The 72089-nt window shown below is 39.6% G+C and overlaps 2 protein-coding genes across 2 annotated transcripts; both read left to right on the plus strand.

Annotated features, from left to right (window-relative positions):
- Positions 1 to 34916: 34916 nt before the first annotated feature.
- LOC141592441 (uncharacterized) lies at positions 34917 to 49874 on the plus strand. Its single transcript, XM_074413114.1, has 10 exons — positions 34917 to 35498; positions 36369 to 36436; positions 37232 to 37302; positions 37433 to 37711; positions 41041 to 41204; positions 41302 to 41357; positions 41871 to 41923; positions 42025 to 42145; positions 42438 to 42535; positions 49641 to 49874. Exons 1-10 carry the CDS (start codon positions 35140 to 35142, stop codon positions 49710 to 49712), a joined length of 1341 nt encoding a protein of 446 aa, XP_074269215.1. The 5' UTR covers positions 34917 to 35139; the 3' UTR covers positions 49713 to 49874.
- A 2390-nt stretch (positions 49875 to 52264) lies between these two features.
- LOC141590441 (uncharacterized) lies at positions 52265 to 53532 on the plus strand. The gene is made up of 2 exons (XM_074411033.1): positions 52265 to 52730; positions 52865 to 53532. The coding sequence occupies exons 1-2, from the start codon at positions 52265 to 52267 to the stop codon at positions 53530 to 53532; spliced, it is 1134 nt and encodes a 377-aa protein (XP_074267134.1).
- The last annotated feature ends 18557 nt before the right edge of the window (positions 53533 to 72089 follow it).

Here is a 72089-nt window from a genome sequence, read left to right on the forward strand (position 1 = left end):
TATGTACTCACCTCCGTTGTAGAATCCGCTGATTCTGACTTCCTTGAAGCTTCTCCAGCTTACGGCACCACCATTGAGCATAAAAACGAAACCAGCTTGTGATTTCAAGTCATCTCTATCTGTTTGAAAACTTGAGTCCGTGTATCCATTAACACGCAACTCAGTGTCTCCTCCAAACACAAGGATAGAATCCTTAGTTCTTCTCAAGTACTTAAGGATGTTCTTGACTGTAATCCAGTGACTCTCACCTGGATTTCCTTGATATCTACTCGTCATGCTCAAGGCATACGAGACATCGGGACGTGTGCATATCATGGCATACATGATTTATCCAACAAATGGAAGCATAAGGGATCAACTTCATGCGTTCAACATCATGGGGTTCGGAGGGACATTGAGTCTTGCTCAATATCGTCCCTCCGGTTACCATAGGTACCAAACCCCTTTTGATTTGTCCATGCTTGAACCGTCGAAGAATCTTATCGACATAAGACTCTTGACTTAGTGCCAATATCCTCTTGGATCTATCTCTATAGATCCGGATACCTAATATGCGTTGTGCCTCTCCTAAATCCTTCATTTGGAAGTGGTTACCTAACCACTTCTTAAACGAAGACAACATTGGAATATCATTTCCAATGAGTAGTATGTCATCGACATACAAGATTAGGAACACAACATTGCTCCCACTGAATTTCATGTATAAACATGGTTCCTCAACACTTCGAGTGAAACCATTTTCCTTTATCACATGATCGAATCGATGATTCCAACTTCTAGATGCTTGCTTAAGACCATAAATGGATCTCTTAAGCTTGCACACTTTGTTAGGATTTTTAGAATCAACAAAACCTTCTGGTTGTATCATGTACACCTCCTCTTCTAAATGCCCATTTAGAAAAGCGGTTTTGACATCCATTTGCCATATTTCATAATCATGAAATGCGGCGATCGCTAACAAAATCCGTATGGATCTTAGCATGGCTACGGGGGCGAAGGTCTCATCATAATGTAGACCTTGGACTTGGGTAAATCCTTTTGCCACTAGCCTAGCTTTGTAGACATCATCATGTCCTTCTATGCCATTCTTGACTTTGAATATCCATTTGCATTGAAGGGGTCTTGCCCCTTTAGGCAAATCTACCAAGTCCCAAACTTGGTTTTCATGCATAGAATCCATTTCGGACTTCATGGCTTCAAGCCATAAGGAGGAATTTGGACTAGAGATTGCGGCCTTGTAGGTGGCGGGCTCGTCACTTTCCATAAGTAACACATCGAGTGTTCCATCTTCCTCGATAAGTCCCACATATCGATCGGGATGGCGAATTACTCGGCCCGTCCTTCTTAGTGGAGGAGGTACAACCGCGTTAGACGACGAAGGAACATCTTCTTGCGTCTCTATCTCGGTTTGTGGCTCTTGAACTTCATCAAGTTCAAAATTTCTCCCACTCTGTCTCTTAGAAATAAATTCTCTTTCTAAGAAGACAGCCTCGCAAGACACAAACACTTTATGATCTTGAGGTTTGTAGAAGTAATATCCTCGAGAGGTCGAGGGGTAACCTACAAAGATGCATTTTTCGGATCTTGGGGCAAGCTTGTTGTCGTTCTTAGTTTTGACGTAAGCATCACATCCCCAAATCTTCATATAGGATATATTGGGAATTTTTCCCGTCCACATCTCATATGGAGTCTTTTCGGTGGACTTAGTGGGACTATTATTCAAAGATCGAATTGCGGTTTAAATCGCAAATCCCCAAAACGAGTTCGGTAACTCGGTTTGACTCATCATGGAGCGAACCATATCAAGTAGGGTTCGATTCCTCCTTTCGGCAACACCATTGAGTTGTGGTGTTCGGGTGGAGTAAGTTGTGATATAATACCACAACCTTTCAAGTGTGAATCAAATTCAAGGCTAAGGTATTCACCACCACGATCGGATCGTAGTGCCTTAATCCTTTTGTTCAATTGGTTCTCTACTTCGTTTTGAAATTCCTTGAATTTCTCAAACGCTTCACTCTTGTGTTTTATTAAATAGATATACCCATATCTACTCAAGTCATCGGTGAAGGTTATAAAGTAGTCATAGTTACCACGAGCGGTGATACTCATTGGTCCGCATACATCGGTGTGTATGAGTCCCAATAGTTCACTAGCTCGTGTTCCTTTACCACTAAAACGATTACGAGTCATTTTGTCAAGTAGGCAATATTCGCATGTACCAAATGATTGATAATCAAATGGTGTAATCACATTAGTTGAAATTAATCTTTTGATGCGATTCTCGTTTATGTGACCTAATCGACAATGCCAAATGAACGCTTCACTTGGGTCACTTGATTTGAGTTTCTTTGATTGAATGTTATAAATATCATTCGTTGGATTTGAGGTCTCTAAAATGTATATGCCATTAATGGAAGAAGCTTGGCCAATAACCAAATCATTCTTAGAAATAGTACAACGATTGTTCTTAATGACAAAACAAAAACCGTCCACGTCTAGCATGGCGATTGAAATAATGTTTTTAGAGAGCGTAGGCACATAAAAACAATTATGCAAATACAACTCAAATCCATTAGGCAAAGCTAAAACATAAGTTCCCTTGGATTCGGCCGCTACCCGAGCTCCATTTCCAAGGCGTAGATCCACATCTCCCTTGCTAAGCCTCTCCACATCTCTTAAACCCTGTAAATGATTACAAAGGTGAGAACCACAACCGGTATCTAGTACTCATGTCGTAGTGGAAGTATAATTTATATCAATAACATAAATTTCTTTAGGAATTGTACCTTTTGGAGCAATGAGTCCTTCCCTTATATTTCGCAAATACACGGGACAATTCCTAAGCCAATGTCCCATGCCATAGCAATAATGGCACTCATCATTAACTTGCTTGAAGTTTTTGATTTTCTTTCCTTTCTTCTTGAACCTCTTGCCCTTTGAAGCAAGAACTTGATTGCTAGAGCTCCCACTAGCTTTGGCATCTTTATCTTCCAGAGACAAAGACCCTATAGATCGTATGAGGTAGTCTTCCTGAGACGGACTCACACGAGGTCTAGTAGTAGTGGGTGGTTTAGAAGAAGTGATGAAGTTAAGGTTTCCATCCGAACCTATCCCAAAATGAAGTTCTCTAGTTGTATCGAAATCGTTGTTGGAGCATATGTCGTCAAGAACATTGTGATATGACTCAATAGTTATCGGTGCGGTAGCATTTGATGGATTCATTGCAAAAAACTACAAAAATGGAGGAAAAGGAAATATTAACATTTGTCTTTTTAAATCATACTTGCAAATTAACAAGATATGAACATCTATATAGTGACCTCTACCCAACTATAATAAATGATTCCAAGACCCAAATTCATATCGACTTAGGCACGGTGGGGCCGATACATCCTTTATCAATATAACTCGGTGGATTAACGTTTAATCGATTCTACTTTTAGAACTCTCGGTCGATAATATTACATTAACAATTATCTTTAGCCCAAAACACATCGACAAGGGCACGGTGGGGCCGATACATCCCTTATCAAATACTTTTGTTGAGTTCAATCCAAATTTCGAATAAATGTGTCCATGATCCAAACCCACATTAACTTGGGCACGGTGTGGCCGATACATCCCTTATCAACATGAATTCGGTGGATTAACATTCATCACCCACTTCCCCTACGTAACAAGGTTTGTACCCCGGTGGGGCCGAGCGCACTCCCTCGCGAAATAGGTTTTCATGGTTTCTACTATTTGGTAAGGCTATGTCTCAATTAATTGTTTTAGCGAGAGGTCATGTCAATTTATTATCTATCACGTTTTAAGTGAACTAAAGCGGTGAACTACGATAATTTTAATTGACACGGTCGATAAACTCGATAAAATGAGGATGCATGTTTTAGTTATGGCGATTTAGCGATGCATGTGACATAAAATAAAATGCAAGCATAAAGATAAATAAATCCTAGTATGGCCTTTCCTAAAATAGAAAAACTATTTAACTATTACATATTCGGAAACCAACTCCATTGGTCCCTTGAACTTCGGTTGTGGCACGCATCTCGAGGTAACACCGTCTTTATGTATCGCCATTCTTGAAGAAATCCGTCTTTTGGAACTCCGGAATGAATAAAATTACATAATAAATTACATAATTTCCTATTATACATTTGTAACTAAAATAAAATAAATCTATTAAATTACAAAACGGTGATACGAGATCACAATAAAAATTACAACCGAATCGATATTCCCATACATTTCGGGAAATACCAATTAAAAACTAAGGCCATACTAAGTAAAATTACATAATTCAAAATTACATAAATTAAAATTATGACAATCAAAAAGAAAAATGCAGCATTATAATATGTATGAACATGCTCAATTTTATGCTAAATCGCCTTTAATTAGCCAATATCGTATATTACTCGGTTTTTACGGATTTGCGTGATTTCAACATTTTATAATCACAAAAATACATAAACTCATATTTATGCATAAGTTAATTACCCTAACCTCTTAGGACTCAAAATTTAGTCTTCACTAATAATTTGACCATAATTAACCCATATTTTATAAAATTGTTCATAAATGGACCAAAAATTACAAAAATAAGCTATTAAACTTCAAATAAATCACAAAATTTCAAATAAATTCAAAATTTGAAATTTAAATTTATGAACATTCTGGAAAAATACCATGACACTCATAATGTTCAAAATCTTAGGTTAAAAATTTCGAAATTTTCCGGAAAAACAATGTTGTGGTTTATCGATTTTTAATAAAATAATCATAAAAACATGGAAAAATTATTTTCATTAACTTTTCAATTTTAGATCTGAAAAAGATAATAAAATGCAACATTAGACGTTTTTCCTAAGTCATAGATTATGTTTTATTAATTTTCCACTAATAATGTCACTATTTATGCTATTTTTCTTCAAAAATTCATAAATCATGCAAAAAGACTTCTTTATAGCCAATTATTTGACACACATCTTGTAAAATTGCATGTGACAACATATTAATTTTCTATGACCAGATTCGAAATTTAACTCATATTAACCTATTTTTCACTTAAATCCGAATTTAATAATGAAAAATCCATTTTTCGAGCATAACAAGTCCAAAAATTATGAAAATTTACAGGTTATCTCAAAATAATATATGTGACAACATATACAAAAATCAATGGAAAATTCGAAGTATAGCTAATTTTAGACCAAAAATGACATTTTTACTCATAAAATCACATTTAAATGCCATTATTGTAAATTATGAACAATAAAAATCCGAAAAATTAACCAAAATATCCTAAAACATTTTAGGACCAGAAATATTAACATGCATGGATTAATTTCGTGATATCTCATAATAACACAAATTTTACAAGTTTTATTTGTTATTCTTATAACTCGGAAAAACTTTTAACCGATTTGCATGCAAACAACCGTGGCTCATGATACCGATTGAAGGAAATGTAGACTCATATACATATTAACATACTCATATATGTCGAAATTAATTTGTCATAAAATTAAATGTGGATTTTATGCATGCAAACAATATAATAAAATAGAGAAGAAATCATATCCTTACATTGAAATTTCGGTTCAAATGGGCACAAAAGAAATCTCCTTTTCTTTTGTTCTTGAGCTTTCCTTTAATGGAAGAACAAGATCCAAGTATAGGATCTCTCCTTAGGAATAATACCCAAAGCTAACTCTTAATCTAATTAATATTATTTGAGCTAGTATAATATTAATCTAGTGAAAAATTGAACCAAAAATTATTTGGTTTTTGGCTCCTAAAACCGGGTAGAAGAAGAGGGATTATTGAGGATTTTCTCTTTCTAAAAACTCTTATTTTTTAGATGAATGAATAATAATTCACGTAACATTTTTCAAAGTGAATAATAGGCAAAATAAGGAAAAATCACTAGGATTTTGTCTTCCCCAAAACCGGTGGGAGTGGAGGGAAAAGGAGAGCCAATGCATGCCCATGGTTACCTTCACAAGAATATGTAGGTGTGCATGGCTAGCAATAGGTTTTCATAATTATGTTTTCCATTAACATAATCAAACAATTTTTAGTCTAATTCTCCTCCTTATTTCGGCACAAAAGGATAACATGGATTCCATATTATTTTTGTCAATTGTCAATATGTCACATGTCAAATGTAACATAAAATTGTTATGTATTTTTAACATATTAAAAATCAACGTATTATTAAAAATACGTCACATACAAAAATCGACTTAGTAATTCATAATTACTTGTACCAAAATATTTTACCAATTTATAAATCGCATTTATAATAAATTATTCAAATTCAATTGTTTTCTTAAACAATTGTTTCATCTGAGTAATGACACAATTCGTTTACTCAGACCATATCTCATTTTAATGAGATACGTAAATATTACATCCAAAATCGTCCGTCAATTTTTCAAGTAATTTAATTAACTCGTAACGTTATACGATTAATTAAATAATCAATTAAGAGTGTTGCCCTATAGGTATGACCTAGGGGTCAACGATCACCACCGTCACACGACAGTAATGTCAAACTCTAGTCAGCCAATCATTACCGATATATGTTGACCAGTTGACAGTAACAAAATTACTTCCCAATTGTATTCTTTAAAATGAGATTTAATAATGATATTTAAATCATGTGATCGCACTATTGTTGAGGATACATTTCCCAACATGGTGAGCCCAAAGAATATAGGAAAGTGAGCCCACCATGTAGAACACAACTAGCCCAACAAACATTCACTAAATGAATGATTTTTAAGGCATAAGAAAGACGAAGGCAAGGTGATCATATGGCCCAATTTGACACATTACTAGATAATGAGACGAGTACATGAGCATATTTGAGACGGTAATTTAAACAATTAAATAATGGGATTTTATAAGTATAAACCATAAAAGGAAAGTATTCAAATGAACGGATTTAACGAATTGTTTTATAAAGACATGAGACGAAAACTGTATAATTTCGAATGGCCAACTTTCGCACCAATGGCAAACTAATGCCACGACACAGGCTATTACACGACTCCAAACCCGTCACCAAACAACCCGCCATTACTCCACCTAATCAACCACCAAGACCCCTATTTGACCGTCACAAAACAGCCTGTACAGGACCGTGTAATCCGTGCCCATGACCATCTCCTAACCAGCCCGCTCAACCTTTCCCCCATGGCTGCCAAATGGCCAGCAACCAGCCCCACACAGCCCATGGAACAACCATGAAACTGCATGCACAAAGTAACTCAAAGCCAGTCCATTACGGCTACATAAGACCGCGCAAGAACAGTCCTCAAACCATTTCTAACCACCCACGACAAACCCCAAACAACCCACCAAACAATCATCTAAACACGGCTCACGCGGTCATGTCGGACAACCTGCAAACAGCCATACAAATTCGATCCCACAGAGACCGTGACAGTGGTCCACAACTCTTACCTCGACTGCCTACAACTAACATCCACACAACACTTTGTGACCCGACCCAACACTGGTCCGAGACAGGACCCAAAAGATGCGTAAACCCAAACCCAAAACCAGTCCTAAAGTGCATAGCAAAACCCATCACAAAACGGTACCATCCCCTGTTCGAATCCCAAGCTAAAACAGAACCAATTACGAGCATTAAAAGGACGGGAGTAAGAACAATAAGACTTCAATAACAGTAAAAGAATCGAACTTTACAGCAAAAGAGTATAAAAACCGAGTTGAAGGGACGGAATATCGACTCATTGTCGAGTAACCTATCACCGTTACCTTTAGCTGTCGAATTCTGAGTAAAACGTCCAAAACACGAGCCTATCTTCAGTCTTCAGCTTAGAAGAAGGAAAAACGAGTCGATTAAGACAAGAAACCGAGTTGTCATTTAAGACGGTATTTTCGAACTTCAACAAAATCAAGACTTTATTACCTTAAAAGGATGAGGACGGAGAGAGGAAGCCAATGGTATAAAAATGGTGAAGTTTGGTTGAGAAATAAGGGAGGAAATGGAGGTTGAAGGAGGCGGAAATGGTTGTTGCTGTTGTTTTGTTATTGTGGCTGCTGCGTATTGTTTTTCAGAAAAGAAGAAGAAGAAATGAGGAAGGACGCAGGGTAGGGTAGTAGTAATAATGTAATAATAATAATAATAATAATAATTATTAAGTTAGAGTGTAAGAGTGAGTGTTGTCGGAATCGGGTTGGTCCGAATTGAAATGGCTTTATAAGAGAAATGCGACGATCTTTGCTAGACGGAAAAGTGTCTATAACTCAAGACGGAAAATTATTATTATCGTCACAATTATTATCCGACCAAAAATATGAATAAATACATTCTTATAAATATCATGCCCCAAAATATAATTTAATAATACGTATTTTTATAAAAATGAGCTTTTATATAATACGTTTCTAAAAAACGTGTTTGACATAAAATTAATTAAATAGAATAATTCAAAATTATAAAATAAAGTAATCAAACGGTTTAATAAATTTTAAATGTCAAAATGGGAAATTCGCGGGTGTTACAAGCGCTGCAACACTTTATCAAGGTTAGACAGACAATTAGCAAAGTCACTTCCATAGACACTAAAGTCGTCCATAAAGACTTCCATAATAGACTCTATATACTCAGAAAATATCCCCATCATGCACCTTTGGAAGGTGGCAGGGGCATTACATAAACCAAAAGGCATCCTGCGATAAGCAAAAACACCATGAGGACAAGTAAAAGTAGTCTTTTCCTGATCATCTGGATGAATAGAGATCTGAAAGAACCCTGAGTATCCATCTAGATAACAGAAAAACTTATGAGAAGCTAACCTTTCTACCATTTGATCAATGAAAGGAAGGGGAAAGTGATCGTTCTTTGTGGCGGCATTCAGTTGTCTGTAGTCTATGCACATCCGCCAACCAGTTACTACTCTAGTAGGTATTAACTCGTTTTTGTCATTCTTGACCACAGTAGTCCCTCCTTTCTTAGGAACTACCTGAACTGGACTCACTCACTTAGAATGACCAACAGAATAGATAATACTTGCATCAAGCAGCTTCATTACCTCAGCCATCACAACATCCCCGCATCTTCTCGGTTCATCGGCGACCACCTGTCTGCAAGGCTTGTGATCTTCCTCAAGCTCAATTATGTGCATGGAAATGTCGGGACTAATGCCCTTAATGTCATCCAATGAATAACCCATGGCTTTCCTGTTTTTCTTAAGCACAGCTAACAAAGCGGTCAGCTGATCATCATCAAGTTTAGCACTAACAATGACTGGATATTGCTCTGTATCATCTAAGAAAGCATATTTAAGATGAGAAGGAAGAGGCTTACGCTCAGATACCTTTACCTCTATGGCGCAAAGAGTATTGATCATTTGTTCCACTATCTCTCCTTCAGCGTCGGTGAGTTCACGCTCATCTAAAGCAGCTTCAAGCAAATCCAACACAGCATCATTGTTCTCCGGGTTATCTGCACACTCATCTAAAAGCATTAAAGCTTCTAGTGGATCCTTTATAAAAGAACCCGACCAGAAGTCATAAACAGACTCGTCAACAATATCAATTGAATAGCAAATATCCTCTATCATTGGCCGAGCAAGTGTACTGGGTAGACTAAAAGTGATTGCATCATCCCCTACTGCAAGAGTCAAACGTCCTTGTTTGACATCAATAATGGCTCCGGCTGTACATAAGAATGGTCTTCCTAGTATAATTGGGGTCCGGGTATCCTCAGCTATGTCTAAAACAATAAAGTCCACTGGTATAAAGAAATTGCCCACTTCGACAGGCATGACCTCTAAGATACCAAAGGGTCGTCTTACAGATCTATCGGCCATCTGTAATGTAATGTTAGTCATTTTAAGGTGACCCATATCAAGCTTCTTGCAGACAGAAAAAGGCATGACACTGACACTGGCTCCTAAATCACAAAGAGCCTTGTCTATCACTTCATTCTCTATGGTACATGTAATAGAGAAACTACCCGGGTCTTTCATTTTTGGTGGAGCTTTGTTAAGAAGTAAATTACTAGACTCTTCCATAAATGCAACAGTCTCGAATTCACTAAGCTCCCTCTTACGCGTCAAAATGTCTTTCATAAATTTTGCGTAAGTAGGTACCTGGGTAATAAGTTCAGTAAAAGGGACGGTTACCTGGAAATTCTTGACCACGTCCACAAACTTACCATACTATCGCTCGACCTTAGCATCCTTCAGACGTCCCGGATAAGGAACCCTGGTAGCGATAAGCGGGCTCGCGACCTTTTTTTTACCTTTATCAGAGCGTGGCACCTCCACAGCAGGGGAGATGACATGGTAGCGGAATTAGACTTAGAAACTGAACTTCCGCTGGGACTGGTGTTCGATCGAGCACTAATCCCACTCGATCGAACAGTTTCTTCAGGCAAAGTGCTCGATCGAGGAATGTTCACCTCTCGATCGAGTTCTTTAATTTCAGCATATTTCGATCGAGGTTCTGAATCACTTGATCGAACTGTATTTTCTGCCAAGTTACTCGATCGAGAGGAATTAACTCCTCGATCGAATTCTTCAATTGGGGCACTTCTCGATCGAGCAGGGATTGTGTTCGATCGAGTACTAGGAGAGGATGAATCACTCGATCGAGTTAAAAGATCACTCGATCGAGTTGCAGGATGATGTTCAGCAGGGACATCGTCACTTAACTCCTCAAAATCAATATCCGGGGTCTCATCAGCTGTCACAACCCCGTCTTCCGGCATTTTCGGTCCATCATAAGTAAGACCGCTTCAGAGATTTATGACATTGACCGGGTCGCATGGAGGTGAGTGATTCACTTGACTTTGTGCAAATGAAAGACGCGCAACTTGATCTCGCAGCTCTACTATAGCATTGTCATTTTTATCGGACTTCTGGCCGAACTGTAGTGTTAAGTTTAGCACTAGAGACTTCAATTCTGCGAGCTCTCCATTTGTAGAGGCTGAATCAATCGGTTGAGGCATTGGTTTAGAAGGGCTAGAGGTACTTGTTGTTGTCAAATCTTCATATAGCTTAGAGAATGGAACTCCTTGCTTGAACTTTTGATAGGCACGGAAGCGCTCTACATCCGCCATACAAGTAATAGGGTCATCTCCCTCCATACCGCATCTACCACAAACTACCTCCTGCTCAGTTATGGCACAAACTTGTTCATGCACACCCGTAGTTTGTAAAATCTCTGGACTGCCTAATAACCTTCCACTATGACTTTTCACCTCAACTACCACCAACTCATTTACGTACCTACTTCCTCGAGGATTTCCATATTCGGCAACGTGGATGGCCATTTATTCAATAAGGTGTCATCCTTGATCATCTTCAACATTTTTCTGGAACCTCCCCTTGGCCGCATCATCAAGAATAGCTTCCTGGTCAGGATATAACCCATTGTAGAATTGGGTACATAAGAACCAACGCTTAAACCCATGATGAGGTACAGATCGGACGAGTCTCTTGAACCTAGTCTAAGCCCCATTCAAATCTTCAGTAGGTAATTGCTCAAATGCAGTAATTTGGCCTCTCAACGCATTAGTGCGCTGTGGTGGGAAATATCGTCTGTAAAAGGCTAGAGCAAGGGAATTCCATCAAGAATAATCGACTTCCTTCCCTGTCCAAATCTCTCAACCACTCTCGGCATCATCACCAAAGAAAAAGGGAAAAGAACTCCCTTAACCCTATCATGCGTCACCCCAAAGAAATTAAAGGAATGGTGGAGCAAAGATGTAAAAAGAGCTCTATGTGCTTGCAAGGGTCTTCGCCAGGTATCCCCCTGAAGAGATTTCTCTCAACCAGTTGTATATAAGATGGGTGGATCCCAAAGGTCCCCGAATCTGAAGTGGGTAACAAGAAACCTTTAGGAAGGGAATCCACCGTAGGTTCTGAATGACTGGCGATGTTCGGCATCTTAGCAAATATAGTCTACAGCAAGGCAGGTTTGACAATGTTCTCTTCTAGAACAGGTTTCCTGCAAAAACTAATTAAGCACTTGGAAAAATATGAGATCAATCTCAAGGAATAAATTCCTTGAGACGAGAGACAAACTTAATATAAGCAACAAAATTACGCCACCTCCCCGGCAACGGCGCCAAAATTTGATACCGTCGTCAGGTACCAAAAATAAATACCTATTACTACTAACAGAAGTCAGTGGTAAGTAGGGTCGATCTCCACAGGGAGATGGGAAAATATCGGCTCAACTAAGTCCGTCAAGGTAACCAGTTCCTGGGGGTTTTTGATTGTTTATTCTGATCTAATAAGGTCAAAGGAGAGAAATAAAGCAAGAGAGTAGAAAGTAAACAAGCAGAGAGAAAGCAGTTAAGACAGTCGGTTCACCATGATTCTCAAGAAATGTAATATATGGTCTCAGGTCAATGCAAGTTCGATCTACGGGGCAATGAATATCTCCTTCCGATCTCAATTCATCCTAAAACACTAATAGCTTAGCTTCCGCCCTCACTAAAGTGCCCTAATGTTCGCTACAGGTCTTACCCTTTCCAATCTTCCGATCTAGGTCAAGGTGTGCCATGATTTATTACCTATTTACGTCGACTCAAACAGACAAGAACGGTTATATGTAACGATTAACAACATAGATCAAATATGCATCGGGCCTAATCACTTAACTCACAATTTCCTTAAAATCATGGTTTCCCTATGTCTTAGCAAGGGAGAATTAGCTAAGCATAGTCATTAAACGAGTACTAACAATACATAAACCGCAGAAAGATAACATAGCAAAGGTATGAAAGAGATAAACAATAATAAAGATTAAAGGGAAGAACAGGTAATAAAACAAATAATTGAATATAGATCAAGAGTAGAGTAAGAGTACCGATTACAAGCAATAATAATCCGTAGTTAGGGTTCAAGAGCAAAAGTCTAGAGAGTAGAGAGGAAGTGTCGAAGGAAGGGAGAGAGGAAGAGCTGTTTCATACTGCCGTCATAACTTATATCTAAATACAAAGCCCAAACTCGAAAATAGTATAAAACTCGCATAAAACACAAAGTCCCTCGATCGAGTGAAATGAAACCACTCGATCGAGGACAAGGCTTAAAAATCCTTTCGATCGAATGAAGATGGAGTTCGATCGAACACTCCATGTAACAGCTATCTCGATCGAGTAACAACAAAGCTCGATCGAGTGATTCTTGATGGATAAAGCATTCGATCGACCATATAGTGTAGCAAAACTGGTCGATCGAGCTATATTTGTGGGTTAATATCCGTATACTACCCCTTTAATTGTAGGACTATAACGTAAAATTTACATGTGAATATAGTCATAAAACGAAAAACATAATAGAAACGATAAGGAACAAGAAATAACCTCGGGTCCTTGATGAACGGCGTAAAGAACAGAAATCAAACGAGATTCCCTCCTAATAGTTGCACCCAAGACTTGTCCGAGATATGCCCTTGTGCTAGAACAGTGTTCTCCGATTGCCTTGCAATATTGGGAGAACTGATGTGAGTTTTTCACTGGATGAGAGATCCCAGTTTCAGAGAGAAAATTAATCTCTGAAACCCTAATTCTTTTCACTAATGACGATTAGGTTCCAACATCAAGGAGGAGGCTCTCCTTTTTGTTCTCCTAATTCGGCCAAGCCGAGTCCATGGGGAGGAAATGGGCTTTTCCATTTCCTCTTCTATTTGACTCGTAGTCCGAACCGTAATGGCTAAATGTATATGACGCGGTCTGATTATAAACTGTTATCGGTTATCGGAAATTAAGGCATCAGCTAATAATACGGGTTAGCTGAATTATTAATTCGTGTCCGACAAAAACAGTATTGTATAATTATATTCAATATGCATTTAATTAAATATAAATCGTTTATATTTAATTTCACGAATTAACTGGTTAATTCGCCTTAGCCCATGATATTTAATCCGTATTAAATATAATATCTCAACATCACATATTTGACTAATTACTAGTCAAATAACTCGGACTAACTGGTTAGTCAATTTTGGCATCTACATGACAGTATTTTCATATCGTCACATCTCTCGAACGTATCCTGTAGGTGTGACTTTTAGGGACCAGTTGATCACCGCCATCTGTATGACAATAACGTCAAACTTATCTAGCAAGCCAACCGTTATTGATAAACGTGGATCAACTGATAATAATACCAAAAGTATGCCCTTTGATCCTTTTAGAGGTTTATAAGTCCTTGCACTAACTGTTAAGGACACCAACCCCAACAAGCTCCCACTTGTCCGTACAAGTGCATGTGCAATGACGTTATCCGCACTAACTGGAGGACACAAGCTCCAACAATATTAGCACGTATGGACTCCTAGGCACCTTCCGAGGCTACTTCACGCATCTCTAAGTGAAAGATTACGGGCTCCGATTCCTTATTCTCCAAAATGCATGCGAATAGGACAAGTTTAGGCTCGATTTTGCTCCTTTCTGGTCTGTACTTACAATTTACACAAGACAAATCAAAGTAGACTATTCGGGGGCATTTGTAGCTAGATGCCATGTAAATGACACAGAAATGCGTGTAAAAATGAGGTAAAAACCTTATATAAAATTCACGCATCACATGGCATCATTTGAAGCTTTATGTGGGAGAAAATGTCGAAGCTCGATATGTTAGGATGATAGCACCGAAGCCGTGCTATTGGGGCCTAAAATGATTCAAGACGTGATTGATTAAGTGTATAATCCGAGAGAAGATGAGAGCGGCATCAGATATGCGAAAGAGTTATGCGGACTTGAGGAGAAGCGACATTGAATTTGCGATAGGAGACAAGGTGCTACTCAAAGTTTCACCCATGAGAGGAGTCATGAGATTTGGGAAGAGAGGCAAGTTGAGCCAAAAGTTCATTGGCCCCTATGAAATATTGGATAGAGTCGGGGAAGTGGCCTACCGTTTAGCACTACCCCCGGCCTTGGACCGAGTTCACAATGTCTTTCACGTGTCTCAATTGCGCAAATACATAAGTGACCCCTCTCATGTACTCGAGGCGGAGATGATCAAACTAGATGATGCCCTAACATATGTGGAAACACCCAAGGAAATCTGTAGATACCCGTATCCGTCGATATTGGAATTTATAGAGAACCCGACAAACACCCGATGATGATAGGACACATGTATTCTTTAGTTGTCATTGTCATTATTTGGGTTCGTTTTACGATGTAGAATGGGCGTCGTCGATGAAGTATTTTATTAATTTAAATGATATTTAAATTAATGTTTTTTTAAGTGAATTCATTTTATTAATTTAAATGATATTTAAATTAATGTTTTTTAGTGAGTTCATTTTATTATTTTAAATGATATTTAAATTAATGTTTTTTAGTGAGTTCATTTTATTATTTTAAATGATATTTAAATTAATTATTTTTTAGTGAGTTCATTTTATTATTTTAAATGATATTTAAATTATGGTTTTTTTTAGGTGAATTCAATTTATTTTATTTTATTTTGAATTTATTTTCCCAAGTTTATTTTATTGAAAATAAAATAAATAATTGATTTGAAAAATCATTTTATGAATATATTTGATTTGAAAAATCATTTATTTTAATGTGTTAATTGATTTGAAAAATCGATTTTAAAAGCGAAGAAAACTCGTTTTAAAAGCATGTTTTTGAGCTCGATTTTAGCTCGGTTTTTGGGCCCGTTTTCTTTACGAGTTGGCACGAATATCGAGTACACTAACCAACCTAAGCCTCTACCCATCCAACCCAGTTCGAACCCCCATAACCACGGCCCAAATTCCATCCCAAACACCCCCCAAACAGCCCGCATATACACGAGCGCCCCCTGTTTTTTGCAGCTCAAATCCCGAGCCCAAAACCCGCTCCAAATACCACCAAAACCCGTACCCATTAACCCTAACCCGTACCCTAGTATCCTACCCATATTACCCTAGCTTAATCACCAAGAAAACCTCTCTCAAACCCTCACAAAAGCTGCTGGACAGCAGCTATGCGTGAGCAGGCCCGACTGCCTCTCCCTCTCTTTTACCCTACTTTAACTCCTTATAAATACCACCCCTTCACCATACATTCATTCCTCTAAGTTCTCCCCACATCCTACCATCACTCACAAGCTTTAAACCTCAGAAACAAACCCTAATTGCCTCTCAAAAACCCTCCACAAAAACCGACATACAAACTGAAACTGTTTGTGTGTCCTCCTCGAAAAACAATTCGTTCCTCCCTCAAACCTCCATCAAAACTCGAGTTTCTTGTTCCTAATTAACCATATAACATCCATCTACACATTAGACAAAGATTTACGAGCCAAATTGCCCTTGAGAGTACACGAAATCCCTCGAAAAACAGTGTTATACACTCTGTTTTCGCGGTTTGTTCTGTCTGTCCGATTCTGTTTGTGCTCGTTTTTCGTGCCCAATAACTCAAAACGAGCAGGGGTTGCTTTAAGATCTCTGTTCTCCTCTCTTTCTAGTTTTCAAAACATCTTTTAAATCGAATTTTCATCGTGAAACGAGGGAGAAATCATTGTTTGAAAGTTGCTGTCCAGATTTGCCAAAAACGCGTGTTTGCTTTGTTTCTTCGTCGACGACGGCCTCTCGAGATAAAATCTACCATCGATTACGACCCAAGACGGTGTCAACGATACATGTAGGTTGAGGGTGCATCAAATCCTCCTCTTTCTCCTTTTTTTATTTCGTTTTTATGTTTGTTCTTTTATAGTTTGTTTTGTTTGTTTATCGCTTTTTATTTATCGTTTAAATTAACTATGAAACTAGTTTAGTCCGAGTATGAGTTAAATTACCACCATGAACACCCGCGTTGACTTGAGATGGGAAAAGAAACCGCTACATCAGTCGGTCGTACACCCCCGTCTCATTTACATATCCTCGTGTTCAAGGTAGGGCATAAATAAAACGAATTTCTAACTTCGCTCCTCGTTTTTGACCCTTTGTTTGTCTCGGCCAATTCGACCCACCTTAGGACCCGTTGCATGTTAGTATGACTTCTGATTGTTAACATATAACTTATTTAGATGACATTAGATCAATTTAATAACCTAATTAGACACGATAGGTGGCTTCGACATAAGCTTTAAAATCAACTAACAATTCTGTAATTCAATCGAATGCATCTCTCTTTCACATAATTTCTCGCTAGTATGAGAGTGCGTGATTAGCACCTTCTTATTAACACTCGATGAGTTAAATTAATTAGCGAATTTGACCTAACTTGACCCCTTTTAGGCCGTGTAGAATGCCCCTTTGCGCGACATCATCTCAACCGATCAACGTCGTTTTCAACTTGTTTTCTAATTTGTTTTGAGTTCGTTTCGCAATCATTTGATCTAACTAATGAACCTGACCTAGGACCTAGGGTAGCCGTGTTTGGTTTGGCCGTGATTTGGCCGTGTCTTTTGGTCCTTCTGGTTTCGTCCGTTTTATGAATCGCTTGTTCTTTATCGCTTTATAACTTGTAATTTATCGTTTGTTCATCGAGTTGTAATTTTCAAGTTAGTTTCCCTTTATCGAGTCAAAACCTCTTTCAAAAACCTTAGTTTTGTTTGGTTAGATGGTTGTGTCCCAATGCATGTAAGAGCGTAGTAAATCGCATGTTGTTTAAAACAACATGGCCCGATTTATGCTAATGCATGCTTTGGTGCGTAGCCCAATGTCTAATTCGATGAGATTAAGTGAAAGCACACACCACGAGGAGTGACCCAAGGCCGTGAGTCATGTAAGCCGTGGGCCACCCCTCTTGTGCACGCTTTTCTAGGCCGATTGGCCGTGTGTGTTGTCGTGTATAGTGTTGTATGTAGCAATTGTATTTAGATCGAGTTGTATCTTTAATTTATTGTTGTGTCGGCATGAAATGCCTGGTTTGTAATAGGTAGATCCCAACGGCTCCCCCATTCCCCCTTAAGCCTTGTTTGCTTTGTTTTGTATGTTGTTAGATCAATCAACCCACATGCTAAATTACAACTTTGACAAAGTTAGTTTAGTTGCATCTAAATCGGCATAGAAACTTCACATGTTAGGGTTAAAACGATGTTTGCATTTCATATATCGTAGTAGCTATGACCTTGTTTGAAATCCATACTTGACTTAGTAGAGGCCGTTATTGACGGGCGGGGTTGGGTGTCCTTATGGGCTTCCCAACACGTACCCTCACCCCTTACTCAAGATCTATGGTTTGTGGATCCGTCTAAATACCATTGGATTACGAGAGTCATTCTAATCGAGTGATATAGGGTACAAGTCTTTATCTTTAATCACTCGTAGTCGATTGGCTTTATGCTTTTCGATGAAAGGTGTAAAGTTGACTTGAACGGTTCCAAGTTCCCAAAAAACTTGGTGGCGACTCTAATTTGTCTTAATTCAATTCGAAAGAACCTCGAGTCGATTATGCTTAGTGTGGATCCCGCGGACGCAGCCTCCGAGGGCCTTGTCCACGATTGGCGACTCACTGGGGAAAAGAGGACTAGTTACACTTTGTTTCTAGGGTCTTTTCCTCCGAGGTGAAACTTGAAAAGAAAGTGTTGGAAAGTAAAACATTACTCATAGTGCTACGATTCATGCATAAACCCTTAAGGACTTGCCCGGCCATCCCGGCGTTTCTTCGTGATGCGTGGGGGCGACGTCCCACTATGCTAGGAAGCTGCACATTGCTCGCTTCCACTTCACCTCGCGTGGTTCTTGATGGTGGGGACGATCTTCTAGGTACTCTACCTTAAGACACCTTGCTCTATAAGACCGCAAAAGGATGGAGGGCATAGACCTTCTTATAGAAGACTTGCCGAGACTTAGAGATGTCTAGGAGCATACATCCTTATAACATGAGAATGACAATGTGCAATTTGTTTTCCCGAGTCTTTTTCGAAATTTCCCATGTCCTTTTCAAAACCGAACTTTTGAACAACTTACTTTCAAAATAGCATGGTTTTAAAAACGCGGAATGCTGCCCAAATAGGACTAGAATTTTCGGCCCAAAATGAGCTTTTATAGCCGGCATGCTGCCCATTTCAAATCTCATTTTCGAATCAATCTTTCAAAACCAATCCAAAATGCCTCTCGAACCTCAACCAAGCATGAAATGCGTCAAGTCGTGTCCAGGTCATGGCCGTGTTAGGCCGGGTGTGTTTCGTTCTAAGAGTCTAGAACACGACCTTGTTGGGTCACCCAAGCTCACCTCTTGGGCCTTGAGTCATGTTGGTCGACCTTTTGGTCTAGGATAGTCCACAAAAACGCCCAAGCTAGGCCATTTAGGGCGTTTCACCCGAACCTATGGGCTATGTTAGTCCAATCACGGGTTTGGCCACACCGAGTCCGGTTTATAACCGATTTATGACAGTTTGAGTCATGTCGTTTTGTCGAGTCTAAAATGAATCAAGGTCTAAATCCAACCGTGAGTCGAACCTTTGGTTAGTCAGTCTCAAGTCGAGTTTTTGTCTGAGTCAAGTTGGGGTCATGTCCTTAAGTGTGCAGGGGCTCTTACTTTAAATATTGACTCAGTACGGGGTTTTCTTGTAGAAAGGCCGCCAAAAACCCGACGTCAAGCAATGGAAGATGCTGTTAACAAGCTCACTGAGGCCGTGAACCTCATGATGACCCGAATGGATGCAATCGAATCTAAGCTGGGTGAAGATTCCCCTCCACCTCTGACTGATCTGGAGAAACGGTTCAAGTTCATCGAAGACCGTTTGAAACTCTCCCAGGGGAAGAACATCCACTATGAGAATGCTAGGGCCTATGCCCCGATTCGATAAGTTGCCCACGAACATGGTACTCACGACATCCCAAAGTTCAAGGGCACCGAAGATCCGATCCACCATGTTAAGGCCTATAAAGGGTACTTAGCACTTTGGGAGTACCGCTTTGATATGCTCTCTGAAATTTTCGCCCAATCTCTGGGTGAACACCCAAAGGCGTGGTTCTATAATCTTGACCTCAAGAACTTCCCCACTTTCGAAGATATTACGGTGGAGTTCTGTAAGCACTATGCTGACAATGTTGAGATTCAAACCAACATAAGGACTTTGGAAGTGATGACACAGAAGGAAAAAGAGGGCTTTACTGAATTCCTCGCAAGATGGCGCGCTGAAAGCGTAAAACTAGCTAAGAAGCCTGATGAAGTCGAAATGGTAGATAAGTTCGTGAAGAATTTACGACCTGTTTACCGTAATGCTCTGAAATACCAAAATTTTGGTTCTTTCAAAGAATTGATAAGGATCGGGATAAAGGTAGAGGACGATGTCCGAATTGCCGAAGCTGAGAAGCCAAAGGGATACCAAGGGGCTTCGTCATCTAAAGCAAAAGCACCAGCAGCGGCCCACTTTGTTGAAACTGTCAATCTCTTAGATGGACAGTAAAAAAGGCCTCCGCGCCAAGCTCCGAGGGTATTCACCGATATCGGGTGCACTTACGCCTACGCTCTCCAAAGGCTCATGGCCGAAGGAAAGTTGAAGCCCATTGGCCCAACTCCGGATCCACCTGCTGAACAACAAGGCAAATGGTATAAACCAAATGCCTACTGTGCCTTTCATCAAGGGAAGGGACACGATACTGAAAGGTGCTTTAGACTAAAGCACGAAATTCAAGATATGATTGAAAACGGAACGCTCCCAATCCCGGCCATAAAGCCCAACAACGTCACCAATCCGTTTGGCGACCACACTAACTTTGTCTCTACCGAAGATAGTGTCGATTACTCTCACTTGATCCGCCCATGTCGTCTAAAAGGGGTTTTCGTCGGAAGAATATTCGTGGATTGCTCCAAATTCCTACCAAGCTCGAGAAACGAGATTACATTCGGGGATTTTGTTGTCGATTGTACTCCTTACATACTCCAAAGCGGCAATGAAATCAATGGCGTTTGGGCTGATGACGAGGATGATGTTTACCTCGTCAAAGGTGCGACAATTCCTCACACCCAAGAAGAAATCTTAAAGGTGAGGCAAGATGCCCTAGAGTCAAACCATTTGACTAGATCCGGACGCCCGTATCGTGTGGAGAAAGCTAAAGATACCCCGAACAAGACACCTCTCAAAGAGCCGGTAGTGGTCGAAGTTCTTGGTGAAGGGTCGACCTCCGAGGCTTCCCTCATCAAGCAACTCCAAAAGACTAAGGCCGACGTATCTATCTGGCAACTTATCCTGAGCTCTTTCGAACATCGTCAAGCTTTGTTACAAGCTTTGATGAACATGACCGTGTCGTCGAATACTACTCCTGCGGACATGGTCACTCACATCGCCCAGAATCGGCCTCAGATTACCAACGTTGTGACATTCTCTGACGAAGATCTGCCATCGTTCGGGCCTCGACATAACCTGGCCCTCTATATTGCTACCGTGTGTCTCAATAAGCATATCCCTATGACCTTGGTTGACGACGGATCGGCTGTCAACGTACTCCCTCTGAAAACGGCGCATATTCTGGGCTTGGAGAAGAATGACTTCATCCCCACTACGCAGACAGTTCGGGCATTCGATGGCACTGTGCGTCGAGTGAGTGGACTTGTCGACCTAGTAGTACAGACTGGGTAAGTGGAAAAGAAAATAAGTTGCTAAGTAATTGACATATGCTCATCCTTCAACTTATTGTTGGGAAGGCCCTGGATCCATGCTGCGAGGGCCGTAACATCAACGCTGCATCGAAAAATCAAGGTCCCACTCAATGGCAAAACCGTCACCATTGACGCCACGCCAATTACTGTGGCAGGAGGAGACATTACTTCCGAAGTAAGGGTCGAAGCTACCAATGACGCATGTGGTTTCGAGATTGTCAATATGATCGAGCTGAACTCCGAAGCATAGAATATGGATCAATACACGGGAAGCCATGCCTGCGAAGTGATTCTCAAGACTGGGAAATACTTCGGTTTCTCTCTATACCCTAGAAAGGAGGGTACATTCGAGTTGAAACCACCAATAGCCAAAGGAGTAACGTTCGGGCTTGGATATGAGCCCACCGGGAAAGATCTGCTGGAAAAGAGGGGAAGAACGATCGAAGATCGAGATATTAAAATGGGACCGTATCACCTAACTCTAAACGGTCACTTCGTGAGAGCTGGGGAAGAACTCCCTTGCATAGACTTCCCCGAACCTATCTTTGACCCAAAGAAGAACCTTATGGTCCCAGGAATCGAAGTATTCCAAGATTGCTACTACATCCCTGAAGACATTCTGACCGTGATGCCAGTAGAAACCAAACCGGATCCAATAAATGACGAGAAAGCTATGGGTCTTCTTTTCGGTGAAGAGAAGAAATCACCAATACCAAACGAAGATTTGGTAAGCATGATCCTGAGAAGCGAGCGGTTCGACCCATCTACCCTCATCACCGATGTGGATCCTCTTAGGACCAACACGGGATGGCGGAAAACAATCAAGTGGACTGACAACAAAGGACTTCTTTTCAAGTTGACAACGGGAGAAGGAGAGATGTTCAAGCCGGATGATGTTACCGATTCTGAGTCTGAGTCGGAGTCTGAGTTAGGTCCTAAGATTGAGTCTAAGGAGTCAGGTGTTGAAAATACCCCTTCCCTAGCTTTCCCTTCCTATGCGCCTTTTCCTAATGGTGGTATTCCGGGGCTGTCCCGAATACCCTATCTCGCCACCGAGCTCGATCGGTTGGCTCAAATGTTAGCGCATTTCGCGCAATTTCAAATCAATAATAATATGAACCAGTTTGCTTACGACTTGTCTTACTTACACTGCAATTCAAATTTTGAAAATGATTGTTTTAATAATGACATTGAGACTGAGGTCAAGGATGAACAGTTGGTCGAAGAAGAAGAAGAAGAAGAAGAAATGGAACCACCTCTACAGTTGATAAAAGGGTTGGAAGAGTACGAACAGAAAACTTCGATCATCGAAGATACCGAAACCATCAATGTAGGTACAACCTTAGAACCACAGGAGCTTAAAATAGGAACTACTTTAAGTGCCACCGAGAGACAAGGGTTCATTGGGTTGTTACATGAGTTCAAAGATGTTTTCGCATGGTCCTACAAAGACATGCCAGGCATTGATAGGGAAATTGCGGAGCACAGGATCCCAATCAAGCCGGGATATAAGCCGGTCAAGCAGAAACTACGCAAAATGCATACAGATTGGTCTCTGAAAGTCAAAGAAGAAATCGACAAGCAACTCAAAGCTGGGTTCATCAAGGTGTCAGAATACTCGGACTGGGTGGCTAACGTCGTACCAGTGCCCAAAAAAGATGGTAAAGTTCGGGTTTGTGTCGACTTCCGGGATTTAAACAAGGCAAGTCCGAAGGACGATTTCCCATTACCTCACATCGACATCCTGGTTGACAACACGGCAAAACACGCGTTACTATCCTTTATGGATGGATACGCCGGTTATAATCGATCAAGATGGCGAAAGAAGATATGCATAAGACTGCGTTCAGAACGCAATGGGGAACCTATTGCTACACAGTAATGCCTTTTGGGTTGATAAACGCAGGGGCTACATACCAGAGGACCGCGACAACATTGCTACATGATATGATGCACAAGGAAGTCGAGGTTTATGTCGACGACATGATTGTCAAGTCAAAGGAGCGTGATGGCCACCTTGGTACGCTACGCAAATTCTTCAAGCGATCGCGCAAGTATAACATGAGGTTGAATCCACAAAAATGCGCATTCGAGTCACATCCGCAAACCGTCGGGTCACATCGTTAGCCACCGTGGCATCGAGGTGGACCCATCGAAAATAAAGGCCATAATGGAAATGCCTCACCCGAAAACCGAGAAGGAAATTCGAGGTTTCCTGGGAAGAATCCAATATATAAGTCGGTTCGTGGCAAGGCTAACTATGATATGCGAGCCAATTTTCAAGAAATTGAAGGTCGGGGAACACGTCGTATGGGATGATCACTGTCAAGCTGCGTTCGATAAGATCAAAGAAATACTATCTTCCCCTCCCGTGCTCAAACCCCAACTACCGGGTTACCACTTTTGTTGTATCTTACGATTCTGATATCTTTACGCAATGGGGGCAATCTTTGGCGCAGATAGTCGATAAAGAGGAAAGAGCAATTTACTACATTAGTAAAAAGTTCTTGGAGTATGAAGTCAAGTATACTCAGCTCGAGAAGACATGTTTGGCTTTAGTATGGGCGACGAAGAAGTTACGACACTACATGCTCAGTCATAGTGTCTGCATCCACTCGAAGATGGACCCAATCAAATACTTGTTTGAAAAACCGGTTCGAACGGCAGGTGTCAAGATGGACTTTAATGCTTTCCGAGTTCGACCTAAAATATGTACCGCTAAAAGTGATAAAGGGAAGGGCGGTTGCGGAGACTTCCGGCGGATAACCCGATAGAAGAAACCGAGGTTGTGGATACGTGGTCGTTTCCCGACGAAGATATCGTTCACATAGACAATGATACGTGGGACATCTATTTCGATGGAGCATCGAACTATAGGGGATACGGGATAGGAGTTCTACTCATTTCACCAGAAGGTGAACATGTTCCCATTTCGATCAAGTTGGACTTTAACGTCACTAATAACGCGGTCGGATATGAAGCATGCCTACTCGGTTTGCACAGTGCTCTCGAGTTAGGCATCAAAAAGCTTGTAGTACATGGGGACTCGTCACTAGTGATCAATCAAGTGGCCGGGACGTGGAAAACCCGAAGTGATAGCTTGGCTCCGTACCAAGCGAAAATCGAGGAACTAGAAAAGTTGTTCGCCGATGTCAAGTACGTGCACCTCCCCAGACGAAAACCGGTTTGTGATGCACTATCAAAGTTAGCTGCTCTGATCAACATACCTGATCATATGGATACTATGCCGATATGTGTCGAACGAAGATCATCACCTGCTTACGTTAATGTAATCGGAGACACAGAAGAAACCGAGGCCGAACCTTGGTATCATGCTATTCTGAAATTTAAAGAATCAGGAGAGTATCCACCCGACATGGATAACCGCGGAAAGCGCGCTATTCGAATGCTAGCCGCTCAGTTCGTTAGAACCAATGACGGACAATTGTACAAGAAGACCGCGCAAAATATCCTTCTGCGATGCATAGACTCACCAACTGCGAAAAGAGTCATGGAAAAAGTCAATGACGAAGAGTGTGGCCCACGCATGAACGCCCATATGCTGGTTCGTAAAATCATGAGATTAGGGTATTATTGGACCACGATGGAGACAGATTGTCGCCAATATGTCAAACATTGCCATAATTGCCAAATCTTCGCAAACATACAGCACGTGCCGCCATCATCATTATATATACTTTGACATCACCATGGCCTTTCTCAACATGGGGAATCGACATTATTGGAAAGGTCAACCCATCTCGGAACAGTGGGCATTGTTTCATGCTAGTCGCCATCGTTTACTTCACGAAGTGGGTAGAAGTGAAATCATACAAAGTTCTACAAGCAAAGCAGGTAGCAAAGTTCATTCAGAATGAAATCATTTGCAGATATGGGGTGCCGCATGAGCTCATTAGCGACCATGGCACTCACTTCCAGTGAAATCGCCGTAATACTTGAAAAGTATAAAATCAAACACCACAAGTCGTCACCGTATCAACCTCAAACAAATGGTGCAAAGGAAGCCGCCAACAAGACAATCACCGTGATTCTCGGAAAATGATCGACAATTATCGCGAATGGCCAGAGAAGATACCGTTCGCACTATGGGGATACAGGACGTCTATTCGCACAAACACCGGAGCAACTCCGTTCTATTTGACATACGGGATGGAAGCGATCCGGCCTATCGAATTAGAGGTACCTTCTTTAAGGATTACATTTAGAAAGTCGGGTCCTCGAAGCCGATCGGCCGCAAGCCGTATGATTCCTTGGTCATGCTCGACGAGCGATGGTTAAATGCGTTACACCATGTTCAACTCTATCAAAAAAGGATACAAAGGGCATTTAACAAAAAGGTGAAACCTCGAGGAATAAAGGATGGGGATTTGGTCCTAAAGTCTCAGGCGTGCTTTACTACCAATCGACCCGAGGGGAAAATTCAAGCCGAATTGGGCGGTCCTTACCTGTAAAGAAAATATTATCGGGAGGCGCAATCAGGGCGACAGATCTAGATGGAAATGACTTTGCGAATCCGACGAATTTGGATCAATCAAGAAATACTATCCGTAGAACTCATTCTCAATGTCGTAAAATAAAATTTTGAATTGCGATGCTCGTGAGCGAGTCTAGGCATGCGGCACTTTTGCTTCATTTTTTTTTGTGCGTTATAAATCGATGATTGTAGCGCGTTTGTTTTTGTGGAACTACGAGCTCGGTTTGATTCTGTTGATAACAGATACGTAGGCAGCTCTTTAAAAGAGTACAACCGACCCTTCCTTTAAATAAAATGAAATTTTATGTAGAAACTGGGAATTTTAATAGATAGTAAGTCTTATTAAAGATCAGGCGATGCCCATTACATCCTTCAAAAGAAAAAGAAAAACAGCTAGCAACAAATAATAAGTAGTAGTATTAAATAATAGATTGGAGTCGAAGGCTCCTACATCTTCTTTTTCCCTTTGCCTTTTGGGTCACGTGACCGAGGCTCCTGCAGAGGAGGGGTAGTTGCGTTCTGTCTAGCGCGCTTCTTAGGAGGGATCGTCATTTCCTCCCGAGGGCCCAGCCTATCTTTTACACTCAAGCGAGGACCAAGCCTCCCCTCCAAGGCTGAGCCCGAGTGTGCTTTTGAACCCAACCGTTTCCACACACCTGTCGCCTGTGAATCAGTCTTAGGAGTCTTCTCAGTCTTAGTTTCAGGTCCAGATGCAGACGAAAGATCGTTAGCAAAGAAGTCGCGACTGCTTCTGCCTTTGTCATAATATTTGATGTCGACAAGCTCATCCTTCCGACACAAGTCCTTACCTGATTCGGTCTTCTCTTTAAGCCATTTAGTATAAGACGGGGATACCCAGGTAGTCTGAGGGCGCGCAGATACGTACCAAAGACGCCTTTGGTGCCACCTCTCGAGCCAATCATCACATATAGAGGAATTCAGCTCTCTTGCTCGTCCCGCAATGACCTCACACTTGGGAATTATTTGTCTACGGCCCATCCGACGCAGACGCGGTCGGGGTAAATGTGAATAGACCTCTCTAAACCCGGTGGTTGCAAACGTCCGGTCTTATCATCTTCCTAAGGATAGTAAAAGATTTGAGGCGAAGCCAAGGCATGAACCAAAGAAAGAGGGCGACCTCCCCTTCATCGCTTGTTTCGCCAATAGGCAAGGTCATTTTGATGCTCGTCTTCATACCGCTTGGCACGCATAGTCAGCATACGGGCGAGATACGAGCTGGGCTCACGCGGCGGGGCGAAGAGCCAAAATCTCTCGCAAAGCCACACCTAAAAAAAAAAAAAAAAAAAAAAAAAAAAAAAAACATGAAAAAGAACGAAAAAAAAAAGAAGAAAAAGGAAAAAGAAAAAAACGTGACAAAAAAAAAGTGACAAAAAAAAACGAAACGAAAAAAAGAGAAAAAAAAAAGAAAAAAGAAGGAAAAAACGGAATTGTGGCAGGAATCGTGGCAGAATACAGCAAAATCGTGGCAGAATGCAACGAAATCGTAACAAAATCGTGGCAGAATGCAACAAAATCGTGGCAGAATGCAACAAAATCGTGGCGAAATATAAATAAATCGTGGCAACAACACAAGAATTGTGGTAAAAGGAAAATCAATCAAGGATGCGAAATCAGGAGAATAGATTTTGTTACCTGCAATAGACGGGAGCATCCCGACCAATCGGCACCAGGGTTCATTTTCTTAGCATCTAAACCCCGGAGGGTTTCAGCGAGAATAATCCAGGAAGGGTTATGTCCCGTCTCCATCTGAGACACAATAGACAAAAGCTTCGCTTGTCCTACACAAGTTGTCTTGTTCATCCTACCTTCGAAGACATAAAGGTGTAACATGATCAATCCAAAGGCCCTGCGGCAGTACGCTGGCAGTAAAGTACTGTTTCGCAAGATCCAAAATTTCCGATGAATAGCAAGAAGGTTGACTTCGTCACCAGTAACTATCTCCTCAGACTCCATCCTGGAAAGGCCAAGACAGTCTAGATATGTTCCACGCCACCCCGAATGAAATTTTGGTATAGCCGGTATGGACTCAGCATCCCATCCTCCCAGGGCAGAAAACTCTTCGGGTAGAGGGCAGATCTCCCCCTCAGGAAAAGCAAAGACATGGTTACAAGGATCCCAATAGCTAAGGCAGTGTTCCAACAACGCAGGTTGAAGGGGGATCTGGCGTAAGGGAAGTAATTGCGCCAGTTGAGCGGTCTTTAATTCTTGTCTCTCTACGCCAGTGAAGTCTGTCTCCCACGCTCGCATAGCACTCGCTAGATTATTCATAATGATTTATGTTATTTGCACCAGTTTGGGGGAAAGCATAATAAATTTGGCAATACAGCTCTTCCTTATATATAGAAAGTATAAGGGAAGGAAGCATCTAGGATGACACCCCTAGGGTGCCGTTTTTCTGAGCCGTGTGGGCCTTGGGTCACGCGCCTCTTAGGCCCGCCCCAGTTCACACCAGTCTTTGGCACGATGCATCGGGTTTTCGCACATCCATCGCGTTTTGGGGAGCGCCGGAACGGCCGATTTACATTTCTGCCCCCGACAAGTCCATATTTGAATTAAAGCCCGTGCACACTTACGGTTTTATTTTATTTTTTTGTTTTGCGGTAGCGGGCTACGCCCACGTTGTTTACGAGTCATATAGAATGTCTGAGTCGCATTTCATGCTCACCTATCAAGGTCCGACTTCAAAATTTCAAAATCTCAAAAACTTTTTGCGATTTGTGGATAGATGATCCAAGTAGTAGAATCTTTTCGGGTCGATGGCCCAATTATCCAAAATTTCAAATTCAAACTTCGGGTCGATGGCCCAATCATTCAAAATTTCAAATTCAAACTTCGGGTCGATGGCCCAATCACACAAAATTTTTAAATTCAAACTTCGGGTCGATGGCCCAATCACACAAATTTTTCAAATTCAATTTTCGGGTCGATGGCCCAATCATTCAAAATTTTCAAATTCAATTTTCGGGTCGATGACCCAATCTTTCAAAATAATCCAATTTCAAGATCGATGATCCAAATGTGCTTATGTGATGATTATTGCTAGTACGTTTTTGTGTTCCAATTATAGCAGGATATGCTTCAACTGGGGCTCTAAAGTCTTCGACTTTAGAGCCATTGCAAACTGGGGACTCTGAAGCCGTAGGCTCCAGAGACCATTATCAAGATGTAAAGGATGACATCCACCAAGAATTCAATTCAATACAAGAGTATGAAATGGAAGAATTCCGTAGCTGAAAGCAAATGAGGAAAGCGGCGGCAACCTCCTTGGAAAGTCCCGTCCCGTTCGGACAAGTGCCAGCAGATGATAAATTTTGGGCAAATGTCGTGAGACGATGAATTTTGGACAAACGCCGCAGATGATAAACTTTGGGCAAGTGTCGGCGATTCTTAAACTACGACGCGGGGTTTGATTCCGTCAAAAACGGATACGTAGGCGCCTAAGGATAAGGCTCAACTCACCATATATGCAATTTTATGGGTCGACGACCAACGACGATAATTTGACACAACAAGCAAGAGTCAATCCCCAACGAAGTTTCGGTATGGTCTCTTCTTGTGGTCAAGGCGAGCTTATATACGCAAGTCTAATGGACTATAAACGACCAAAGAATCCTCGGTCGAGAGGGACCTGGGGTATACTTTGACTTTCGCCTTGTCCAAGCCTCGGTCAAAGTGGGGGCTCAGAGATACCCGTATCCGTCGATATTGGAATTTATAGAGAACCCGACAAACACCCGATGATGATAGGACACATGTATTCTTTAGTTGTCATTGTCATTATTTGGGTTCGTTTTACGATGTAGAATGAGCGTCGTCGATGAAGTATTTTATTAATTTAAATGATATTTAAATTAATGTTTTTTTAAGTGAATTCATTTTATTAATTTAAATGATATTTAAATTAATGTTTTTTAGTGAGTTCATTTTATTATTTTAAATGATATTTAAATTAATGTTTTTTAGTGAGTTCATTTTATTATTTTAAATGATATTTAAATTAATGTTTTTTTAGTGAGTTCATTTTATTATTTTAAATGATATTTAAATTATGGTTTTTTTTTAGGTGAATTCAATTTATTTTATTTTATTTTGAATTTATTTTCCCAAGTTTATTTTATTGAAAATAAAATAAATAATTGATTTGAAAAATCATTTTATGAATATATTTGATTTGAAAAATCATTTATTTTAATGTGTTAATTGATTTGAAAAATCGATTTTAAAAGCGAAGAAAACTCGTTTTAAAAGCATGTTTTTGAGCTCGATTTTAGCTCGGTTTTTGGGCCCGTTTTCTTTACGAGTTGGCACGAATATCGAGTACACTAACCAACCTAAGCCTCTACCCATCCAACCTAGTTCGAACCCCCATAACCACGGCCCAAATTCCATCCCAAACACCCCCCAAACAGCCCGCATATACACGAGCAGCCCCCCTGTTTTGCAGCTCAAATCCCGAGCCCAAAACCCGCTCCAAATACCACCAAAACCCGTACCCATTAACCCTAACCCGTACCCTAGTATCCTACCCATATTACCCTAGCTTAATCACCAAGAAAACCCCTCTCAAACCCTCACAAAAGCTGCTGGACAGCAGCTATACGTGAGCAGGCCCGACTGCCTCTCCCTCTCTTTTACCCTACTTTAACTCCTTATAAATACCACCCCTTCACCATACATTCATTCCTCTAAGTTCTCCCCACATCCTACCATCACTCAAAAGCTTTAAACCTCAGAAACAAACCCTAATTGCCTCTCAAAAACCCTCCACAAAAACCGACATACAAACTGAAACTGTTTGTGTGTCCTCCTCGAAAAACAATTCGTTCCTCCCTCAAACCTCCATCAAAACTCGAGTTTCTTGTTCCTAATTAACCATATAACATCCATCTACACATTAGACAAAGATTTATGAGCCAAATTGCCCTTGAGAGTACACGAAATCCCTCGAAAAAGCAGTGTTATACACTCTTTTTCGTGATTTGTTCTGTCTGTCCGATTCTGTTTGTGCTCGTTTTTCGTGCCCAATAACTCAAAACGAGCAGGGGTTGCTTTAAGATCTCTGTTCTCCTCTCTTTCTAGTTTTCAAAACATCTTTTAAATCGAATTTTCATCGTGAAACGAGGGAGAAATCATTGTTTGAAAGTTGCTGTCCAGATTTGCCAAAAACGCGTGTTTGCTTTGTTTCTTCGTCGACGACGGCCTCTCGAGATAAAATCTACCATCGATTACGACCCAAGACGGTGTCAACGATAAATGTAGGTTGAGGGTGCATCAAATCCTCCTCTTTCTCCTTTTTTTATTTCGTTTTTATGTTTGTTCTTTTATAGTTTGTTTTGTTTGTTTATCGCTTTTTATTTATCGTTTAAATTAACTATGAAACTAGTTTAGTCCGAGTATGAGTTAAATTACCACCATGAACACCCGCGTTGACTTGAGATGGGAAAAGAAACCGCTACATCAGTCGGTCGTACACCCCCGTCTCATTTACATATCCTCGTGTTCAAGGTAGGGCATAAATAAAACGAATTTCTAACTTCGCTCCTCGTTTTTGACCCTTTGTTTGTCTCGGCCAATTCGACCCACCTTAGGACCCGTTGCATGTTAGTATGACTTCTGATTGTTAACATATAACTTATTTAGATGACATTAGATCAATTTAATAACCTAATTAGACACGATAGGTGGCTTCGACATAAGCTTTAAAATCAACTAACAATTCTGTAATTCAATCGAATGCATCTCTCTTTCACATAATTTCTCGCTAGTATGAGAGTGCGTGATTAGCACCTTCTTATTAACACTCGATGAGTTAAATTAATTAGCGAATTTCACCTAACTTGACCCCTTTTAGGCCGTGTAGAATGCCCCTTTGCGCGACATCATCTCAACCGATCAACGTCGTTTTCAACTTGTTTTCTAATTTGTTTTGAGTTCGTTTCGAAATCATTTGATCTAACTAATGAACCTGACCTAGGACCTAGGGTAGCCGTGTTTGGTTTGGCCGTGATTTGGCCGTGTCTTTTGGTCCTTCTGGTTTCGTCCGTTTTATGAATCGCTTGTTCTTTATCGCTTTATAACTTGTAATTTATCGTTTGTTCATCGAGTTGTAATTTTCAAGTTAGTTTCCCTTTATCGAGTCAAAACCTCTTTCAAAAACCTTAGTTTTGTTTGGTTAGATGGTTGTGTCCCAATGCATGTAAGAGCGTAGTAAATCGCATGTTGTTTAAAACAACATGGCCCGATTTATGCTAATGCATGCTTTGGTGCGTAGCCCAATGTCTAATTCGATGAGATTAAGTGAAAGCACACACCACGAGGAGTGACCCAAGGCCGTGAGTCATGTAAGCCGTGGGCCACCCCTCTTGTGCACGCTTTTCTAGGCCGATTGGCCGTGTGTGTTGTCGTGTATAGTGTTGTATGTAGCAATTGTATTTAGATCGAGTTGTATCTTTAATTTATTGTTGTGTCGGCATGAAATGCCTGGTTTGTAATAGGTAGATCCCAACGGCTCCCCCATTCCCCCTTAAGCCTTGTTTGCTTTGTTTTGTATGTTGTTAGATCAATCAACTCACATGCTAAATTACAACTTTGACAAAGTTAGTTTAGTTGCATCTAAATCGGCATAGAAACTTCACATGTTAGGGTTAAAACGATGTTTGCATTTCATATATCGTAGTAGCTATGACCTTGTTTGAAATCCATACTTGACTTAGTAGAGGCCGTTATTGACGGGCGGGGTTGGGTGTCCTTATGGGCTTCCCAACACGTACCCTCACCCCTTACTCAAGATCTATGGTTTGTGGATCCGTCTAAATACCATTGGATTACGAGAGTCATTCTAATCGAGTGATATAGGGTACAAGTCTTTATCTTTAATCACTCGTAGTCGATTGGCTTTATGCTTTTCGATGAAAGATGTAAAGTTGACTTGAACGGTTCCAAGTTCCCAAAAAACTTGGTGGCGACTCTAATTTGTCTTAATTCGATTCGAAAGAACCTCGAGTCGATTATGCCTAGTGTGGATCCCGCGGACGCAGTTCCCGAGGGCCTTGTCCACAAAATCCTAGACCGAAAGGTTTGGAAGACAAGATATGGCGAGACGGTCTTGGTGAAAGTATTATGGTCAAACCATCTTGTAGAAGAGGCTACTTGGGAGGCCGAGGAAAACATGAAAGAGCGATACCCTCACTTTTTCGAGCAGGTATGAGTCAGTTACGAGGTCGTAACCATGTTTCGAAAGGGGTAGGGCGTATTACGCAAGTACAAGTAGCACGAGTTACTTGATTCTTTTACTTAGTTTAATAGTTTTAGTTGGTCATAGCGTGTTAGTTTCATGATACCTGACTCACCGTCTTCCACCTTGAGAATTTCATGGGATATAGAATTTTGACTTTTATAGTGTCGGATGTGAACTTCGGGGACGAAGTTCTTTTTAAGGGGGAAGATTATAATACCTCTTATTTATAAAGACTGAGACTTAACCGAGTATAAAATTCACTCGCCCGAGTGAAGACTCACTCGACCGAGTGAAGGACCGAGTACCATCTGGCAGTAAGTTGGAAGCCTGTAAGAATGGTCATTCAACCGAGTAACCATCGATTTGACCGAGTGGAGCCCCCACTCGATCGAGTAGACCGACCACTCGATCGAGTGCCGGTCGAGTGCAGCTTATACGGGAAGTTTGTTTGATGAGATGTCGCTTTCGTGCCTTATCTCTTCAGATTTCCACCCCAAAACCCATTCCTAAACACAATGTTGATTATCTTGCATTATAACATGTTAAAAGCAATTAAATGAAAAGAAATGGATTATTGAAGAATTGAGCATGGTTTTAGTTGTTGTGTTGATGTGGATGTATATGTGCCTTGATTGGATGTATTTAGCTTGTTGGTGATTGGGTTGACAATGGAGGATGTTGGAGGATTCTTGGTTACGATTTTGGAGATGGAAGGCGGTTTGGAAATCGTCTTCCGCTGAAGTCACCCTTGGAGCTTCCCACTCCAAGGGGGATGCGCACATTTAGTACTTGGGTTAAGGGACTCGTGTGGTTGAGGCACGACGTCTGGCAGAGGACTCGAGTCGCACTCGGTCCCGGTACCACGGACGTGTTCCGAGTACCTTGTGTTGATAGTGAAGTTGTGGGCGTGTCCCGGTCACCGGTTTGTGGAAAAAGGTGTTGGAGGATGACCTTCATGTATCTTCATACCTTGTTGGATTGTTGGTTATCACCTTTGCATTGTCACATAAGTAAGTAAGATTAGTTGTTGCATTCATTGAACATTTATATCGTTTAGCTAACACTTGAGTTTTGAATTGTCTGTGGTGAACCATATGGTGATTTCCGCCCATATGGGGAGCAATGTTGACAGGTGTGCATACTTGAGTCGCGGGCTTTGGGAGCGGTCTTCCTTGTTGTCACCTCTTGCACTTGTCTTAGTTTTTGACATTTAAACTCCTTTTTCGATTGGGATGGTATTTGCATTCCACAACTTGTAACCACTTAACTATCTATAACTTAACTACTTATTTATGCTAAGTACTTCTTTACTTATTGTTCGCACTACAAACTTGGGAAACCAAGACTTGTGATGCCTTCACGTGTTGGGAACGCCTAGAGGAAAGGGTCCCGACATATGAGGGTGTTACATGTGCAACGTGGAGTTGAACGGAGGGAGTAGTTTGGAACGAGTCAGCTTTCAAACCAATTTTAGTTTATCCTTGGAGTCGGGTAAATTATCGAGTTCGGTTAAAATAGATATCGGGTGAACCCACTATGAATTATCATCAGGTCAAATCGGGTCATTTTATTTACATATTTAATATTTTCAAATTTTATCTGGTCGGATCGAGCTCTAATTTATGAAGTCGGCCTGACACATTATCTACATCTCACCAAAAATCCACGCTTTCTGCCGAATTCCTTTCCCATTTCCCACATCCGAAGTAATCATCATTGATAACCTTGCAAATCATTGCCTAAGATACACTTCACCAGTAGACATTAGACAACTGCTCTAAATTATTTGTAAATAAATATATGAACCCTTTCAACTCCACCCTCTAATCTCTCATGATCATCCTTCCAAATTCTCCTCTCATCCAATTCAATTCCCCAAATTCCATTCTCTTTGTTAATACCCAGAAAAACCCACTTCAATTTTTGGCACAAAAGCACTGTTCTTGCAACTATAAGGGGCAAAAACTGGTGCTTGAATACAAAGATAATAGTGGGTTGATGGAGTTGTTTAGGAGAGTAAAGATGGGAATTGGGTGTTTTGGGAATTGGAAAGAGAAGCAACAAGAGCTTGGTAAAAAAGTGGAGACAACTGATAATGTAGCTGGTGGTCAAGATGTTATGGATTCTGCCATGGCTCAAGCTAAGCTTAACCCTCATCATCTTGTCATCATGGTTAATGGTCTCATTGGAAGGTCCTTCTTTTAGTTATTTTTAATTTGTTACTTTGTTTCTGTAGCATGATTTTTATAAGATAGTATAGGAACTGTTTTTCGTTTTGGGTCATTCGAAAACAGTCTCTTTGTGTTGCTAACAGGAGGTTAGGTTGCGTATATCCGACTCCCCTGACCTCGCAATATTTGGGAGCCATTGAGGTACTAAAGGATGGTAATGCTGGTGGTGGTGTTGGTTATAGTTGTTTTTAAGTGGATCATGACAATGTTGTTGTCAGAATTTATAGTGCTACGGGAATGTTACTTGTTTTTAAGTGGATGATGACCTTATTCTCGCAAATAATGGGATAAGGGTCGTATGTAAGCAACCTGTCGCATGTGTTAACAACACGGAGATCTTTTTCCCGAACGTCCCAAATGGAAAATGTGTTGATGACTAGAGTTTTAGGTAGCATCAATTCGTTAGCCAATGCAAATCAATTTGGGATTTAAGGCTTTCTTTGTTGTTTGTCGTTGTTTGCTAAGTTGAAAAATGTCATCATTTTTACCCTGTCTTTTAATTTGCTTGGATTAGAAATGATTGTTACTAGGGTACTGAAGGTCAACACAGGCGTTAAATTAGAGGAAAATGGTGGTAAGTGGTGGTGGTAGTGGAAGGTGGTAAGAGGTGGGGACGAGGAACAATTACGTCCATATGAGGGAATGCATTACCGCCTCTCTGGCGTAATACAATACCCCATATCTATTTGTGAATATGTCCTCGCAGTCTTTTATTTATTGTTTTATGCACACTTCTTGAGAAGCCAAATAACATAGTTGTAGTCGCACTTTGATGAATTCAGCTCTTCAAAACTGCAAATCAATAACACTGACTTGCTTTGTTGAATTCAGTTCTTCAGACTGGAAATTTGCTTCTGATCAGTTCGTCAAGCAGTTTCCTGATAAAGTCATGGTACATCGTGAGTATATTCCATTCATCCTCAACTTTTATTCAAATTTTGTTGGAGTGGTTTTTTTTGATGTTTTTTGTGCACAAACTTTGTATGGGTCCAGTACTACTCAATTAGTGCCCGATGTTCTGATTTACAATAAGGGTATAGTGTTTGGTGCACAAGCTTCCATATGAGGCTACCAAACATCCACTAGTTGCACTTATTTGATCATTGACAAAAACAATACAGGAGTATGGGGTATACTTTATGAATAATAAAAACGATACATGGTAGACTTTATGTTTGGAGGGATTTTCATTTGGCTAGTATGAGGGAAAATGAATTTTTTTATCTTCCCATCAGTTTGCTAACTGAACAAGGGAAATTGTTCCCCTCCCTTTCTCATTAAATTCCACTATCCAAGCAAAGGGTTAGTGCCTAACCAGATTCTTAATACAACCGATTCGATCTAGCTAGTTTTTCCTTTACAAAAAGCTTCCATTATTTTGTTTGTTTTAAGTGGCAATACCCTTGTGAATCATCTGTTTTTTCGGATTTTCAAAGTAAGGGTCAATGTGTCTTTCTTTATATTAAAAAAGAAGCGTGTAGGTTAGTTTCTTTTCCGGCTGATTCCTTTCACTTTTTCACTTTCGAACATGTCTGGTTTGATATTCATGGTTTATGATTCTCTTCGGAATTACCTGATTAATTGGAACATTCATTATCCTGATTGGCTGTTTAAATAAATAAACTGTAACTTGTAAGCTGTAAGAAGTTTTTCAGAGCCATGAAGGTTAAGATGTTCTATTGTCCTTGCTGCAGGAAGTCGATGCAACACAGCTAAATTGACATTTGATGGCGTTGACTTGATGGGCGAGAGGCTTGCAGATGAGGTATTTGGGTAAATAGTTGTTTTATCATTCTTACTTTACTTATCTGTATTAGGGTATGGTGAATAGAATGAGATTTTTTGATAAATGGTACTCCTTACAGGCCCTCTGATGGCGTCCACACCTACTGCAGGTATTGACTGTTGTTAGTGGTAGGCCTGGGCTGGAGAAGATATCATTCATCGCTCACTCCTTAGGTGGACTGGTAGCCAGATATGCTATTGGAAGGCTTTATAAACCTTCAGAAAAAACATATCCTTCGATTGCCAAGAGTAATGGGTTTGGAGAAGAGAATTTAAGTTCTATTGGGGTAAGGGATCAGGGAGGTTCCGAAGGTAGAATTGCTGGATTGGAGCCCATGAACTTCATTACTGTCGCAACTCCACATCTAGGTTCGCGAGGGCACAAACAGGTGAATATCATTTGCTGCACCTGATTAGTCATTATTCTTAAATTTGCTTTATTCTAATGATAGTCTTTCTCTTCGAAATTTCTTAAAGCTTTCTCATGATGCGGTATTTTCAAAAGCTTTTCCGGATACATTTACATATTTTCTCGTTTGAAAGAGTCTTCTCTGGTCATTTAGATGAAATAGGCATATCCTGATCTTTTGGTGATCTATCTTTAGGGTCATGTCAGATCTACCTTATCATAGTAAACCCTTGTTTAGTTTTTAGATGTAATTGCAGCACTTTTGAGAATGATAAATCTCTCTCTTCAAAAATATTGCTGTGAAGGGATTCTATTACCATACAGTGCGAAATAAGCTTGCTTCATGACTTGGTGGATTAGTGATTACACACAAACCGATAATTGGAATAACTAAAAGCTACTCCCTCTGTCCCGGGCATTTGTTTACCTATTCCACTTTGGGGTGTCTCGGACTCTCGGTCATTTTATTTACCTTTCTAGTTTTGGAATGCTTTTGATGTGTGATTTGATCATCCACATCCATCATGTTCACTTGTAATTCAATAACAATAACTACAAATGTTCTTCTCTTTCCTTGGCCTTTGTGCCAAACAAATGACCGGGACAGAGGGAGTACATCACTTGATTCACATGCCTCTATCTGATACTCGAATCTCGGGCGTGGATCATTTGAACACATAATACATGTCTCTCCAGTTTGAGTGTTTGACACACGGAATGGTACTCATGTCAGAGGCTTATAGGGCCTCCACTGCTCCAGTGCTCCACTACTTCATCGGATAAAAGTAATTTTTATGGCTGGTATGAAATATAAGAAATATAAGTGTCAGGGTGAGCTTTGTAAGTGATATACTCCTTTACCTGTTTTGGCTTGTTTGTATGGTTTGCATTCTGGCCTCTCACTTCCTTGAACTTGATAGGAGAAAGAGTTCTGAAAACATATAGCTGAGACATAAAGGCCATATAAACGTTATGCTTTGTTTGTTTTTACGTCATCTATGATCTGGTGACAGTCTATGGACGAGTGTTCCTTAATAGATACGAGTGTGTTAACTACCCTATTTCATCGACCAAAGTTATACCAGACTACCAGTTTGTCGACATCACACTCCAAAAGTGAATCAGTTTCTTATGGATCCTCCATCAGTGGTCAGCAAAAGTTTGACTAATGGCAGTTCCATGTAAGCTTGCTTGGATGGGGATTAGAGAAGGGTATCTTTCTTTCAGGGATGGACTATTTTGCTTATAATTATTTCCGTTGGAGTGATGGAGTTCCTACTCCAACATCTCCAAAGCATATGATTGGTAGCAGAGCTCACTTCTGAAGGGCCAAAGAAGCTTATGAGTGTTTGCATGAAGGTTTTATGTGGTTTAAAATAGGGTTAGATTTGCTAAACCTAGTGAGAGACCTAATGCCTTGAAGGTCTAGGTTTGCTTACTCTGAGGAGTTGGATGTTGGGCAAGTGTTTGTCGCACTTCTCTGTAGAACTGTACTAGTTGAATGATAGATTGACTTGAGTGCTTTCAGTAAGATATTTTGCTACCCTTGACTGTACGTATTATTGGTTTCTATGCGTTTTTCCCCAGTGGTTAAGTATAATGATGTAATTTGGTAAGGAATTACTCCCTCCATTCCACTTTTATTATCCTACTTCCTATTTTGGGAAGGATTTAAGAAATAGTAGTTGTCTTGTTGAATACAACTCTACCCCTTTAATTGAAAGAATAGGACCAATGTCATTTTGGAGAAAAGAGGACAGTAAAACTGGAATGGAGGGAGTACTTGTTAACGGAATAGTAATGGAATGAAGTTACTCCAGTTGTTGCTAGCTTCCTAATTTTATTTTATTTTCTCTGTTTACTTCTGAAGGTCTCCCAAGATCTGGGAACATTACTTTCTTAATTTTCTGTTATATTGAGGAGAACGAACTACAAGGCATTGAAATGCCTTATTCCGATTATATCCTTCCATTATGCTTGTGATGCTGATAAAAGTCACTTGAATGTTCGATTCAGTTGTTAGACATAGCTCCTGGTTCTTTTTGCGATTAGTTTATTGTCTTCAATAACTCTAGTAGTTGTTGCTGTTAAAGATTAGGATACTTTGGTATTTCGGGGGTGAATTTTCGTTTATTTTCTTTTCAAACCGTTATCATGTTGTTGTGATGTTGCTGCTTATATGTACTCCCTCCAATTCAGTGTTTTCTTCCCTTTGTTTTGGGGCACAAGAATTAAGGAGGGAGTTAAAAAATGAATAAAGAAAGATGGTGGGGTTTGTAGATTGGAGAGAGGAATGAATAATTGGGAATTAAATAAGGAATTGTGAGTTATGTGGGGTATGGTGAGAGGAGAGAGGGATGAATAAAATAAGAGTAAAAGTTAGGTGGGGTTTGATAATGGAGAAATGAATGAATAAAATAAGAGTAAAAAGTTTCCAAAATAAGAAAGGGGAAGAAAACCTGAATAATCCATTTAAGGAAATAGGGAAGAAAACAGTGAATTGGAGGGAGTATGTTATACTGTTATGCATATTTGGTGGATTGGATTCCTTCAATACTACTCTGACCCCTCCCAGTTATCCTCTTGGCGGAGCAGGATTCCGGTTGTCTGGTTGTTATAGATGTCTATTATCTTCATGTTATTGGCTACTTACTCTTTATTGATTAGGTTAGAGGCTGTACTACGACTGTTCAGAGGTTGTTTGTCTGCTTTACTTCTCAAGTATTGAAAGCTATTTGCATCTCTAACTACATATAAGTACGACTATCTACTATAGCGAACCACAATGGCGTGTGAGAGGTTCTCGCTTTTTATTTATAGTTACAGTTGGAAGATAAAAATGCTGTGCTCTCGCCGCTCCATCTATTATGCATTTTTTCAGCTGTTGTTACGGTTAGGAGAGGAACGCTTGCCACTTGGTGCTCACCTTAGAAAGTATTTACTAGTATCTTTTGCAAAAGTTTAGCTTCTCTTTGGCCTCGTATCATCATAAAACATCAGAGAATCTTGAACTTGTTTTATACAAATGAAAACTCAGCAACAACTTTAAACTCTCAATACTTTCCTTCACAGTTCGGTTCATGATGATCGTCCAGCATGACTACATCAAGCCCTTTTACCTCAGATTCTGATAGTTTTTTTTTTCTTTTTTACTTTAAACTCAGCAACAACTTTAGATTATTGGAATTTCATCATGATTCATATTCTGATAGTTTTTTTTTTTTTTCTTTTTTCTTTTACTTTTCCATAGATGTTACAATTACACATCAAGCCCTTTTACCTCTCATCATCTTGCTTTTCTATTTACAGCTCCCCTTTCTTTGTGGCGTTCCTTTCTTGGAGAGGCAAGCTTCACAAACAGCACACTTGATTGCCGGAAGATCTGGGAAGCATCTTTTTCTAACTGATGAAAATGAGGGCAGGACCCCTCTTCTTGTTAGAATGGTTTCTGATTCATATGAATTAAAATTTATGTTAGTATACTCTTTATCTTATTCGTCCTTTCCACAATAACATGGAAATCTGTTCTTCTGCATTAACAAATCTTATACTGTGTTTGAACTTTTGCAGATCTGCTTTACGCTGTTTCAAGCGACGTGTTGCTTATGCAAATGCAGACTATGATCGTATCCTCTAACAGCTTAATTCTTATTTCTTGCCTGGCATACAAATGTTCATGCAAATGGTTATTTTAACTGTTGGTTGCTTCTTTTAATTATTAAGTACTAATCTAGCCAATTCTTGACTTGATTTTTATTATAGGCCTTCTGGAAACAATCTTTTAATATTGTTAATACCGGGGTAACGAGTACCTCTAATCTATGTTGCTCAGACCCTTCAATATTATCTCACGTACATGTGTACACTCGGCGCTCTGACGTGTGTAGGACACTCGGACACTTCATATTAGACCAAGAACATGATTTTTTCCCCATACAATAGACAAATCCAACCCTTGGATATGCACCTGTGTCGGATACTTCTAAGTTCTAACCGATTCCGAGCAACATAGCCTCTAATCCCTCTCTCCCGCCAGTTGGCGGGGCTCTTGAGGCACTGTACTAGTGGTGTTGTAAATCAGTGTGACTCTAGGACTTTAGGTTGTGGTTGCACTTGTTGATTCTTGACTTATTGTTAAGAAGTTGTTGGGTGGAGCACGTCTTCTATCCGCCGGAGGCACGAATTACCCAAGGTTATTATGTCTTTATTCTGATTATATTGCTAGTCATCCATGGTTTTTTCTCCAGAGATACGCAGAAGTTAAAAAATACGTGTTGCTTTCTTCTATTTCAGGCCAATTTACTTGGACAAGGTGATAAGTACCCTCATATTGTTTACACGGAGTGTGACGCTAAGGAAGATGATCAACGTAAAACAGCTTCAGATGACGAAAATCAAATAGAAGACTATGAAGGTTTGCCTTTTTTTCGGATACTTGTTTATTATTGATGCTTTATTGACATTATGATGGTGACGATGAAAGTAGTCATGATGAATCGATGATTATTCTTTCTTGCTATGCTTAGTTGTGTGGGATTTGTGGCAGACACGCCCCTCTCCTTCTCTTTTACTCGAATACTCCCTCCGCCCCAATTATTTGTTTACATTTTTTATTCTTTGGGAGGAGTATTTAATCAAAGTTAAACATATGATTAGGACGGGTGGAAAATTTATCTGAAACAAAAATTTTGTCTGCTCTATTGTAGAGGAGATGATTAGAGGTCTTAACCAAGTACCTTGGGAGCGTATTGATGTAAGCTTCCACAAAAGTAGACAACGCTACATTGCTCATAATACCATTCAGGTAAGTTATTCCTACTCCCTGGCTCTTCTGCTATTCTCTTACAATATGATACCTCGTTATCTTGTGTTGATGTATAGTTAACTTTAACTTCGTTTTTTAAAGTTACTAGTCGCACGGGGCTCCCATTAGGATCATCGTATAAATATATTTTATAGTTGATAAAAGAAGTTCAATTATGTTTAAATCATTGATAAACAAAAGTTCGTGGTTGGTGTAGTTGATCATCAATGAACTATTAGTGCTTTTAGCATAGAAGTTTTGTCATTTAGTAGTTATCATTTCTGTTGTGAAACATCAACATAGTTAGAGGATGTAATTAGTTTTTCCATTATTATTATAGGTATCACTGCTTTTAGTTAAATACAATAGTTATCTCCATAAACATAGTGCAGCTCACCAAATGAACCTCCCTTAATACACCAAATGAATCGCCCTTAATAACTGAGACAAACCTTTATGAGTTTTGCAAATTATTTTAACCTATAACAACTACGTAAAACTAAATGGTGTTACGTAAAGCAACATGTATCATAATTATCTATATTTAGTGTGTTTAGAGAAAATGTTAGATCTTCTGTAGCATAAGTTTACCTTGACTATCTACAATTAAGAAAGTGTTTTGCTCTTTATATAGTTCTCGTAAAATCAAATTCATACTGAATTCCAATAAAATTAATAGTCTCTAAACAACAGTACAAAAATACATGTGATTCTATTACATAAAATGCATGAGGCTCCCGTTAGGATCATCTTTAACAATATGCATGTTGAATATTCTAAGAATAACGTTGATTTACATTTTTTTTTTTTTTTTTTTTTTTTGATTAGGTAAGAAAACTAGGTTGATCCTCTAGGGTAGGACCAACCTATCTCATCCTTTCGAATGAGGGAGGTAAGTTGAAGCCACCGGCTATCAAACCACCTCGAAAGAGTTGGACATGAATGTCCAACTGAAGCCATGAAGTCAGCAACCTTGTTGGCTTCACGAAAGCAATGTTTAATTATCACTTCATCGAAAAAATGAAGGTCTAATTTCACATCCTTGATAATACTAGAAATTTCCCAAGGAATTTGCCAAGTACCTCGAATCGAGTTAATAACACATAAGTTATCACCCTCCACAATTAACTTTGAGATTCCTAAGTATTTAGCTGCTAAAATACCTTCTTTTAAAGCAAGTGCTTCCGCAACAAGGATACTATTGGATCCGCACTTTTTTGCTCCCAACAAAACGACTTTACCATTGTGATCTCTTAAAGAATATCCTAAAGCAGCTTTATTACCTTCTATTCTCGATCCGTCAAAATTTAGCTTTAGGAAACCGTTTGTAGGTTTTTCCCACCAAATCTCTTCCTTACTAGAATTGTTTCTAGCCGACTCTTCTACCTCAGGATTGTTGAGATCCTTAAATCTAGTTACATTCCATGTCTTAGTGCTATTATTACATAAAGTAATAAGTTTGCTGATACTTAAATTAACATTATTAAAGATAATATCATTTCTATGGAACCATGCATTCCACCAAATAAAGATAATCTTTATAAAGTCATCTTTTGAAATTAAATCCTTGAGATAATTAAGTTTCGTTAGAAAACTTTGACTTATAATAGTATCATAATTTGACAAAAACTCGTTGAAACTAATAATGTTCATGTCTTGAATGACAGACCCAATCAAGGAACATTCGTAAAAGAAATGATCTTTGTTTTCAATAGGGTTGTTGCACAGAACACAATGAGGTGGGACATCAATATGACTCTTGAGAAGTCTACTTTTCGTTGGAAGGCGTCAACACACAAGCTTTCCAAAGAAAAAATTTCAATTTAGGAGGAATATTCAATTTCCAAATCCACCGAAATTCACATTTGTCAAGAGCTTGATCGAACAAACCTTGCGCTAACCAAGTTCTTTGTTTTGGTAGAGAAATTTCCATCTACTGACAACCCCAAATTAGATTATCCGGAATATCATTATGTGGCATTGGAATGTTAGTAATCTGATTAACAATATCGTTATTCACTAAACTGGATAATTTACAAACATCCCATTGTTTGTCTGAGGTTATGAAATCTTTAACCAAAAGATTAAGATCACGGTTACTATCATCATCAACCATACTGCTTGTAAGTGGGTGTGAAAAAACCCAATTATCAGACCAAAACTTAATGTTGCTACCATTACCTACCTGCCATCTCAGTCCTTTTCTAAATAGAGTCCGAAGACTCATTAGTTTACGCCATTGCCAAGAAGAGGCTGAGTTAGGCTTATGATCAAATAGTGAACAATTTCTCAAGTATTTTTTAGATACCACTTTGACCCATATACTTTCCTTATCCATAAGAATTTTCCATAAAAGTTTCATTTGAAGAGCTCTATTAGCTTGGAAGATTTAATTCCTAAACCACCAACCGACTTTGGTAAACAAACTTTATGCCAACCAACCAAATTAGGAGAACGTTGGGAAGGATTCTTATTCCAAAGAAAGTCTCTATTAATCTTATCTAATCTATTATGGATCGATGAAGGGAGGAGGAAGCTTTGCATCTGAAAAGTTCCCTTCGCGGCTAAATTAGCATTAACAAGAACTAGTCTACCTGCTTGAGATAGAGAATTCGCTTTCCATTTCGATAATTGAGTGCAAGAAGATTGAATAATGTTCTCGAAAGTATTTTTAGTCACTCTGCTATCAATTATAGGACATCCTAAATACTTACCCAAATGAGCTTCCTCGTTCATATGAAGAATGCCTCTAAAGGATTCACGAAGAAAACGCTCAATATTTCTAGTGCATTGAAAAGTGGATTTGTCAAAATTAACAAATTGTCCGGAAATCGTGCAAAATTTATCTAAAATAGACTTAATAGTTCTACAACTCTGGTTAGAGGCTTTAGCGAAAATGATAGTGTCATCCGCAAAAGTGAGAAAAGGAATTTTCTCCACTCCGGACCCAATTCTAATACCAATGTCACTAGAGCTAACATCACTATTTTTTTGTAGAGATCTTGCTAAAATCTCAGCGCATATAATAAATATATATGGCGAAAGTGGGTCTCCTTGTCGAATACCTCGAGTGGGTTTAAAAACGTCTCCCGGTGTTCCATTTACTAACACTGAGTAAGAAACAGTGTTTATACATGCCATAATCCATGAAATCCACTTAGCATTAAAACCCATTTGCTTAAAAGTTTCCTCGATAAAATTCCATTCTAGTCTGTCGTATGCTTTCTCCATATCAAGTTCTAGTCTGTCGTATGCTTACATTGTCATGGATTGGTAGTAGAAGTCAACTAAGTTGATAAAAAAGTCCAATTATGTTGAAAATTGGAACACGGAAAACTTTTGGGTTGATTTAGTTGATTGTTAATTGATCATGAGTCCCTTTAACATAAAAGCTACTTCTTTTGGTATTAATTATATTAGTTGTATAGCATTTGAAGACATTGTTGTATTATGTAATTACCTATTTTTATTGTTGTACGCACCACCGATTTTAGCCATAAAATGAACACGTGATAACTGACCCTGGTTTTATAAGATTCACAAATTAGATTAACTTCCAACATCTACCAATATCCATTTTGTAAGCATACGAAAGTGTAAATGTTGAATAGTGGTACGCAAAACAAGATGTATCTCAATTATATATATATATATATATATATATATATATATATATATATATATATATATATATATATATATATATATATATATATATATATATATGTAGCTTGTTTGCAGGATTTTTGTTAGATTTCTAAATAAAAAAATTGTTTTTGACTATCTACCATTATTAAGACTGGTTGTTCTCTATGAATTTAATGTGAAATATATAATACGAAATCTAATTTTTTAGATGTGAGATATATTTTTGAATGAATTAACGCTCAAACTTTTCAAAGTTTGACCTCCAAAAAACAAATCAGGAGTTTTGTGTGGATTGGAGGGAGTAGGATATTAGGATACTACTCTTAAACTCAATTAGTTTTAAATTAATTCTATTATAATTATAACTCATTTTTTTATTTGAAATGTTATCTGTTAATAAAATTAAGTCTCATTATCATATATTTTTGTTCTACTCTTTATTTCTAATAACAAAATGAACAGATTTTCAGAAAAGAGTTTCAATTTTAAGAAAATGGCTTCAAATTACTAAGGCCTCGTTTGGTTCATCTGGGAATTTAATTGACACCGGAATATCCAATTCATGTGAATTATTTTCCTGTATACGAATTCACATGAATTCGGAAAAGTCGTTTGGTTGCGCATGCGGGAGTTGAATTCCACAGGAGTTGTGAACTACCTAGGGGGCTAGGTCATTCAATTCCACCATTATGTAGGCATTCAAAACTCCTTGGAAAATTGAATGCCTACATTTTGCCAAAAAATTGGCAACCAAACATCTTCCCCTTTTTACAATTCATGGGATTTTTATTTTCCCATGAATTGAAAGGGCAACGAAACAAGTCCTAAATATATATGTACAATCATTTCACTTCTTAACCAATATATATGAGTTTGACCTCATTTATTACCCTAAGGAGTACTTTATATTCAACTAAACCAATATGAGATACCTCATAGTTAACCATTAACAAAAAAAAAGACTATTTCTACTTTGCTGCCCTGAGGTTTAGCCTAATTTCACTTTAGTGCCATGAGGTTTGCATAATTCTACTTTGGTGCCTTGAGTTTTGACTACTTCCCAGTTTAGTGACCAATACATAACTTTCTTATTATTTTATACTCCCTTCATTCATCTTTTATCTTCTCAATTCTCTAATATATATGAGGAGTACTTTATTGAAATGGGAAGATAAAAGATGAATGGAGGGAGTACTTAAAAATATTTTGAACATAAATGCATTTTTTTGTAATATTATGTTGATTATACTATTTTGTATGCAGTTTAATATCCAATTTTGCACTTTATTTAATGAAAATGTAATAAGATAAAAGTTGACTATTAAATGTTTTAGGTCACCAAAATGATTTTATTCAAAACTCAGGTTATCAAAGTGGGAAGTAGTCGAAACCTCGGGACACGAAAATGGAATTATGCAAACCTCATGGCACTAAAGTGAAATTAACCCAAATCCCGGGGACCAAAATGGAAATTTTCCATAAAAAAAACTATGAAAAGCTACTGTAAAAACTATTGCATTTTTTAATATACAATCAGTACATGACAAAGTAATGAGTTTAATAACCAGCCATACGTAAACCGCGGTAAATAATAAGTGAATAAAAACACATAAATGAATTGGAATTTAGAAAGTAAAAATTGACGTAACCGCATAATTTTGTATATTTGGCAGTTCAATACATTTTTAACCTCTATTATGGATTTGATATGAATTTGAAACCAGTTTGAAGAAAAAATCTGGTGATATAATAATAGATTATATATAGTTCTCATTATTTTTCTATATATTTATCGTACACTGATTTATTTGTAGTTAGCCGGTTCTTAGATTATTAGTCCCGAATAAAATCGTAATTCTTGATATTGTTCATTTGTATTTAATTTTTTGGCTCATTTGACAAAATCGATATGAGACTTATTTAATATATTTAAATGGTAGCTCAAATTTTTTTAATCTTATGTGATTATTATTGGTAATCTAATCATACACATTTGATACGTTATAGAAAGTCATAGTTAAAACTATTTTATGCCATCGTTTAAGTTGTTTATTTCTATTATTGTCATTGTAGAAATTTTTCTCTGTCAAATGCTAAGTAAATGTTAATCTTTACTTCTTTTTCGTATTCTGACATGTTACTTTTTCCTGAAATTTTTTTTGGAAAATAAAAGGGTAAATTGATTATTACTCCCTTATATAATCCACTTTTTGAAACTTACCCCCTTATATATATTTTTATGAAACTTACTCCCACATATGTAACTTTCATCAAATATTCCTCCTATTTTAATGATTCGGTCACATAAAAGAAAATATTTCATCTAAAATTTGAAATTTTTTATTAACTTTAGTTGCTTATGAATGTATTGCCATTTGCCGTATTACATGACCAATTTAAATTAGCCCTCGTCCTCCCAAATGCCTTAAACAGTGATAGATAACTTAATGGATTTAACAAATTTGGGAGGAAGGAGGTTGATTTAAATTGGTTATGTAATACGGTAGAAGGCAGTACAATTATAAGCAACAAGAGTTAATACCAAATTTGAATTTTGGACAGGATATTCTCTTTTCTATGACCGGAATAATTAAATGGGAGCAATATTTGATGAAAGTTACATATAGTGGGAGTAAGTTTCAAAAACATTTATAAAAGGGAGTAACTTTCAAAAAGCGGATTATATAAGGGAGTAATAATCAATTTAACCAAAATAAAAATCAGTTTTTTCATAAGGTTTTTGTAAGACAATTACGGGTTTGGTTATAATTAACAACTCAAATCTTTTATAAATCTTTTAAATATCCAAAAAAGTTTTTAAATAAAATTATCTTTGTTACTACACGAGTTTCACAAAGTAGTTAAAATCGAACAACTTAGATTTTTGACAATATTTTATATTTGTACGAAATTAGGATCTCTTTTTTTTTTTCTCTAGATTAATTTTATGTTTATAAAATATACGATGAAAAGAGAAAACTGTGATCGTGTTGTTCCTCCAATGTTACAAATGAATAAATGATTAGGGTTACTTGTTCTGGTTATCTGTCTTCATTTTTTTTTTTTGGTGTTGACCAGGAGTATCCCCTACCGACAGCTGGGGCAATCTCCTTCGGGGTACTGAAGGCAATTTAATGGGTTGACCCCTCCCAAGTTTGGCTTTTTCATTCGCAAGAGTCAGGAATCGAACCCCTGACCACTTGTTTAAGAGATGAGAGCCCTTACCACTCACACCAGCCAACTTTGGTTATCTGTCTTCATTATGGCTTGTTTATAGTAATTAGTCCCCCCAAGAGAGACGATCTCAGGAATAGAAGTTGTCAGGCATACAAATATTAAGGGTTCTTGAATAGAAATAATAAGGGGTCAAATTGATTGTTTGATAGGTAATTAATTTTGCCAAGTTGCCATTTTTGAGAACGTATAGTATGCATCTGATCATTTCACATGAATACAGGTGAAGAGCTACTGGCTGAACTCAGATGGTGAAGATGTGATATATCATATGATCGACAACTTTCTCGTGTAATTTTCTGTTTTGTAGCCGGTCATTTTGACTCTTGCCTTGTAACTTTAAAATTTTCATGCATTAAAAGATTCAAATAGAATCCTCCCCATTTTCAAACACAAAATCTCTTGGAGGGTCCATCATGAATGATTTTATCGTGTATATATTTCTCTTACCTGTCAATTTTGGAGTTTTGAGTGCCACTGTTGACAAGATTTGTTTTAAGAAAATGAATATCATCATAAATAAGAATTAAGCTGTTTCCGTGTACAATTAATTAATTCAAGAACATTTTATTGAAAATATCACACACTATATGGAATACTAAATACTAATTATACTATGTATTAATTAGTCTCGTTAAGGTTTGAGACCAAAAAACCCCATTTTATTGCAAAATTACTAAAGATCGCCCCTAAAATACTCATCTCGCCCCTAAAATTCATTTCTTTTTCCAAGTTTGCCCTTCTCTCTACTTTTAACTCTCTAAAATTTGTTTTTTTCCGGAAAAATTTAAATGAGTGACGGAAATCCTTTTTTTAATTATCTCTTTAATTCGTACAATGATGATAATTCGTACAACAATGATGGATATCGATTTCAAAACGATTGGAATGCCGAACAACATTATCGCTACAACGATCAACAATATAGTTACGGTAACGGTGAAGGTAGTGGTTATGGAGACGGTAGTAACACGGGAAATTACGAGGAAGCTGAAAATACGCAAGACAATGAAAACACGCAAGAGAATGAGGTAAATTTGACGCATTTTTGTACTTTTATTTTTAACACGCGTAGAACATTTTCCAGAAAAAATGATTTCGTGTGAGATTCACGAAATGGCCCAGGAAAAGTCGTCCAAAAAACACGAAACTGCCCAGACCAATTCGTGTAAAATACACGAAATGGCCCAGGCTCATTCGTGTAATCTACACGAAATGGCCCAGGTTTTTTCGTGTTTTTTACACGAAATGGCCCAGGTCATTTCGTGTTATTTCACACGAATGGTCCCAGGCTGTTTCGTGTAATTCACACGAATGGACCTTTTTTTTTTAATACGTTTTTATGTTTCTTTTTATACGTTTTTTTTTATATTTATTATACGTTTCTGTGTCTCACATGAATGGACTTTTTTTTTTTTTTTTTAAAAAAACGGTTATTGGATTTAATTAGAAAAATTATAAAGATCCCGGTGAAGAGAATGTTGATTACGGTGATATGTTTGTATTTGAGCATCCGTTTAACACATTTGAAGAAGCATTTGATCGTTGTGATGAAGTTGCATATGGGTTAGGCTTTCATTTGGTAAAGGCTAAGTATCACATGGAAAAGAGTCCTCCGTATAAAATAGTGAAATGTGAGCGATACGGACCGTATAATAGCAAGGCTAAGGATCCCTTGAAACCGCAAAGAAAATCGAAGACCAAAAAATTTATGTGTCCATTTTCATTAAGAATGATTAAAAAAGGTGAAGGTGTGTGGGTTGTTGTTCCGAAGTGCGGGGTTCACAATCACAAGTTTGGAAAGTTTCTAGAAGGTCACAGGCGTAGAGCGAAATTTACTGAAGAACAGAAAAAAGAATTGATTAAGCGATATCGGCGGTCTCACGTGAAACCGGGATGGTTAGACATGCTTTTACGCTTCGGTATCCGGATCAACCGCCCCGATTAAAACAAATTTATAATGAGAATGCCCGATTGAGTGCGAAGGATAAAGATGGGAGAAATAGTGTGCAATATATGTTGCATTTAGCGAACCAAGCTAACTACCTTAGTGAGTCCGTCAAACATCCTGAAACAAAAAAAACTTACACATGCTTGGTTTGCTCATCCAGAGGTGGTGCAGATGTTTAAAGCGTGGCCAAATGTTATTCTAATCGACTCCACCTACAAGACAAATAAATACGGTCTTATATTGGTTCAATGTGTAGGTGTCACACCTGTTGGAAAAAGTTTTTTTGATAGGTTACGCATTAATTGAGAATGAGGATAAAGAAGGGTATAAGTGGGTTTTGAGAAGGTTAGAGTCATTGTTGGAACTAGGTGTGAGGCCAACAGTCATAGTTACGGATCACGAGCGTGGTCTAGTTGCTGCACTTCCTGCTGTATTTCGTACTTCCCATCATTTCTTGTGCTTATTTCACGTATACACCGCAACTGAGGCTAGAGCAACGAACATGGAGAGGAATGGTAATTTTGGGAAAGCTTTAGCACACGGTGCTTGGAAGAAAGTTGTTGAAGCTAAAACATTTGATGAATGTACCATGGAGTGGAATGAGTTGCGGAAAAAATATTGTTGTCATCCTGCACTTATCAGTTATCTTGAGTTGACTTGGTGGCATAAAATCCATATGTTTGGCAAATGCTTTACTAATTTGGTGCTTCATTTTGGCAACACAACTACGTCTAGAGTTGAGTCCGCTCATGCTCAATTGAAGATGTGGTTAGGATCAGCTGAACTTACTCTTGACAAAAGATATGGAAACGGGCTGATGTTATGCTTCACGGGCAACATATTGAAATTCGTAAACGCATTTGGAAGATTCTATAAGCAAGACAGTTGTTACTAATATGTATTATGGGAATATATTTTCAATGTTGAGTGGAAGAGTTTCGGCGACCGCCATTGAAGCAATGTTAGTGGAATATAATCGTGGGACTGATTTGGGTTATTATTTGGAGGAGAATTGTGGTTGCACATTATGGACGACCCATAAGCTATTATGTGCTTGTCGGTTACATACAGTTTTCCATGAAGGTAAAAGAATTCATCCTGATGATTTACATGTGTTTTGGTCACGGTTAGCCTACACGGAATCCAGTCATCAGCGTTCTCGCCATAATGATGTGATGGAGGACCTTTTCGATAAAGTTCGGGCTTCCCACCATTCGGTCCAAAGAGATGTAATTGAGTCATTGTTCACTAAGTTGTATCCTGAGGATGAGGTTATTGAGGAACCTGAAATAAAAGATACACGTCGTGGTCGTCCAAGGAAGTCCAATACCCGTAATAAATCTGCTTTCGAATATTCCAGACGTAGTTACCCGAAATACGACAACCATAAATTGAAGGTATGTTAATATTTAATGTTAATATTTAGTTAATTTTAATTTTTAATAATAGTTTTTGTTTATATTTTTACTTAATTAATTTTTAATGTTAATATGTAGGTGATGGACCCCCCCTTGAGCTTAATTATGACTATGTAACAGACGTCGGTCTTTTCGATTATCAGTATTGTATGCCTGAGGCGATCATTGATGGTTTTTTAGGAGCTTTTAACCCGGAGGGTGATGGTCATTGTGGTTTTCGGGTTATGTCGCATGCAAAAACAGAAAATCAAAAAAATTATCTCGAGATGCGAAAACAGTTGATGGTAGAGTTGCAACAGTTAATCTATATGACTATCTACTACGGTGAGCGAAACAGTGCTTGTAGACGAATCAAATGGGCTCATCATACACCATGTCAAAAGCCAAATTGGATGGAAGTCAATGATTTGCATGGTTTTGCAACATTGTTCAACTGGACAATATGTTTCGTGACTCTCCAAGTTAACCTACGCGGTGATCGTGTATGGACCGGTTCTACTACGTACCTACCTCTACGACCAGTTCCAGGTGTCAGGGCCCCGTATGGTATTCTATGGATTCTTTTTACAGGTAATCATTTTGTGCGTCTACGCATGGATGATAATTGTGCCATGCCTTCCATAAGCAATCAGTGGATCAATAATCGGCATGATGACGTCGAGCATTATGAAAACATTTATACTGAAAGACTTGATTTGTGGTGGCAATTTGTATTTTCGGGTATTATGTTTAACCCGTTTACTTAGTTATTGTAATATTTTAGAAATTTGACATATTAAACTTAGTTATTTGTAATTTGTTTTTAAACATGTCCAACCAACTAATATTACAAGTCCAACCAAATTAAAATTACAAGTTCAACATCTAAAAAAAAAAGTCCAACATCTAAAAAAAAAAGAAGTCCAACATCTAAATAAAAACAAGTCCAACATCTAAAAAAAAAGAGGTCCAACAAAATAATAACAAGTCCAACAAAATAAAAAACACAAATCCAACAGAATAAAAACCACAAGTCCAACAAAATAACAACTAAAAGTCCAACATCTAATAAGTACGCCTACTAGTGGTAGGCTCTGATCTCGACCACCTTAGGTCATCATCGCGGCCTCGACCTCTGCCTCGTCCCGACTCGACCTCCTCCTCATGACGACCCCTACCACGTCCTCCGGATCGTCTGCCTCTCCCCCTACTACCCTCCACAACCGGGGGTCGACCAGTGTACGAACGCATCTGAGGATGAACATTCCTTAAAAAGTTTGTCACTTCTGCGGTCACTGCAGGGTCTTCAACATTGTCGTAGTGCGAAAACCTCTGAATAAGAGACTGTCCAACCTGAAAATTACGATAACAAAGATATTAAAAAATACCAAAAAAAAAATGTGCGAATTAGTAAATAAAATTAAATATAGTTACCGTAGTCGGAAAGTGGGACCTCACCAAGGGCACTTGATCAGCATCCCGAGGAACATTCATCACGTAAGGATGCGAATGTGAGACAAACCACTCCATATATCCTACCCCATAGGAATGTGGTGGGTGAGCGGGTATCGACACCCTATCCAAATGTGTCATGTGCATCTTCCAATTATTCCATGTGTAGTCTAAATATGCCTTTGTCATACGCACATCATAGGAAATGGACTTCACCGGACGGTAAACCTTGTCGGGTCGTGCCATTGGGGTCGGGATGTTCGCATGTACCCAAACCGTCGAAGACATCGATCTGGCTGATACGGCTCAACAATATCAATAAATCTCAACAACCCGTGGTAAACACTACGCGGGTGCTCGATCTCCGGGTGGTCGTGCGATCTCCAAGCTACCGTCTCAATCGGCATCATATCAAGTCTGCTCTCACGATAGGAAACCAAAGCTCTCCCCCTCACGCTTTGCACCGTAGTAGTGGACCACAACATAGCTCTAGGTGCACCCGGAGGGGCCGTCAAAGTAGCCATTGGCCTAAATGCCGGAAAGTACTCAAAAATCCAAGACTGCAACAAAGTCAAACAACCGCACAAACCTTTACAATCAGACCTCGTCGCGATCCCCATTTGCCTATATAGATAAGCAAGTGTGCCGGCACCCCAAGCACGTCCAGCAATACTACCAACATCTCTAAGCATCGGGAAAGTGTTAGCTCGCACTCTATCACTCGATTTATCAACAAATAACGTCGAACTCAATAAATGCATCAAGTAGCCCTGAGCCTCCGATACCATTCCCCGCTTGTCTCCTTCAACCAAATCTTTCAAAGCTTTTTGTAAAATCAAATTTCCCTTGTAAATCTTTACATCCTTATCAGGTCCCCACTGACTTCCCAACTCCGCCTCAGTCATACCCAACAACTCCGACACGCCAAGTATCGGATGTGCCATATCTGCATCAGGTATGCTACAAGGAAATCCATCAATCTCGATCCCAAGAATCTCTTGCACATCATGTAATAATATCGTCATCTCACCCCATGGCATGTGGAAAGTGTTGGTGTCTGGCTGCCACCTCTCAATAAAAGCACACAACAATGGCATGTTCAAATGTTTATGCATGATGTTGGGCAAATGACTAATCCCCGAATCCTCAACTAACTTCCAAGCTGGCGCCGACAATTTCCATGAACGAAGCTCGGCCAAAGATCGCTCTCTGGTATATTTAGTCAACAAATGCTGCAACTGAGGCTGACTCCACAAAAGGTAAGATATGTGTCCACCAAAACTCGGAATCAAATCCGGTATTAATGGTCCTCCCGGTGTTGGCCCTCTCAATATCCAACTAGTATCTTTCCCTCTAGCCCTTACTTTCCTCCGCGGCTCAGGAATCGAAGTGCTAGACCCCTCACCATAGACCTCAAATCTACCATGGATCCCCCGCCTAACACGTAAAGCAGAAGTAGCCTCCACATTTCCCGCCTCCACATTTCCTGCCTCCACATTTCCCGCCTCCACATTTCCCGCCTCCTGATTTCCCGGCACCTCATTATCCATCACCTCATTTTCCATCACCTCATTTCCTACCTCCTCATCTTCCTCTTCCTCGTTTTCCGACCCCTCATAATTTCTCATCTCATCCTCAAGCTCTTTCTGATATTGCTCGAACTCGCCACCTTCATAAAAATCAGTCTCAGAAGGTATAGAAACTTCTCTCGAACCAAAACTAGTACTACCCATCTTGAAAGTAAATTTCCGGCGAGCTGAAGCATGAAGTTTGTTTCGACGTTCATCACCATCGGCCATCTGCATTAACGAACAATTTAGTTACGTAAAATTACAAATAAAATGCTAATTTAAACGTAATAAAAAAAAATATTAAACTAATTCAAATCTAATATTACAAATAAACTAATTCAAACGTAAATATAAAAATAAAAAACGTAATATTCGAAGTAAAAAATAGAAAAAAAAAAAAAACAAAAGTACACGAATTAAATAAAATTATTTCAAACACCTAATTTACGATTTAAAATAAGGAAAAAAAAATTAAACGGATTAAACTAATTCAAATCTAATATTACAAATAAACTAATTCAAACGTAAATATAAAAATAAAAAACGTAATATTCGAAGTAAAAAATAGAAAAGAAAACAAAAGTACACGAATTAAATAAAATTATTTCGAACACCTAATTTACGAATTAATATAAGAAAAAAAAAAATTAAACGGATTAAAAAAAAAATATTAAACGGTTTAAAAAAAAAAAAAAAAAAAAACGGTCCATTCGTGTGAAATACACGAAAATGGCCTGGTCCATTCGTGTGAAATACACGAAAATACCCAGGTCCATTCGTGTAAATCACACGAAAAAACCCAGGTTTTTTCGTGTATTTCACACGAAATTGGCCAGGTTGATTCGTGTATTTCACACAAATGGTGCGTCGTTCCCAGAAATTGTTGCGTTTACAGGTTCAGTTCGTTCTTTTTTTTTTTTTTTTTTTTTTTTTTTTTAGTTTCCGCATTCAATCAAACACAACAAATCACAAACAAACAACCTAATTTTGGCTCTAATCATCACAAATCTATACCTAAATCAACCTATACATAAATCTATACTAACCAAACAAATTTAATTGGGTTACAAAACAAAATTAAAAAACATACCTTCTTCTACTTTGGGAGGAATGGAGGACAAATCCGTTTGAATTTTGAAGCGATTTGTTGAACAAAGTTGTTGAAACGATTTTTAAATTTTGAATTTGAAAACAAAAAAAGGGGGAAGTTGTTGTTGTTGTTGGGTGTTGCTGTGTTCAACGTGAGGAGTGAGTGGTGTGTGTGTTTTTTTTTTTTTTTCAAAATTTAATTCTATTTTTGAAGCGGGTTTGAAGCGGTTTTGAAACGGTTTTTAATAAAATACGAAACTCGAGAAGAAATAAAATACAAACAAGTTTTTGCTTATTTATTGTTTAAGGGCAAAAAAGTAATTTTTAGGGGTGATATGAGTAAAGTTAGGGGCGATCTTTAGCAAACCCGTTTTATTGTTGAAAAACTGGCCAAATTAATACTCTGTACTCCATACAATTTCATATTCACATTGGGCTTTGAATTCCTTGTATATTAATTTGTTACACTTCAACAATAACCACAACAACAGAACCTTAATCCCAAAAAGATTTGGGGTCGGCTGACATGAATCATCCTTTAGAACCGTCCATGGGTGAACGCACACCACAAAATGCGAATAGAAAAGGGAAAATGAAAAACAGGGAGAGCGAAAAATGTACTAGAAAGTCAACTAAACTTAGAGGTTTTAAAATCGAATTCCGGATCTCTTTTATAAAAACTTAAAATTTAAATCGAGAGAAAAGATTAAAACGATTTTGAAAACCGAAATAGAATTAAGGATCCGGAATGCCTTAAAAGTAAACCAATTAAAATATATAAGAAAGTGGTCGGTAAAAAAGTGTAATAAAGGAGGGAAGAACAAATAATTTAATTTTTTTTTAAATTAAATAAAAACACTAAATATGTCAAAACAAATATCAAATACTAAAAATCCACATGTATCCTTTCCCTCCATTGTGCCATCTCCGTCACCATACTCTCCTCAAGCCCCAGAAATCTCATATCGTGCTCTATCACTCTCAACCATGTATGTCTCGGTCTTCCTCTACCTCTAAGGACCTTTTTTTGTTCTCCAAGTCTCCAGCTTCCTAACTGGTGTGTCCATAGGTCTCCTTCTCACATGGCCAAACCATCTTAGTCAGTTTTCCATCATCTTGTCCTCTATTGGCGTCACTTTTACCTTTTCCCTAATCACCTCATTCTTTAATCGATCTTTCCTTGTATGCCCACACATCCACCTCAACATACGCATCTCCACCACCGCCACACTCATCTTTTGAATGTGACAATGTTTCACGGCCCAACACTCGGAAGCGTAAAGTAAGGCAGGCATAATTATCGTGCGATAAAATTTTCCGTTTAATCTTTGGGGCATATCTTTATCGCATAAAAACCCTGAAGCACTCTTCCATTTTAACCATCCCGCTTTAATTCTGTGAGCCACATCTCCGTCTAACTCCCCATGTTTTTGAATAATAGATCCTAGATATCTGAAAAAATCCGACCCCTCAACAACATTCCCATCGAAAATAATACTCACCGCCTCAGTCGATCTCAACCTCGCCACTTTAGTGAACTGACACCTCAAATACTCCGTCTTACTCCTGCTCAGCCTAAACCCACGAGTCTCTAAATTCTGCCTCCACAGTTCCAACTTTCTCTCCATGTGACACCCCCTTACTCCAAGTGCCTTACCAGGACCACTTAAGGTATAAGAATGTCACCATCTTGGTTACCCGAGTCAATGATAATCAAATGACAATGAAGAAACATAATTTAAATAACAATATAGTCTAAAGTGAATACATGTCCCAAGGCCAAAACTGTTTAAAAGTACAATACAAAGTTCTCAAAACCCAAAAGTATTAAACGACTAAATCAAAACAGCGGAAGACTCTAAGACTGCCTCGTGGTGACTTATCCCAGCTAAACCAAGCGTATCTTCTCATACCTGTTCAACAACTGCTCACCATCCCCGAATGGATCACCATCGTTTTTTTAAAATAATTAACGGGGTCAGTACTAATTACACAATCAAAGCCACAATAAAACAACTATACAAACAGCTCACACACAATCCCAAGTCTCCACATAACTGACTACACACTAAAGTGTTTAGTCCTACCAGAGTACCCATCGCAACAGGTACTCCTCACCGCCAGTGGGGGACCGCAGTCGTTCCCGCCTAAGCGTCGCTCATCTCCATCAAGCGATAAACCAATGTTCATTACTGTGCACATCCCTTCTGTGGCGGGTTCCACAGAAGGCGAATTAAGGGCGTGAAGCCACTCCCTCAAGTGACTTCACTCAGCCAGGGACGCTCCCCGAAGATCACAGACAGTTATACAGTAATCACAATACTTCTATCAACAACCACCAAATCAGAATCCAATACGATAATTACTCAACAACAACAATACTAACAACATTAATATCAACCATGCCATGTAATTAATACCGAGTAGGGAAACCCGACCTGGAATGCAAACACCGATAATAGACGATCAAGCAGCTAACTCAGAATCTCTCCTCAACGAATCCTCCTCCTATACATACATACATACATACAATCACATAAACCACCAAAATCCCCAAATTACCCAATTAGAGTTTAACCAATTTTAACAAAACAATATAAAAATTATATGTAAAGCTTACCCTCGACACAAGGATCACAAAGATGTAAAGAACGGCGAAAACCGAAACTCCTAACTCCGGGATTTGCTAATAATCCGGCGAGGATGAAACAACGTAACTTGAATCTTCTCTTATGTGATTTTAGGTTATAAAAAGTGCTTAAGGAAAAAGGTGACGGAATATTATATCAATCCGCATTATTAACAAACCCGTCGAAAATCACCCGTTAACCGACTTACTCGATCGAGTGACCCTTACTCGATCGAGTGCCAAGCTTACTCGATTGAGTACCCATCAGGCAGACTACTGTTTTACGTAGTAACATACTTACTCGACAGAGTAAGCCCCACTTGATTGCGTAGAAACATACTTACTCGACACATAAAACCGTAGTATTATAGTCTTCCCTCCTTAAAAAGAACTTCGTCCCCGAAGTTCAAACCACAACAAAACAAAAACACACTAACACCAACCCGACAAAACAACATAAAAAAAAACTCGACACAAAACTCCAAAACACACCTCCCAAAACAAAACTCAACCCGACTCAATACAACCACTAACTATACCAAAACTCACATAAAACATGCAAAAACTCTATGCGACCATCTCCTACCCCCCTAAAAGAAGAATGGTTACGTCCCCGGAACCACACATACATGATCAAACAGAGACGGGTACCGGTCCCTCATAGCCTCTTCCGCCTCCCATGTAGCCTCCTCAACCTCATGGCTAGACCAAAGAACCTTAAGCAACACCGTCTCACCATGTCTAGTTTTCCTAACCTTCCGATCAAGAATTTGTTTAGGCACCTCAAGATAAGACAAAGACTCATCCAGCTCGATGTTCTCTACCTCTAACACATGTGATGGATCACTAACATACTTCCGCAGCTGAGATACATGAAACACATTATGCACTCTATCCAAGGCAGACGGTAAAGCTAACCGATAAACAACCTCACCCACACGATCCAAGATCTCATATGGTCCTATGAACTTCTAGCTCAGCTTCCATTTCTTACCAAACCTCATGACCCCACGCATAGGAGACACTTTCAAAAGAACCTTGCCCCCAACCTGAAACTCTATGTCCCGACGATGTAGATCTGCATAACTCTTTTCTCGATTCTGGGCCACTTTCATTCTTTGCCTAATCAGCTTAACCTGTTCAACCATCTCCTGTACCATCTGTGATCCCAAAACAACTGCCTCAGCACTATCATCCCAACAGATCGGACTCCTACATCTCCTCCCATATAAAGCCTCAAATGGTGTCATGCCAATACTGGTGTGATAGCTGTTGTTGTAAGAAAACTCAATCAAATCCAACCTGTGTTCCCAGCTACCACCAAAATCCATAACACAAGCTCGTAACATGTCCTCTAAAGTCTTGATGGTCCTCTCCGTCTGGCCATCTGTCGCAGGATGAAATGTAGTACTCATCTTTAAGGTAGTCCCCATCATCTCCTGCAACTCTTTCCAAAACCGTGATATGAACCTGACATCTCTATCAGACACTATATCCTTAGGCACCCCATGCAAATTAACCACATGCTTCCTATAAGCCAAAGCCAACTGCATCTTGGTCCAATTATCTTTCATCGGCACAAAGTGAGCTGATTTCGTCAGTCGGTCTACTATCACCCATATCATGTTATTACCCTGCTGACTTTTCGGCAACCCAACTATAAAATCCATAGAAATGGACTCCCACTTCCACTCAGGTACCTCAAGAGACTGAATCTTACCTTGTGGTCGTCGCTGCTCTCCTTTCACTCTCTGACAAGTCAAACAACGAGCCACGAACTCAGCTGTTTATTTCTTCATCCCCGGCCACCAGAAAATATTCTTCAAATCTTTGTATAGCTTGTCACCGCCTGGATGTACCGAGTATGGTGTGCAATGAGCTTCTGTCATGATTATCTTTTTCAACTCCTCATCACTAGGAACACACCATCTCCCATCAAATCTCACACTACTATCAGTATGAACAGAGAATCTAGACACTGTCCCTTTCTCTACTCCAGCTCGCCACTCCTCAATCTTGGAATCCAAAGCCTGTTTTCTGCGAATCTCATCATAAAGGTCCGGCTCCACTGTCAAATCCCCTCTAGCATCCCCTCTCTGGATCATATGTATCCCCATCTTCCCCACCTCATCTCTCAGCCTCATCAAAGACATAGCTGTGCATAAAGAATGCACACTCTTCCTGCTCAAGGCATCTGCAACCACATTAGATTTCCCTTCATGGTAAATGATATCCATGTCATAATCACCAATCAGCTCCATCCACATCCTTTGTCTCATGTTCAACTCCTTTTGAGTGAAGATGTACTTATGACTCTTGTGATCTGAAAACACCTTAAAGGTTTCCCCATAAAGATAGTGCCTCCAAATCTTAAGAGCAAACACAACTGCACCCAACTCCAGATCATGTTTAGGGTAGTTCTCTTCGTAAGGCTTCAATTGCCTAGAAGCATAGGCAATCACTTTCCCATTCTGCATCAACACACAACCCAACCCATTCTTTGAAGCATATGTATACACCTCAAAGTTCTCACTCCCTTCAGGTAATGCTAAGATTGGAGCTGTGGTCAAACGCTCCTTTAATGTTTGGAACGCCGTCTCACAACTTTCATCCCAACGAAACCTGTTCTCTTTCCTCATCAAAGTTGTCATAGGTCTAGCTATCTTGGAGAAATCTTTCACGAACTGCCGATGGTATCCTGCTAAACCAAAGAAACTCCTGATCTCTGCCACATTCTTTGGTGCTTCCCACTTGGTAACTGCCTCAATTTTTGCAGGATCCACAGCTACCCCTTTCTTTAAAATCACATGCCCCAGAAAGGCAACCTCCTCTAACCAGAACTCACACTTAGACAACTTTGCATACAACTGATGTTCTCGCAAAGTCTGCAATACTATCCTCAAATACTCCCCATGCTCCTCTTTAGTCTTAGAAAAGACTAAGATATCATATATAAAAACCACCACAAACTGATCCAAGAACTGACTGAAGACCCGGTTCATCAAATCCATAAATACTGTAGGTGCGTTAGACAACCCAAACGGCATCACCACATACTCATAATGACCATACCTCGATGTAAAAGCTGTCTTTGGTATGTCCTCTTCCCTAATCTTCACCTGATGGTAACCGGACCTCAAATCAATCTTGGAAAAGACTGCTGCACCGTTCAACTGATCAAACAAATCATCTACCCTTGGCAAAGGATACTTGTTCTTTACTGTAACTATGTTCAGCTCCCTATAATTGATGCACAACCTCAAGCTCCCATCTTTCTTCTTCACAAACAAAACTGGTGCTCCCCACGGTGATACACTAGATCTAATGTATCCCTTCTTAATCAGATCATCCAGCTGCTTCCCTAGCTCCTCTAACTCCTTAGGACCCATACGGTACGGTGCCTTAGAGATTGGCCCCGCTCCCGGTTTCAGTTCAACACTGAAATCTATCTCCCTCTTCGGTGGTAACCCCGGAATCTCCTCTGGAAAGACATCTGGAAACTCTCCCACCACTGGTATCTGCTCAACTGACGGGCTTTCCACTCTATGATCTCTCACATGGCATAAGATCAACGGGAACCTCTTCCTCAGATAGGACTTCAAGGTCACTGCTGCAATCAACTTGACTTTGGGTTTGACAACAAACCCTCGATAAGACACACTAATCCCCTTAGGACCTCTCAAAGAAACCTTCTTTTGATGACAATCTATCTTAGCCTTGTACACGCTCAACCAATCCATACCCACAATCATCTCAAAACCCTCCAAAAGAAACTCTAACAAGTCTACAGGTAGATCAACTTGCCCAACTATCATAGACACACCTCTATGCCCACAAGATACAGACTCACCCGAAGGTATAAAAACTTCCTCTCTTACAGACTCATACTCACTCAAACTCAACCGTTTAGCATGACTCGACGATACAAACGACTGTGATGCTCCCGAATCAAACAAAACAACGGTAAAAACTCCATTAACAAGAAATGTACCCGTGATAACGTGAGCATCATCCTCAGCTGATTTATTCTCCATCATAAACAGCTTGCCACCGGTCTTCTGCCCACCTCCCTGGACAGTACTTGCTGAGGTAGACGGCTTAGCAGCTGACCCCTGGTTGGTGTTGTTGTTGTTGTTGTTCGTCGCCGGTCTCTGGTATGAATTACCGCCATTGCGGTTAGCCCCACCGTTGTTGCTCTGGCCACCCCTGTTGTTCCACGACCCAGCCGGCCTGTTACTAGCATAGCTCTGCGAAGGACCATGAGAGAAACTCCCCTGCGACGGTCTCTGGAAACCCCCACTCACAGCACTGGTGCACTCATGTCTCTTGTGGCCCATACCGCCACAGTTAAAACAAGTCATATCCTAAATGCTACTACCACTTCCACGACCACGCCTAAAGGAAGCTTCAACACTAAACCCCGAACCCGATGAATATGCCCTTGCCTGGTTATGGCCACCCTTCTTGTAAATGGACTGACCACCTCCCTCACTCTCAGCTTTCCTCTTCTCAGAGCCTCTCTTCTTGGTCATCTCAACTAGCCTCTCAGCCCTCCTAGCACGCTCATAAACCTCTTTCACATCAGTAAGAGCTCCCACCGGTAACTTTTCCATAATATTGGGGGTCAACCCCTTCTCAAACCTCAATGCCAAGTTCTCTTGGCTCAACCCCATGTCCTCAGCATACCTAGACTTCTCATTAAACTTATGGTAGTACTCAACAACGGTCATCTCAGAGGTCATCTTAAAATCATCAAATTCCTCCCTCAACTTACTACGCACATGCTGAGGCACAAACTCATGCCTCATAGCTATATTGAACTCGTCCCAAGGTATCGCCGATAACCCTTGTTTCAGATATATATCTAAACCACTCAATTTTACCTTGTCCCACTACTCACCAGCTGCCTCCCTCAAGTAGAACGCAGCCTGTTCCACTCAAAGCTCATCTGGGCAATGAACCAGATTGAGGATGTTCTCCATCTCTCTATGCTAATTATCCAACAATATTGGCGCCCCCGTCCCCTTGTACTCCTTAGGAGTGAACCTCGCTATGTGAATGCCGATCTTGGAGGGATCAAATTATCTGTCCTTTCCCACTCTTTTCAAAGCCTCAGTGAGAGCAACCTGGTGCTCTAACATCTTTACTATATCATCAACAGTCATACTCTCTTCTCTAGCATACAAAGCGTCCCTCTTTGGCGGCATCTTGTAACTATATAAGAGAAAGGTAAACATAAACACACATCCCACATCTCAAACACACATACGACCTGTATAGAACCTACTCGATCGAGCTCCTTAACCCACTTGATCGAGTTGAGGTCACTCGATCGAGTTGCCCCCTCTACTCGATCGAGTGCCTCGACTCCAGAACCTGACCAGAAAGCTCCCAAAAACATACTCGATCGAGCTGACTACCCACTCGATCGAGCCGACCCTACTCGATCGAGTGCCACCACCTACTCGATCGAGCACCCAAAAACTTGCTTCTGCCCAGAAAACGTAAAACTACCTACTCGATCGAGTCAAACCCACTCGATCGAGCCTCTCACCTACTCGATCGAGTGCCCCCAACTCGATCGAGTCATGCAGACTCGAATACACTACCTGCATGTTCAACTCACACTCGCAACTTCCAATACTCTTAGCAAAACGACAACAACGACATATGTACTTACTCATCAATTTATATATATATCGACAAAACACTTTCACAAATCTAACATGCCATATTATAAACCAAACATCATGCTTTAAATCAATCCACATATGATTCATGTCATTATCATCCTTCAATTCAGATCTCCCATTCCCCACATGCATACATCCACCGATTAACACCACATACTACTATATAGATATGCAAAGCACAAGAATAACACATAACGATCCCGACACTTACCCCATGTGACCGGTTCAAAATTTTAGGGCGAGTTCGCGACTTTAGGATGTCTCCCAAGCCTTTGCATTAGCTCCTATAACTTCTACCCCGGGTTCATTTTAATTTGACTCCCTATGTTCATTAGGCTAATTGGTTACAGGTTTCTGGATCGTCGCTCTGATATCACTTTGTGACACCCCCATACTCCAAGTGCCTTACCAGGACCACTTAAGTGTGGACGCGGGCCCACGGGGGCGCTTGGGAGAACAAGCGTTTGCATTTGTGGAGTCGCCACCAATTTATTGTGGAAAATTGAAAACTGTTCGAATACCTCGTGCCATGTCAAGACACAAAGTAGTGACATAGACACCAAGAATTCGTTACCCTTAGCATTCTATGTCTAGAATGACTCTCGTGGATGCCAATGAACATGGATGTTCACAGAGATCTGGAGTAAGGGGTGAGGGTACGTATTAGGAAGCTCTTTTGATCGAACACCTAATCCCGCCCGCCTTGATAGCGGCCTCTACTAATGATTAGGGAAATTATCTATACTCGATATATTGTCGATTATATGCATGCAATGCAACATCCAACGTTTTAATCCTAGCATGTGAGAATTAGACTAAGTCGGTGAACAATTAATTTAACATACAATTAGGTCGAATTGGGATTTAGGTTGGTTACATGTGAGAGTATAAAAGCAATACGATAAAAGAAATACAGTAAAAATACAATGAAGAAAATTACAATAATTACATTGGATTAATTGATTTATGTCGAAAATACTTTTAAAACGGATAATTTTAGAAAAGAAAGAATAAGTAAATAAACGAACAGAAATTAGGATGATAATACGAATAATAGTTAATTAATACGTAATTAATAAACTAAGTCGCGGCAAAAAGGGAGTTCAGATCTGGAAGAGGCGCAACAGTTGTTGCGTCTGTTCCTTGGCTCAGTTCTGGCTGTGAAGCCGAAATTGCAAGTCGTTAATGTTCGTTGGTTAATTTAATGATTGATTATGAATAATTGACTCAAATGAAAGTGATTAACAGATTATTTACATATGATTAAGGGTCATAAAAGCAATAAACATGGACAAAACTAATTAGAACTAATTATTGTGAGATTAAAAGGTTAATTAATGAATTAAATAAACTAATTAGGTTAAATTAAGGATGAATCAATGACGGATATGATAAATAACAGATGGGAATATATCAAATATCAAACTCCAGAGACTCAATATTAATGAATCGAACTCTAAAACCGAATTTGACTTTAATGACGAAAACCCGCAAATATTGGTTATAAGGGATTTAAGTCGGGATTTAATGACGAATTAAATACTAATGATGATGAATAATATGTTAAATTATTATGTTTAAATTGTTATATTAAAGAATCAAAGAAGAAACGAAAGCAAAATAAAAGAAACGAATTGACAAAAGACGAAGGAAGAAGAAAGGAAGCAGGAACTGCGGCAGCCTCACGAAGAGGCGCAGCAGGTGCTGCGTCCCTTCGAAGAGGCGCAACAGTTGCTGCGTCCTTTCTCGACGTCTGTCTCCTGATAATCCGTAAAAAGGGTTTAAAACATGATTTTACAAATCGGTTTTAAGAATACTTTCGACATAAATCTTATATCATGATTACAATAAATAAAGAACAATAATAAAAGAAGGATTTACACCCTCAGACTTACATGTTTGATGAAACGAGATGAGCTAAGTTTACGTTTAGTGATGCTCGACTCGAATGTAGACGAAAGTGCCCTCTAGGAGGAAAACGAACAAGATTGATTAAAGTTGATTATTGTGGAGTTGGTCAAATTGGTCGGTCATGCAAAACAAGGCTGGTACTTAGAAGGATCCGAGCTTACGTGGTCGAATGTTCAAGCACGTAGACGCCAAAAAGTTAGAACGTGGTCTAGAATGCAAAGGGAGAAGAGAAGGGCGGACACTCGCGTGAGAAATATGTGAGACCGAATGTCTCTATTTATACTAATCACACGGAGGAAATAGGGTTTTCGGAGAAACTTTGGAAGTGAATCTCGAAAAGATATGAAAAGATACGAAAAATACGCAGAAAAGGACTTGGGAAGAGGCGCAGCAGGCACTGCGTCTCTTGGAAGAGGCGCAACACTTGCTGCGTTCTTTCCCAAGTGGTTTCCCCCTGCGGAAGAAAGATTTCCGTGTTTAGTTTATGGAATAACGGAATAATTTTGTTTTCCTTAATATTTTGTGTGAATATTACGGGAAATTGTTTGCCAAAGATTAAAAGATTTCAAATATGGAATAGAAATATCCTAACATTCCGAACATTCGACTCGGTTTCAGAAAATGAAGGCGGTTTTATGACCCGGACTCCAAATGTACTCTAATTACTGCCAAAACGACCGTATCGGCACGTAGATGACAATTAAGAGGTAGACACAAGTGTTTGAGAGATCACTTGACGATACACTTACGAACTGTCACAAATCGTTCCACATACCAAACATGTGGCCCAATCATCACCGGGTGGTTTGCGGGAGGTGCTGAAATGAGGTATCTACAGAGCCCCCACTTTGACTGAGGCTTGGACAAGGCGAAAGTCAAAGTATAGCCATCAGGTCAATCGAAGATTACAACCTGGGGACTATGGCGACGCGAGGCGGCTCAAGGGGTCTGAGCCAGGGACCTGTCGTCGGGAACATTTTAGAGTCTGTCGACTACCGGGGAGGGTCGTTTAAAGTCCATTTGACTACGTAAGGAGGCTCGCCAGCCATAAGAAGAGACCATACCTGAGACTTCTTTCTCGAGATGTTTCCGGAGTTGCGTGGGAGCTAAGGGTAAGCGTAGGAGTTAAGGGTAAGACCTAAAAGATATATAAGGATTGTGCTAGGGCGTGGGACCCTAAAGGAAAACATCGACGGGAAGGAGGTCAAATATAATTTCAACCTAAGGGGCAACCAAGGTTTGAGTGTAGGAACTCTAAAGAAGGAGGCGCTGGTTTGGGAATTTCTGGAGAACGACACCTTTGCCGAACTCCTTGAGGAAACAAAAATGTCAAGGGTAGCAGGACGTAGGCGGGAAATTTTGGGGGAAATCTGCTTGGGTCGGCTTCAAACAAACTTTGGAAGAGCTTGGGATCGATGTTGATCTTCATGTCTCGAGAGGGACGATTGTCTGTCGTGAACTCTCTGGGGAAACATAGTCGGGAATTTATCTCCATGTCTCGAGAGGGATTGTCTGTCCGTATACTCTCGCTGGAGGGAACATAATCGGGAACTTATCTCCATGTCTCGAGAGGGATTGTCTGTCCGTGTACTCTCGCTGGGGGAACATAATCGGGAACTTATCTCCATGTCTCGAGAGGGATTGTCTGTCCGTGTACTCTCGCTGGGGGAACATAATCGGGAACTTATCTCCATGTCTCGAGAGGGATTGTCTGTCCGTGTACTCTCGTTGGGGGAACATAATCGGGAACTTATCTCCATGTCTCGAGAGGGATTGTCTATCCGTGTACTCTCGCTGGGGGAACATAATAAAGGTGCGTCGAAACACCTGTCAGAGAATACTCGCTCGTTGTAACAAGCAAGGTCTTGGTAAAGCACTGCTTCTGATATTTACCTGCATGGTTAGTAGCCACACAAGAATGCAATCTAATATATGCACGTAAGAAATTATCACATGGACCTCGAATGAGGAAACACATAGGTTTTGCAAAAGTTGTTTCTTTATAAAAGTCGTTTAAAACTTGCTCAAAGAAAATTTGTCATTTGTAATGCGTTATGCATATTCAATGGGCTTTAGTCATAGGACTCGACACGACATCGACTCACTAAACGATAGACGATAAACTGATGCAACGCTAGCTTAGTTTTGACGCGACACAGGGGATAATCTTGACAGACTTTGCCTAAGTATGCGCAACCCCTAGCTAAGTGTGGGTGACAACGCGTATCAGTTCCAAAAGGTAGAAGAATTGCAAGAATGATGAAGGCACATAAAGGCAAGGCATGAGCCATGGATCATCTGTCTAATAGGACTTCTTTCACCACCGTTTGCATTAAAAGAGACCCCTCTCGAGGCACGATGACTTGGAGAATTGATCTAAGACCTTATCATCGCTTGGACCGAGTACTAGCTAGACTAGAGGAATAAAGGAAGGGTGGCATCTTGGAATATAAGCCCCCAGGATGAGAAGATGACTCTGGACTTTGGTAAAAAAGAGGCTGGGCGATAATAAGGAGCCCCCAGTATAGAGGTGTTGGTTGTGGAAGGGATGTTAATTGAGGCTAGAAGGTTGAAATAGAGGTTGAAAGTTGATGGTTGAGGTGGTTGATAATTGAGATTGAAAGTTGGAAGTGGGGATGGTTGTGTCCCTGAGGACTGCCTATGTATTCACGTGAAGTGAAATCAAACCAGATCGTAGTTCTGAGGTTTGGTTAACTTTATTTGGGTGTTGTGGTTGTATCCTTCTTGTGTAAGAAATGACTGCCTACGTATCCACCTGAAAAGGTGAAATCAAACCACGCTCGTAGTTTAAGTGTGTGCCTAAGCTAAGTTGTTAGGACCTTAAAGTGTATGGGTCACAAGGGTGCATTCCTTTAGTGACTCGAGGAATCGATTTGGGATAACTCCCTCTGGTCATAGACCAAAGAGGTATAACTAATTTTGTAAAAATTTCCTTGTCGTGTGAGCACACATAGAAGTGGACCCTAAGGATGAATTGGGTATGTCCCGTTCCGGGTATCAAAGTATTTGAAGACTCCGTGTTTGGGTCAAGGTGAAACTGAATTGGATATTTGGAATGTGGAGCTCAGTAATAATATGCTTTTATGAATAAATCTCTGGAGCTTGATTTTGTGGAGTTAAGGCTTTATGGGGTTATGGCTTGTAATGTGGCTTGGAAATGGAGTCTCTTGGCTTGATGTAGCCCGAGCACATAAAGGTATGTTAAAATGACGTGGGATCAAGTTTCCATGTCTTGGCCCTACAGGATGGGTATATTTGACAAGCTTGAGAAGATTCTCAAAATTCCTAACCATCTTCTGTAACGGTCTCGAGAAGGACTTAGGGTGTGTGATGTGTGAAAGGCTAAGTGCGGGTGCTAGCTAACCATCTTTATTGATGTCTTGATTCTATATAGACTTTGGTATTGTTCCGTTTAGCATTTGATTTCAGGCTTGTTCTTGATTCAGACTCAGATTCTTGGTCTAGAATATATCTCGGATTTTTGCTCAGATTTTTGATCAGGTTTTTGAGGATAATTTTGACTTTGGATATAGACATTGATTGATTGAGCCTTGTTCTTTTAACTCATTGTCTTAGATTTCGGGCATAATTGCAGCCTTGGATATTGATTTCGGTCATTTCTCTTGATTGAGCCTTTGTCTTTGATCATGGCTCGTATCATCTTGGACTTGATTGCTACCATGTATTTGAGTCAGACTAGCACCTTTGGTGTGAAAGGGGTTGGTCTTTAGTAAAGAGGTTGCTTATTGTGGGGAATGGGCTTGCCTTCCGCCATGGATCGTTAACAAGCGAGATGGTCTAGATTCGTCTTAGAATCTCTAGAGATAGGCTCGTCTTAAACTGCGGTTATAGCAAGGTTTCTATTGCCAGACATGGAATAGGTAAGGAAAGAACATGGAGTTTCAGGTCCTCTACAACTTGGAATGGAACATCATCTAAGTGCACTCACATTGACTGACATGTGTTGTTAATTGCTCATTTTTTTTAAAAATGTCTCAAATCAATTCTTGTTGTGACAGGAAAAGGGGAAAGGAAGAGATAGGATAGAATATGTGGATTGAAAATTGTACTTTTATTGCAATGGATAATAAATGTATATAATATAGACTCGAGGAGACACGTGACTCGTGGGACAGCCCCCAGGTTGTCACTAGGAATGAAAATGGACACAAAGAAAGATACTAGAACAATTATGGGAAAGAAAGCCTAAGACTCGGACTCGGACTTTGACGCGATCTTAGATCTAGACTCGTAATCATCGGCCCACGCTTGAACGTTTACTCTTCCAGCAATTGGCTTCGACATCTGGCTTTGAGTATTCACCCATTTGAACACCTCATCCTCATCATTGGGAACATTAGAAGGATAATAGTCAAGAAGAGTTTCCTGATAAGTGGCATATCCATGAGGATTGCCTAACTTACCATGTGGGCTAAAGGTTGAGAGGGACAACCTCCCACTTTCGATCATATCCTGAATAACATGTTTTAATTTGTAACATTTCTCTGTATCATGCCCTTTGCCCCTATGGTATTTGCAGTACGAATTATCATCCCAGAACTTGGATTTCTTCTCTGGGTCAGGCGTAGGTCCTATAGGCTTCAACATTCGTTGTTCCATGAGTCTCTTAAGGGCATCGGCGTATCTAATACCAATGTCGGTAAATTTCCTAGAAGGTGTGCCTTTCTTGTCGAAGGCCTTTGTGAGTGATCTTGGAGAGTTGTTAGGTTTCTCTTACGAAGGCTCCGTGAAGTTACCTTTGTTGATTTTGATTCTTGGAGGAGAAGAACTAGGAATGGATTGCCCACTCGTTGCTTTAGGACTATTAGGTCGAGAGTTTGTCTTGGAACTTTTCATCTTGAAAGATTGGGTCTCAAGCTTCTTATCCATTTCAGCAAATTGATTCCCCATGTTGGAAAGCCGAGAGTTTAGATTATCAATGGCTCCCTCTATCTTGG

The sequence above is a fragment of the Silene latifolia genome, chromosome 7 (genome assembly GCF_048544455.1).
Source record: "Silene latifolia isolate original U9 population chromosome 7, ASM4854445v1, whole genome shotgun sequence".
Classification (NCBI taxonomy): domain Eukaryota; kingdom Viridiplantae; phylum Streptophyta; class Magnoliopsida; order Caryophyllales; family Caryophyllaceae; genus Silene; species Silene latifolia.

Excerpts from the sequence above, each read along its gene's own strand:
- LOC141592441 (XM_074413114.1), top strand. The coding sequence starts at position 35,140 with ATGATCATCCTTCCAAATTCTCCTCTCATCCAATTCAATTCCCCAAAT. Across the intron at positions 42,146-42,437 it reads TCAAATAGAAGACTATGAAG|AGGAGATGATTAGAGGTCTT; the intron begins GTTTGCCTTTTT and ends GCTCTATTGTAG. Across the intron at positions 42,536-49,640 it reads TTGCTCATAATACCATTCAG|GTGAAGAGCTACTGGCTGAA; the intron begins GTAAGTTATTCC and ends ACATGAATACAG.
- LOC141590441 (XM_074411033.1), top strand. The coding sequence starts at position 52,265 with ATGTATTATGGGAATATATTTTCAATGTTGAGTGGAAGAGTTTCGGCG. Across the intron at positions 52,731-52,864 it reads TGCTTTCGAATATTCCAGAC|GTGATGGACCCCCCCTTGAG; the intron begins GTAGTTACCCGA and ends GTTAATATGTAG.